Below are 72089 nucleotides of genomic sequence, written 5' to 3'. Positions count from 1 at the left end.
TAATCATACCCATTACCATGTTGATCCAACCTACTACAAAGCTGTCCTATTTATCCGAGTTCTTTCTGAATTGCCTTCACATTGATACTTCTCCTCGCTATAATACCACAATCCTCAACCCAGACTCACCACACGAGATCCTAACATAAAACCACACCGCCCTAAGGCTCATAAGTCGCTGAATGCTCTCTTAAGCACCCCAAAAGTACCACAACCGAGATATCCACTCTGAAGTGACCTTCTGTGAATTTAAAGCTGTTCATTTTTACCTTCCTGATACTGAATGTAGAATCCATAATGATATAGAAATACTGCGAGTCTCGACACCATCCAATGTAACTCTCAGCTTCTAGCCATATACAAATCCGCAACATTCTCAATTACCACGTATAAATCTTGAATTCATTAGAACCATTCTCGAGAGTCATCCACTCTGCTCTAATCTCAATTAGACTGATCAAACGGACCGAATGACCTATGCCCCATTAGCACTCCAACACCCAAGGAAGTAACCCCACCTTAATGCAACCAAATAAATTCCAGCTCCATGCACATTACATCCTTCACCAATTACAACTCAAATCATTCAGTGATTCTCATATATGCATGAAGCCTAATACAACTCATATCCAGAAATCCCCTTTACTCGAGTCATCCTTGATCTCAACCTCTGCAAGTCATAACTGATTCACCAGTATAACTCAAACTGAAACTAATACGACACTTAGCCGTGCAATCAACTTATCAATAGCAGACTCCCCCACTTGGCTCAAAGCCATAGATCAAAACACACCAAAAACTCACAATACCCATACTCTATTACTGTCATAATACCATAGTGAGATTCAACTAAAACCTTCATAAGCTCATGAAACACAAACCATCTAGTATTTCAAATCATCTGCAAATCTCGCATTCACCCTCGTAACAGCCAAGCCTACTCTCATAAGCGAGCCAAACTCAAATTGCAACACATATATTTCATTGGTAAAAGAGGACTCCCAACAAACAACATAGGGATCACACAAACCTCAGAATACCCCCTAGGAGATAACCCACCTGCTTTGCCCCAAGCCGACCTCTCTCTATACCCTTCCACAGTCAGAAACATTACGCAATCACTTAGTCTTCCTGAGTCTAAACTCATACCACAACATGAAAAATCTACTTCCCTCCTCAATTAAACAACATGAAAATATCCTTCAACACACCCATACCTCGAGACTATACGAAATATCAAGATGGAAATCAAGAACCAAATAGTTCTTTCTACACCTCAAGCAGACCCTTCTCGTCACATTCAAATCATATGAACATATCTCGCAATCACATCATACTCATCACGTAGCCATCCGGCCATAAATTCCACTAATAGGGACACTACCAGACATATAAATCCAAAAGCACGTGCTCACACAATCAACACCTTGGTGCTCAAGCTACAGTCAAAATCCGGACTCAAGTCCTCCAGACTAGCCCATCATCAGCATATCGAAATCACCTCTCGCACTTCATCCAGGAAATCACAAGACGTCGATGCACAGCTGATACGGAGCGCTCACATACGCATACAAATACGTGGAAGGAATTCAAAGAGTTACGCTTCAAGATGAATCAATGTCGCACGACAAGAATTCAAGAATGTGAAGTTTCCTAAGGGTTCTACAGCCTCTCGAAGATAAGTACAGACGTCTCCGTACCGATCCGCAAGACTCTACTAAACCCGCTCATGACTCGTGAGACCTATGTAACCTAGGCTCCGATACCAACTTGTCACGACCCAAAAACTAACCCTGTCGTAATGGCTCATATCGCAGTACTAGGCAAGCCGACACATTACCAAAGCAACTCGATATTTTCTTTTCAAAGATAATTCCAAAGCTATTTAGTATAAAACCCTCACAAAGGAGTTCAAATCAAAATAAAAGTGCGGAAAAGAAAGCCCGACATCGGGGTGTCTCTAGTCATGAGCAACTACTACAACTGTCTAGCAATATCAAAACCAACATAGTCTGGAAATAACTGAATACAACTAAGGGAATATAAAGAGGGAGGAAGGCAGGGGTGTGATCGCCGGGCAGCTACCTTGCTAACTCCAATGGATTTGCAACTGAATAATCAACACCCGCTACCATGCGCAGAAATGCCTGGATCTGCACAAAAGGTGCAGGGAGTAACATGAGTGTGCCAACTTAGTAAGTAACAACTGTAAATAAAGACTGAGAAGTAGTGACGAGCAAAAATGCAAGTAAAGTTCATATCATAGAAACTCAGTAAAATACGGCAAGCTTTTAAAACCATAGTTTGAATCAAATCACCTTGTTTAAATCCAGTTCCAGTAAAAATCATTTCAAAACATTTTTCAACATCTTTCGAATAAAGGTTCAATGCAAAAGTGAGAAAAATTGATGAAATCATAAACATCCCCTCGGTCAAACATCTCTCGTATACAGCCCCTCAGGCAAACCTCACCATCACTCATATACAATCCCTCGGGCAAACCTCACCATCACTCATGCCTCCCAGTAACTCAGCACTCGGCACTCGCACTTAGTAGGTACCTGCGCTCACTGGGGGTGTGCAGACTTCGGAGGGGCTCTTTCAACCCAAGCGTTATAACAAGTCAATCATGGCATAAATCAATCAGATCCTCGGCCTCACTCAGTCATAAATCAATAAAACATGTTGCGGCATGCAACCCGTCCCATAAATATCCTCACAATCAGGCATTCGGCCTCACTCATTCATCAACCTCTCCAGCCTCACGGGCTCTCAGAAAGTAAACAAAGTACTCAAGCCAAACAACATTTATATGATGCATCAAAATAGAGTAATAGAGACTGAGCTATGCAGTAAATAAGTATAAGCATGACTGAGTATAGAATTCTAATCGAAAACAATGAGAGGATAGCAAGAAAAGACCTCTAAGTGTCCAAACAACACTGCATAAGGCCTAAACATGGCATTCAGCCTGATCTACAGAAATTCTTGTTAAAACACGTAGGAAGCATGTAGTTTCAACAAAATATTCAGCTTTACAGTTGATAGGGGACGGACATGGTCACAATCCCAACGGTGCACGCCCACACGCCTGTCACCTAGCATACGCGTCGCCTCAAGATAGTCACATGACACAAAATCCGGGGTTTCATACTCTCAGGACGAGATTAACAATCGTTACTTACCTCAAACCGATCAAATCTCTACTCCGCAATGCTCTTCCCCTCGGTTCGGCCTCCAAATGCTCCAAATCTATTCACAACTAGTACAACACCATAAATATACACTAAAGGAATGAAGTCCACAAAAAAAACTACCAAATTAGACCAAGAACCCGATATTGGCTCAAACCCGATTCCCGGGCCCATGCCTCAAAATCCAAAAAAAATTACAAAACTTGAAAGCCCATTCACTCACGAGTCCATACATACGATATTTATCAAAATCCGTCTCCATTTGTTCCCTCCAATCCCCAAATCAAACTCTCCAAAATCCTAAGCCCTAACCCCTCATTTTCACCCCTAATTACCACTAATTAATTAATAAAACAACCGGGAAACACCATAGATAGGAGTATTAGAGCTCAAGCAACTTACCTCACTGAAAACCCCTTGAATCTCCCTTCAAAATCACTCCAAAAGCTCCAAAAACCGGCTTGAAAATGGTGGAAATAAACCAAAATTCGCGAAGTGTGCTATTTATACTTTCTGCCCCAGGTCTTTCGCACCTACGACCATATATCTGCTCCTGCGGAACCGCATTTGTGGTCATCACCTCGCACCTTCGAAAACCACTTAAGTTCTCAAAGCCATACTTGCGCCCCAGGTTGCGCACCTGCGGGCGCGCACCAGCGCACATCCTTCCGCTTCTGCGGAACTGGCCATATTCCCTTCTTCCGCATCTGCACCCCAGGTCATGCACATGCGGGCTTGCAGATGCGACTAATTCTTCGCACCTGTGCCTCCAGCCCACCTCAGCCTTTGCCGTATCTGCGGCTCCTTCACCGCTTTTGCAGGCTCACACCAACGGCTCCCACTCCGTAGGTGCGATTATGACAGCTGAGTTCAACTTTAGCAATCCTTCCAATTCCAAATTTGTTCCGTCAATCACCTGAAACGCACCCGAGGCCCCCGGGGCCTCAGCCAAACATGCCAACAAGTCATATAACCCCATACGAACTTAGTCGAACCTTTGAATCACTCAAAACAATACCAAAACACCAAATTACCCTCGGATTCAAGCCTAAGAACTTCTAAACTTCCAAATTCCGCAAACAACGCCGAAACCTATCAAATCACGTCCGAATGAAATTTTTCACACACGTCAGAAATGACACCATGAACCTACTCCAACTTCTGGAATTCCATTCCGACCCCGACATCAAAATTTCCACTACCGACCAAAATCGCCAAAATTCTAACTTTCGCCAATTCATGCCTAATTCTACCACGGGCCTCCAAATCGCATTCCGAATGCGCTTCCAAGTCCAAAATTACCTAAAGGAGCTAACGGAACCATCAAAATTCAAATCCGAGATCGTCTACACATAAGTCAACATCCGGTCAATTTTTCCAACTTAAACCTTCTAGCTGAGAATCATTCTCTAAATAAATTTTCAAGTAACCTGAAAACCAAAACTGACGATTCACATAAGTCATAATACTACATATGGAGCTACTCATGCCCTCAAACAACTGAGCGAAGTGCAAATGCTCAAAATGGCCGGTCGGGTCGTTACACTTACCTTGAGTTGCTTGATGAAAATCTCCTCTTGAAGCTCTCCAAAATCGCCCAAACCAAATGAAAATGGGAGAAATTTGGGCCAAGTCCCGTTTTAAAGAAACCTCACTGCCCAGCGACTTCTCGCACCTGCGATCACTTGACCGCTTCTGCGGTTCCGCAGGTGCGGCAAATGTTCCGCTTCTGCGGTCATCCCCCAGTTGCCCAATTCCGCTTCTGCGCCTTCTCTTCCGCAGGTACGGTCTCGCTTCTGTGGAAATATGACCGCATCTGCTGTCTCAGAACTTTCCCACAAAATCGCATGTGCGCCCCTCTTGACCGCTTCTGCGGCTCCGCACCTGCGGCCCAAACCTCGCAGGTGCGGTTACACCAGAAGGTAGCTACTTCAGCCCTTCTTCCAAGTCCAAACTCGATCTGTTTACCATCTGAATTCCACCCGAGACCCTCAGGACCCCAACCAATTATCCAACGCATCCCAAAGCACATTACGAACTTAGTAGAGCCTTCAAATCTTATGAAACAACATCGGAATAACGAATCGCAGCCCAATTCAAGTTTAATGAACTTTAGAACTTCAAACTTCTACATTCGATGCCGAAACCTATCAAATCACGTCCGATTGATCTCAAACTTTGCACACAAGTCACATTCGACATTACGTACCTACTCAAACTTCCGGAATCGGAATCCGACCCCCATATCAAAAAGTCCACTTCCAATCAAACTTCTCAAAAACCTTCGAATTTGTAACTTTCGCCAAATGACCCCAAAATGACCTACGGACCTCCAAATCCACTTTCGGACGCGCTCCCAATACCAGAATCACCATACAGAGCTATTCCAGACGTGGAATCCCAAACGGACATCGATAACATTGAAATGCACTTCAACCCAAATTTATGAAATTCTTCCAAAATGCCAACTTCCACAATAGGCGCTGAAACGCTTCCGGATCATCCAAAACCCGATCCGGACATACGCTCAAGTCCAAAATTGTCATACAAACCTGTTGGAATCTTCAAATCCCAATTCCGAGGTCGTTTACTCAAAAATCGCGCCTTAGTCAATTCTTCCAACTTAAAGCTTCCGAATGAGATTTTTCCCTCCAAATTAATTCCGAACTTCCCGAAATTCAATTCCAACCATGCTTACAAGTCATGATACCTGAAGTGAAGCTACTCATGGTCCCAAACCGCCGAACGACGTGCTAAGGCCCAAAACAACCGGTCGGGTCATTACATTCTCTCCCACTTAAACATACGTTCGTCCTCGAACGTGCTAAGAGCTGCCTTGGAGTTATCCAAAATTACTGTTTAACACCTCGCGCACCTATACGTGCTATCACAACTCAGTTGAGCACATTAGCTCGAGCTAATCAGAAGATTTTCCCTTTTACTTAGCCAAATAGGCCTTAGAGGTCAATTCCAACATCTGATGTGATACACCAATACATGATTACATACATTTGCTAAATCCACATTATGCACTGCATAACTCACATGACCATATCGACGTCCTCTGATAACAATAGTCGAAATTTCACGAATCTGATGCTCACAATGCACCTCATGACATACATAAGTCTTGTTCCAACTCTTGTAATGTTGCCACGACAGAAGAGATGTGTGGAAATTCATAACCAACTGCCGAGTCAACAATCATTGAGTTCCTCCTCTTGACAAGAACCATTACCTCATTATGAACCAAATAACGATGTTTCCTCCCTAATATGCTTCATATAATCCGATCGCACTGATCCCAGATCCAAAAATCTCGTCCCACCCAGTACGAGCTGCTCAGGCAATAAGCCACTTCAGGCACGACCAAAAGTCTCATATGATGCTACAATGTGCCAACAAGCTACCAACTCGAATGTGATACATAAGGAAAACAAACTCTGGAAAGGACTACTCAACCCGCGTAACTAACTAGACAATCGAAAAGGTGTTATGAACCTTCCTCAGAAAATGGGAAACAAAACATACAAAAATATATATAGGGGACTGTACTCAACACCACACTGTTGTCGTGCGCAACCCGATCCGCACAACATACCCATGGCCGCGTGCCACCCGATCCACACAAAAAATCTATATAAGGAGGTACTTACCGAGCTAGAATGCTCATTACTACAAAATACCCGAATATCGGCCACAAGCACGCCAAGTGCATAATACCATCCCTGGGGAGACAGATAGCGCCATGCGCTACAAAACTCAAGCACAACTAAGGTACGATATATGATCTGAATCTCGAGAGCCACCTTACTCACATAACACCATCGCTACGCGGAACCTCAACACATATGAAATTTCTCAAGCCGTTTCACAACTCACACAACGCAATATAGTTTTTATTCTTCATGAAATAGCCGACGACAAAATAACATCCAACATCCGAATACTCCTCCATAAGGAGCGCTATGCTGACATGAACACATCTGGCGCGTTATAGAGCCCACATTCACATTTAGATCCATCCACGGACCTCAAGCCGATTCAGATCGTACCGCACTAGGGCTAATAACCTTTTAAGGATTCACAATAACCCATTTTCCCATGACACACAAGAACAACCGTCAAATCTGGAACGAACATCCATAGTCCACAACCGAATGAACCGAGCGCCTTTCAAGCATAAATTCTCACATTAATGATAGTACCACAATCTCCATACTTGGTTTCAATCTTTAATCAATTAAGTGACCAACTATCACACTTATATAACCTTCCCGTGAGACACGCTCCCGCGAACTTCCGCACCATATAACAAGTCTGCACATCCATATCACCAGTCATACTAGTGCTGTAAAGCGAATTGAGAATCCACAAATCAGTATACCAAGCCTCTTACACATGTCACCAATCTCGGGTGACGCTAAAGACAATACCATCTGAATCCGTTTATGCTCGTCCGAGCTTGTGAAATTCTTGTCAACACCGAACCGCAACCTTGATCCTCAACTTCCCAATCCCATGCTACTCACTGTAGTTAATCATGCCAATGCACAAGAGTACAAAAATTTCATCATCGCTCCTGAAACACTAATAGGGTAAACACTTCATCATATAGAGAACCTTTTACTTAGCTCATTTCAAGAGAACCATTACAACACGCAGCCAAATTCCCATAACCATAGAAAATATAAACCTCGAGTAGTGGTTTAAACCACCATAATCTTTTTGGGATCCATCTACACATAACAGACCATAATACTCGAATGTTTCCAAATAAAATCAATTATGGCAGCCATCAAGCTTCGCACATACCGCCACAATTCACATGTATAACTTAACACACTGAAGGAACTGATCATTGCCACCATCATGCCAATTCAACGACTGCTAATCGATCCGACTTCTTTTAATTTATTCTTAACTTACCTTAGAAATAATAATGGCTCCAATCATTACTTCGCGAACCTAAATCCGCACTCACCCCGAGTGACCTTATTTCACGAGACCACGTTGTCTCAAAACACACGAACCATCTCATACCCTCCTAGTGCGCATATTCGCAGCTTTAACTTGTACATCCATTCTGATAATTCCTTTATGAATCCGAAGTCATTTTATCCCATTCCTCTTGTTACGATGCAGACCGAAGATAACCGAACACTCCAAGCCCCTTTTCATAATCCGTTGCACAAGCTCGATACTCAACCATACTACGGACTCGAAATCCTTAGGCACCACACTTTAACTTTTGAATCCACTAGGACCGTTGTTGAGAGTCACCCACTCTGACTTGGTCACGAATATAATCAACTTCAAGGCTCGGCTAGCACATGAACACCCTCTCAAAGAAGCACCCGGCTGAATCACTTTTCTTTTAAATCACCTCTACACGAAGCACCAATCTTGAGTCTTCCTAAAGCCTGAACATAAATTGATAAGGCTAATTATAGCACACATTCCTCAAATCCTTTGCTCAAATCACCACCGATGTCCTCTTTCCTTAGTCGTAATAACCCACCAATGTGTCGATAACCAGAAATCTCACAAGTAGATAACCATACAATCCAATCGTAGGCGGTGGGGCTCTCCCACTTAGCTTGAAGCTATAAAGATTGCACAATCAACCCGCCAAATTCCTCGAAACCCTTCTTTTAGCATTTCATGAACAACTTGAATCTCTAGCCACATTTACATATTCGACCTCTTACTGGATAGCCAGTAGAACTCCTCGTAGAAGCTTCATCAACCACACGATCGATAACCTGCTCATAGGAGATAACCCACCTGTGGAAATTGCATGCCGACATCTTCCAACATCGCTGCACTGGGTACAATTACTACAAAATCAGTAACCCATCCCGAGTTTGTGCTCATTTGCCAGTTGTACAAGTCCGTTCACTCTTCGTGGACATCAACTAAAGGTGCGACAATACATTCCAATCCAAAGTCATGTTGTATCCTTCTTCATATCAAGCAACTTATTCCTGTCGTATCCCATCTCCCGCCGTATAATAGCCAATATTTCAAATTAATTCCGTAGACCTAGTCACTGTCCACCATGAATCCAAAATCACTCTAAACTTTTCCCAAGGCGTGTAGTCATCCTACCACAGAACCCATATGCTACTCTGCCACTCTCTCACTTTGGTCAAACTCACTCACCTTAAGCAACTACTCGACTCCTGTTTCTCACACTTGGCCTTCTAGAAGTTTATCCACCGTAAAACACCTCCCACGTGTCCTTCCTCATCCTTCGCTACTCAGTTGTTGCCTTAAGTCAAAATCCATTTCTGTAGCACTTGAACCAATATATCGCTACCAACTCTAAACCTCTTCGAAGATCATCTTCCTCGAGCCGTCAACATTAGAAATACCCATTTGAATTCCGAAACTGCTACACTCCACTGTCTTCGACAACCGCTTCTCCGGCACCATCTCACACTACTCTGCCCCAAAGGCAAATTGATGAAGACCATAACACCGGTGAACCTTAGCGCATTCAACGAGGACAACGACACCACATCACAGATGAAAAGTCCCTCACGCTCGAATATACCAAGTCTTGCTACTCCATCAACCCAAATATGAACATTCTTAGTCCGATTGCCTTTCCTCTGCAGGAATAATGCACTGAATCTCTTAATCATGCACTGAGTAAAACCTTTCAAGTCATTCACTGCCTTAAAACATAGGCAAGCATCCTACCATCACATCAATACTGCGCGATAACAACTGGTGAACATTATAGCAATCTATGCATAGCCTTAAAACCATCAGAAATACCACTACTGAGCTGGAATGACAGAAATTCCGCAAGGCGGCGACATTAGCCAAATCAAATAAATAGGGAGAAACATATTGTGCCTCGTCTATAGTATCATCAAAATTCCTCGATTCCCGATTTATAACAAGCACTTTGCGTCGCATAGGATTGAATAGGAAGGAAATAAAGGCTTAAGCCTCAAAGGAATCAAACCGCACGATGAGGAATCAAGAAGGGAAGTGCAACTAACAGCCCTATAGCCTCTCGAAGATAAGTACAGACGTCTACGTACCGATCCGCAAGACTCTACTAGACTTGCTCGTGACTCGTGAGACCTAAGTGAACCTAGTGCTCTGATACCGTGCGAAGTGCAAATGCTCAAAATGGCCGGTCGGGCCGTTCCACTTACCTTGAGTTGCTTGATGAAAATCTCCCTTGAAGCTCTCCAAAATCGCCCAGACCAAATGAAAATGGGAAAAAAATAGGCCAAGTCCTGTTTTAAAGAAACCTCACTGCCCAGCGACTTCTCGCACCTACGGTCACTTGACCGCTTCTGCGGTTCCGCAGGTGAGGCAAATGTTCCGCTTCTGCGGTCATCCCCCAGTTGCCCACTTCCGCTTATGCGCCTTCTCTTCCGAAGGTGCGGTCTCGCTTCTGCGGCGATATGACCGCATTTGCGGTCTCCGCACTTTCCCACAAAATCGCATGTGCGCCCCTCTTGGCCGCTTTTGCGGCTCCGCACCTGCGGCCCAAACCTCGCAGGTGCGGTTACACCAGAAGGCAGCTGCTTCAGCCCTTCTTCCAAGTCCAAACTTGATCCATTTACCAGTCGGATTCCACCCGAAGCCCTTGGGACCCTAACTAATTATACCAACGCGTCCCAAAACACATTACGAACTTAGTTGAGCCTTCAAATCACATCAAACAACATCGGAATAAGGAATCGCAACCCAATTCAAGCTTAATGAATTTTAGAACTTCAAACTTCTACATTCGATGCCGAAACCTATCAAATCACGTCCGATTGACCTCAAATTTTGCACACAAGTCACATTCGACATTACAGACCTACTCAAACTTCCAGAATCGGAATCCGACTCGATATCAAAAAGTCCACTTCCAGTCAAACTTCTCAAAAACCTTCAAATTTCTTACTTTTGCCAAATGACCCCAAAATGACCTATGGGCCTCCGAATCCACTTCCGGACGCGTTCCCAATTCTAGAATCACCATACGGAACTATTCCCAGACTCGAAATCCCAAACGGACATCGATAACATTGAAATGCACTTCAACCCAAATTTATGAAATTCTTCCAAAATGCAAACCTCCACAATAGGCGCCTAAACGCTCCCGGGTCATCCAAAACCTGATCCGGACATACGCCCAAGATCAAAATCATCATACGAATCTGTTGGAACCTTCAAATCCTGATTCTAAGGTCGATTACTCAAAAATCGCACCTTAGCCAATTCTTCCATCTTAAAGCTTTCGAATGAGAATTTTCCCTCAAAATCAACTCCACTTCTCGAAATTCAATTTCGGCCACGCGTACAAGTCATAATACCTGAAGTGAAGCTACTCATGGCCTCAAATCGCCGAACGATGCGCTAGGACCCAAAACAATCTGTTGGATTGTTACAGCATTCCCCTTTGTTAACGCCAAAGCAACGTTTACTTTTTTTAAATCTTCCATTCACATTGGAGTAAGACAATTATGTCTTCAGTTTGATCTCGCAGCAAAGTGACATGCCTCTTTTCCACGTAAGCCAAAGTTACGATCACCTAAACTTGTATGAGGCTTTAATTTGACTTTGGATAGCTATGATATAAGAAGTCATTTAAGCTAGCTCGCGTAGATTAGCTGTAACCATCAAAGGAGCTAACTTTTTGCATGACTCTTGCTAGGATATCTCCCTTATTTTACTAGAATTATAGCACTACAAACGTCCCTTTTACGATTTGCATGTAATTAGGAAATATTCGCCGCCTTGAGAACGAAGTCCTTTTATAATGCAAATTGTAACAGCTATCCCACATCGAAATATATTCAACGCGGACGTCTTATTGGAGTCTATATAAAAACATGCGCTCGTAATTAGTGAGAATCAATTCACGGTATTTGCAAGCTATTTGAGTCTAGTTTTGTGGACTCGGAAGAATTGGCGTGAAGGTAATTTCTTCTTTTCTTATACTTTTCTTCCTTTGTTGTCTTTTTTTTTTCTTTTTGTAGGTCAAAGGAGAAGGAAGTGTTCTCGTTCAACAAGATGATCCATGCATGAAGAAGATAATCATAGGGTGTGAAGGGATTTATACTCATCACGGCACAAATATCAAAGAGATTACTCTCAAGGTAGCCCGAATATCGGAGAGATTACTCTCAGGGTGCGAAGCGATGGATACTCATCACGGCCCGAATATCGGGGAGATTACTCTCAAGGTGGTCCGAATATCAGAGAGATTACTCTCAAGGTGTGAAGGAATATCGGAGAGATTACTATCAAGGTGGTCTGAATATCAAAGAGATTACTCTCAAGGTGGCCTGAATATCGGAGAGATTACTCTCAGGGTGTGAAGGGTCATACGGCATATTGAAGTACAAGCCCATGGCAACAAATGGATGAACAAATCATCAACATCATATGGGAGGACAAATCCATGGCAGCTAGAGGTGGCAAAATGGTTAAAAGAAAATAGTTCTCCATCCATATTATCCATTAAAAAATGGGTTGGATAGTGAAATTTTTAACAACAGGTCGAATATGGATAAGAACCATATTATCCACTTAGAAAATGGATAACCAGATGGATAACTAATGGGTTAACTTTTACATTTCTAAAGACTTAAATTGGAGGTTCCTCAAGTTTGGGAGATTAGGAATTCTCCGAAAAGTGATCATACTTAAGAAGCCATGGATAAATATGGATATCCATATTATCCTCTGGATAACCCATTTTTACCCATATTACATACGAGCCGGATCGGGTCGGATAATTTACCCATTTTCTAAATTAGTCGTTTTCAACCCGCTCATGTCCGACCCGAGCTGCCCGTTTGCCACCCCTAATGGTAGCATATAGAAAAATAAATCCATAAAGAGGCTAACTTAAGGTGAAAAGGGACTTAAACGCCCACCGTATGATTGGAAAACTGTAGTTCATTTTAAGTACAAAACCACGAAGAGGCCAACTTTAAGGTGCAAAGGGACTTGAATGTCCACCTTAAGATTGGAAATTAGAAAGTTTTGACTCGAAGACTTGGTGGACTTGACGACATTGACTTGAACACTTGGCAAAATTTGAAGATTTGGCGGAATTTGTGGACTTCAGCTTGAAGACCGACAAACATGAAGAGTTGATGGACTTGAAGATTTGGCAGACTTTGACACTGAAGAGCGGCAGATTTAAAGATTTGGCGAACATGGAGACATAGTGAATCTCCGGGCTTCAATGCAAATGTTTAGTAGCCTCCCTAAAAGACTATATCATTTTATTGAAGATACCAATTTACCATAGAGGCTTGCCCCCTTTAACTCAAATGGGATCCGAAGTTCAATAGAAGAATGATATCTCAGCTCGATTTTCAAGTGCTGATTGAATGGATTACATTCCACCATACTACATTCAAACAACGATTGGGAACTATGTATTTTTTGAATTTTTGGGACTGAACTTAGATTGAAACTCTAAGCTGCCTATGTACCTCGGTGAAGAGGATCAAGTCATACCGTAGTTCAGAATGGGTGATTATTTTTTTTATGTCCTAAATTTTGCCTAGGCCGCCTGTTTCGAGATTTTCAACCTAGAGTAGTTCTTTTTTATGTCCTAAATTTTGCCTAGGCCACCTCTTTCGAGGTTTTCAATCTAGCGAACTCTTTTTTTTGGTGGGCCATATACAGTTTAGACTCATGCGGGCGAGGAGTGATATGTAATTTATGCTCTTGCGTTAAGGAGCGTAGAGATTTGCAATTTAAGCTCGTATTTTGAGGAGCTTTGCAACCTAAAGATTTTGCTCAAATTTGAAGAGCTTTATGACATGTAGTTTAGGCTCGTAAGTCCAGGAGCATTGTAGTTTGAAGGTTTAGCTTACAATTTGAAATGCTTCAAAACTTGAAGACTTGATCAACTTTAAAGTACTTTGCAATTAAAAGTTCAGCTCGAATTTGAAGAGCTTCGTCACTTGAAGATTTAGCTCAAAGTTGAAGATCTTTGCAACTTGAAGTTTGGCTTGAATTTGACGAGCTTTGGGACTTGAAGATTTAGCTTGACTTTGAAGAGCTTTCGACTTGAGTCTTTGCTTGAATTTGAAGATCTTTGCGACTTGAACATTTTGCTCGAATATGAAGAGCTTTACAACTTGAAGATTTTGCTCAAATTTAAAAAGCTTTACGTCTTAAAGATTTAGTTCAAATTTGGAGAAATTTGTCAAATACAGTATAGGCTCATGTGCCAAGAAGCATTATAACCTATAGTTTAGGCTCATGCGTTGAGGGGCATTATAACTTGCAACTTAGGCTCGTGCATTAAGGAGCATTATAACTTGCAGTTTACGCTCGTGCATTGAGGAGCATAGTGACATGCATAGACTCTTCAGTTTCATTATCGTATGACAACTTGCCCCCATCCTCGCCTTCTTATTCTTCTTCTTCGTCGTAAGGCTCAAAGACAGGTAGCCCTTTGGTCTACACTTATCGCCATATTTAGTTCCATATCATGAGCACGAATTGCTAGTTCTTCAAATGTTTTGGGCTTTATGCCTTATAAGATATAGCGAAGACCCCAATGCATGCCTTGAATGCACATTTTGATGCCAGAAGTTTTGTTAAGGCGATCTTTGCAGTTGAGACTTAAGATCCTCCAGCGGTTGATGAAATCAATAACTAGCTCTTCCTTTCGTTGATGAGCGTTTGTAAGTTCGATTATGCTTACGATGCGTCTTGTGCTACAGAAACGATTAAGAAACTCATGCTCTAACTGCTCCCAACTATCGATGGATCCAGGTTTGAGATCTATGTACCAATTGAATGCATTACCTTTGAGAGATTGAACAAACTGTTTGACAAGATAATCACTGTACGTTCCAACATTTTTTCAAGTTTCAACAAAGTGCGCTACATGTTGTTTTGGATTTCCCTTGCCATCGGATTGTTGCAACTTAGGAGGTTGATAACCAGCATGCATCTTCAAGTTATTAATTCTTTGGGTATACGCCTTTGCATATGTGAGAGATAATTTAGATGACGACTCAGGCTTATCTTTGATAGCCTCCATGATGAAGTCCTTCAATTCCTCAACGGGAATTAGACCTTCAGCGAAGACTTGGATCTTTTTGGTTGTCGTTGCTTGCTTTTCGGAGGAGTCCCATTTCTCTTGTAACCTTTGAAGATTTAAAGGCGTTTGTATGGATTCTCCTTCTACTATGCTTTCCAACTTATTTGTCAACTTGGAAAATTTAGCATCTTGATCTTGCATGCGCCTTGACAAGCCTTCAACTGCTTTTGTCAAATTTGTGAGTTGTTCTTCTACAGTAGAAACTTCAATAACCATTGCTTGCATGATGTCTGTAGAGGATGAAGAATGAAATAGATCATTATTGGGATAGAGCTTAGAGGTCGCATTAATGTAGACTAAAGTAGATCCAGCGCTCAAGATCATAAGCTTGCATGAAAGGTTTCTCGGACTTAGATAAACTAAGTTGGGCAAGAACCTTTTCGATCCTTTTGGCGACGTCATTCCCTTTTTGGGTCGTGCTTGTAGAGGATCTTACTCCTTTTGAAGATGAAGATCCGAATATAGGGGTTGACACAGACGACACTTAGAGTGCGTGTTGTCCTAAAGAGCTTGTTTTTCTCCTTGTAACTGGCCCAAGGCTTCCAAAGGTAACATCGAGGATGCTTTCCACATCAACATAGAACTTGGAATTAGCAGCCTCACTAGAAGTTGATCGGGAGTCAATTTTCTGTGAAGCCATTTCGATGTTCTTGAACGTTGGTGATTAAAAAGTTCATATGAGAGGTAGAGATTGTCCCACTGGACGTACCACAATTTGTAGACAATAAATTGCGTCAAGAAAATAAAATCAAAACAGAAAAATATCGCAACAATCGTAGTATTTGATTTCGAGTAATAAGAGTGTTACAATCTCTATGATTCCTCTGATTCTTCTTTCCAATAATAAATAAATTCAAGGGCCTTTGAGCTTGATCTTGAATCTATATTTGTTGTCACGAACGATGATCCTGAATTCAACTAGCACGAACTTTGATTTGAGCTCGTACTCCTTGAATCTTGATTTGTTCTTTGTTCTTGAGCTTGAACTTGAACTTGATTGCTTGAAGCTTGAAACTTGTAGAGAAATTTACAATGTTTAATCCATGAGCTCTCTCTTGCTTCTTGTTATGACTTTTGGTCTCTTTTCTGAGTTATGAAGACCCTTATTTATAGTTGTTGGAGGGAAGAGTTGTGATGGGAGCAAACTCTTTCCGACCAATCAGATTGAAGAATGACAAGGCCACATTTGATTCAGAACATGTCACTTGCACACGTGATGCGATTTCATTGGCCTTTTAATTTGACTTGGCATGTCTTGTTATTTTGATACGTGGCATGACCCCATTGGCTCTTCTGTTTGACTTGGCGTGCCACGTCATTTGACATGTGGCACCAAATTGGGCCTTTAGGAAGATGATATCTTGTGCTTAATATGGTGGGCTCATCACTTGTAGCCTAATTAAATGGGGCTAGCCCAATCAATATTTATTGGACTTAAATAATTAATCCAATTATATTAGGCCATAATATTTTTTTTGAACTAATATATCTTGAATCTAAATTATAATCCAAATAATTTTTGGATTTAAATCCAATAAATTTAAATTGCCTATAGGCAGTTATGACGAAATTCCAATATATAGAGCATAGAAATAGTCCAAGAAGCAAATATAACCACCCACGCTATATAAGATATGGTTATTCACAACCCAATCGATCTTGAACATGCACATGAACGAATCACGTTACAAAACCCGAAATCAAAAATATAAGAAAAGGAAAAAGAAGAATTTAAGATTTACCAAAATTGACGCGTTCTGAGCTTTAATACAGTGCTTGATGGGTCTATAGAGACGATTACACAAAAAATCGAAGCTTGATTCTTGTCCTGTCCCGCCGGAAACCACCTTATTCGATGGGGTTGAGTGAAAAGAGAGAAGAGAGAGTAGAGAGACGAGAGAGAAACTTAGCGGGAAAAATGAGAGAGGAAGCAAGTTTTTTAAACTTTATATGTGACCCACAAGTTTTTAAATGTTAAAAAGGCCCCATCCACCCTAACCCACTCATTTAACAATTTTCCAACTCAAAAGAAATTGAAAAAGAAAATGAAAGGTCACTTGACCAATTCAAGTGTTGAGGAGGTCTTCTTGACAATTCCTCTCATGTTAGTTAATCACATAGTTTTATTGGATACTAAATGATAAAAAGTCTTTTCTAGCAACTAAACGCTTAATACTTATCAAAATATATTTTCCATCACCAGACACACAAAAGATAAGATAATATCACATTCACTTTTTGGATTTTATGACCAGTTAAATGTATTCTGAAAATTTTGGAATATCAAATAAAATAGGATCGAGCTAAGAAAAAAAGAGCTAAAGAAGTTATCTTGACCGAAAATAAAAAATGAAAGAAAAAAAGAAGTTATCTTGAGCCCCACAACGACGGGGCAAGAACCTGGCGTCTTTCATTTAAGGAATGCAGGTTCTTTGACGTGACGTGATTGCTTTATATTTTTAAGTAAAATCTAAGGAATTATTAGTAACAATTACCACCTTATAAAATAGTAGTAACTAGAAATAAAAGATTCTTAGTTTGATGTTGTTGGAATAAGAGCATTCCTTAAATGAAAAATCAATAATACAAACACCAAAAATAAATCTCATAAGACATATTACATGTTTCCCCTTTAACCTATTCCAAGGCAAATGAAGCAAACGTAAACATTATTTGGTTCAGCTCAATGCTCTTTTATCCATTTCTTCTATTTCAGGATTAGAATCCTACTTCGGCCGCCGATAGAAGATGTCATCAACACTTTCTTTTATACGGTTTCCCACTTTCCGCAAGTTCTTGGCTACTCCCATTGCAACCAAGTTAGCATTCCTGGTAAACCTGTATTTTCAAGGGAACAAACATCATCAAACAATTCTATATAGTGCCTCACTTGAAGCAGACATCATGTATCAATATTCAAACACTGCTTGCCTGGTAAGGAACTCATCACCAGCTGCATGAGTTGGTTTATGTGATCGAGGCTGTGGAACTCCATGTCCATCTTTTAAAAATAAAAAAGTTAAAAAGAAAACAGAAGAACCAAATTAGGTTGCCAATGATCAAACCAACACATAAAGAACATAATAGTCCAAATAACTGCAAGGGGTAACGAACATTACAGAACAAGATGCTGAATTACATTGCATATCAAATTATGATCAACTACTAAATCATATGCCACATTTAGAGGTTGTCATCTGCTAAAGATCCTACATAGTATGCTAATAGCATGAAAGGCGCGGAGAGGCAACAACAGTAAACACACAGAGAAGCCAGAAAAGATATGTTTGAATCCGGACTAGGAATCGCCACCTTCTCCTAGAAACTCTCGCTTGACTCATAAAAGATACAGATCAACTAAAAAAATACGTCACAGATAAAACCTCAGACATTAGTTTAATGACCAACAAGTAATGGTGTGCGGAGTTTGAGCTACTCATGAGGGTAGATTATGCAGATATAAGTTTCTATCAGCATGATAAAAAATCAGCATTCAAACTTCTGATTTCTACAGATAAAGGATATCTTAAAATCCTGGGAGATCGTTTATTGAAGGTTGAAAAGCTGGGAAAAAAAAAATAGGAGTAGTGGATAGATCCCCGTCCCAAGTGGCTAAAGTTACTGCTGGATTGATAATCTCTTCACAAGCACAATTGTTCTTGCATCGATAGGTTTTTTCTTTGTCCTGATTGAAAAGAGCTGTGACGGACAACTTCAAAAGGTCAAACCAGCCATTCCATTCTGGATGTAAAACATTGAATTCTATAACCTTGATCTTGCCGGATGCCCATTATATAAATTTAGGGAAAATTTCAAAGACCTCCCCCAAGGTTTTGCCTCATCACACTAACCTCCCTTGTGGTTTGCAACATTACGCTTACCTCCCTTATTTTGATTTTTGTAACTATAATTTTAATTTATTTTTCATTTACAGGGAAAAAAATATGATCCGACTGATTTGCCTTTCTTCCTAACATTTTGCTCTTTTGAATTTATTTTAATGAATATCTTCTTCAACAACAGAGCTTTCACATAATCTTTGAGATGACTTCCACTACTATGAATAAAAAAGGTAACGGAAAAGAAGCAATTCCTCTTGCGAGCTCTAATTTCACCACTTCTATATGGTCACTGCACTTCATATTTGAATTATTAAATGAAAATGACAAATATAAAAACACTCTGATAGAAGGAACAATAGTTAGATGTCTTAATATTAAATAGTAGATATTCCAATTGCCAAACATCACCAGAAAGTAGAGTTCCAGTTACCAAACATGAGTAGGAAAAAAGAAAGTAGTAATTAAAATAAGGAAAAAGAAAAACTTTAACTTTTCAAACATTCGTGACCTTGCAGAGGAAGATAAACGGCAAGATTGTGCACACAGCATCGCCGAGTGTCTTCGTATGAAGATTAATTGCTTTTACATAGAAGATGATGAGAAGACCTATAAAAAAGTTGAAGTGCACTCACGCAGTCACTCCTAGCGTAACTTTTACTGTTCCAAAGGAATTAATTGAAGAAGATATTCATTGAAATATATTAATCAAAAGAGAAAATGTTAGAAAGAAAGGCAAATCAGTCAGAGCCTATTTTTTCCTATTTATGAAAAATAGATCAAAATAATTGTTACAAAAAGATAAATAAGGCAGGTAAACGTGATATCCCAAACCACAAGGAGATTAGTGTGATGAGGCAAAACCTGAAGGGAGGTCTCTGAAATTAACCCTATTTTATTTATAATGTGGCTTCCAAGCTTAAAACAGTCATTAGACTTTAAACGAACAAGGTTCTTCAGCAACAAATAGAAAAGTAATTTTAAGTTTTCAACGAGGATTTGTTGATAAAGAATATTTCTGAATTTTTTACTTCAAGAACAATAAAGGAATGCAGTAGGTAAAGCAAAAAATAAACTTTCACCAAGCATGTAATTAATTATGAAAAAAATGTTACTGGAAAATGATAATGTTCAGGAAACTGGAACAAGAACACATCCCTATGTACAAAAATGTTCGAACCAAATTTAGACATCCATATGAAGCAGTAACACACTATACCAATAGCATTACATCAGACACATATTTTTTGGCAGGGAAAAAATGAAATCACAGCAGTCACCTTCTTTCTTTTGGGCATGAGCATGAGCAGGAGCAGGAGCTGCATCAGCTGAACTGGGTCTTTTATCCACCAAAACCTACGCCATGCTATCTAAGTTAGTTGAGCAACATTTTTTGGAGTAAACAGAAATAATACAAAAAACAAGAAGTTATTAGTGGCTATATCTTACTATAACTCTTTCAAAGGATTAAATTGCATATAAACACAATACTGGTAACTGGTCAGAACAAAGAGGAAAGTAAAAACTAATATGTCAAAGCATGACATCTCCTACAGAAATTAATTTGCCTTCTTCTCCATGTATACCCTAGAACACATCAAAACATGAAACAAGGCATGAAGTAAACTTGAGCATTTAAAGTAGAATGCTAACCTCAAGGCCAACACAGACTGGCAATTCTGTTTGTGTCTCTTGAGCATCAGTTGATCGAGATTTCTGATCCAAGTATACAGAATAACCGACACAAGCATATCTAAAATCCGTAAGGCTCCGACCCTCTTTAGAAGCTTCCATCTCAGATTCCCCAACAATATATCGAGGTACTTGTTAATGTTATCAAACATCAGAAACCAGTCTCAGCACACATTCAATACAGGGTCTAATTTTCAATATGCTATAAATGATAACAACAAAGCCGAACATTCAATGCCTAATGAGATACAGTAGAGAGGTCTATGTGACCAACAATGGAGTACGTCAAAAATTCTAGCTTCCTGTTTTCCTGCAGAAATGATTTTTCCTCAAAAGGATAGTTCACATAACATGGAATCACCAGACCAGAACTAACTCAGCTGCCCAAAATGCTTATTTTTTAGAGTATTACAGCACAAGTAACATGTATCACTAATGATATATAGAGAGACCTCAGACCAATTTGGAACTATGCCTTAATCCTAAAGTAGATGGTGCTGGATATATGAATCCTCATTATTCATTCGGCTTCCAATCTTCCGATAATTTGCCTTTTGGGACCAATTAGGGATTCCGTAAAACTAGAATCTTTACATTTTCTACTGAGCCATTGAACATTAGGTACTACTATTTCACCAGTAAGTAACATGAGAAATTTCTTTATTTTAAGCTGCAAATTGTAACGAGTCCTGAATTATGAAACTTATAATTCCACGAAAACAGAAAACAGGAATCTCTGCGAGCAATAAAAATTAGCAAAAGAAATGCACAATAAGCAAGTAACAACACATTTTAAAAAAAGGCAGGAAAAAAGAGGAAAAACGAAAAGGGTTAGAAGGGGAACCTTGAGGAAGGGAACGGCTAAGGCCGAGACAAAGAGGATTGCGAGAATTGGATTTGAAAGTAGACGAGTAATATAGACATCCTTTGCACGATTTTCCTTTATTATTCGATGATGATACGCCTTCTACTTCACCATTGCCGGAGCCTGTCCCTCCGGCTCCGGCTCCGGCTCCGGCTCCGGCATCTGTGATTGGATTTACGCTTTTGCTGTTGCCGTCGATGCAGCAACTGTCGCCTTTTCCGTTCATATCATTATCTTCCCTCATCTGTTTCTCTTCTTCTTGGCTCGGCTCCACACCGAAATACTCGATTCAGAATTTTTTCTCTTTCGTTTATTAACTGTGAAGCGTGTTTAACTTTTTATTGTTCCTCCACGTCGGCTTGCGAATTCGAACCCAGGTGCATAGCCTCACCATTTAAGTGACCTATTTTAAAATAAAAAAATGAAAAAGTAGACCTATTTCGATTTTCGATCAAAATCAAAATTGGCAATTCAATACCCGAATTCGGATTGGTCCAAATACGCAATACGGTACGGACATTAAAAATTGCACGGGGCGCTCTGTAGCTACTTTGTCTTTTTGTTTGCACCCGTACCCACTTTTTAAAAAACTTCAGCTTCCCTTTCTCCTCCCCTTCTCCTCTTCTTCTTCTTCTTCTTCTTCAATACAACAGTTCTTGCTCTTCACTGTAGTTAGTGTTTGAGATAACCTTTTACAAATAGAATATGAGATTGGAACTTGTTAGTTTCATGCTTTGCGATAACTGAAGAAGATAGATTTTCTGAATTTAGCTTTGCACGATATGTAATCGTCAGATTTTCATTGACCATTCTAACAAATTTTAACGGGAAATAATATGTAGCTACTTAAACATGATATTTCAAGACTATCCGCCAAAAATTGCTAGATATTTCCATGTAAATCCTTTGATGGATGTACAAGAAACAGTACAAGAAACAAAGACAAAAACTTCAGCTCTAGAGCTGAAGTTTCCTAGTTACAACATAAACTTCAGCTCTAGAGCTGAAGTTTTTATTTTATAACTAGCAAACTTCAGCTGTAGAGCTGAAGTTTTCCGGTTACAAAGACAAAAACTTCAGCTCTAGAGCTGAAGTTTTCCAGTACAAAAGAAAAACTTAAGCTCTAGAGCTTAAGTTTTTATTTTATAACTGGAAAACTTAAGCTGGAAAACTGCTTAAGTTTTTATTTTATAACTGGAAAGCTTAAGTTTTCATTTTATAACTGGCAAACTTCAGCTGTGGAGCTGAAGTTTTCCGGTTACAAAGACAAAAACTTCAGCTCTAGAGCTGAAGTTTTCCAGTACAAAAGAAAAACTTTCTTGAGCTAAAGTTTTTATTTTATAACTGAAAAACTTAAGCTGGAAAACTGCTTAAGTTTTTATTTTATAACTGGAAAACTTAAGCTGGAAAACTGCTTAAGTTTTTATTTTATAACTGGAGCTTAAGTTTTCCGGTTACAAAGACAAAAATTTCAGCTGAAGTTTTCAGTACAAAAGAAAAACTTCAGCCCCGTGGGCTGAAGTTATGTGAAAAAGCAGGTACGCTTGCAATTTTTTTTGCAAAGCGGGCACAATTTAAAATGTGGCACAAAAAACGGTATAGATGCAAATGCCCCGTACGGACTTGGTTCTTATCCCAAAAAGAGGGCCCAATGACCCGATTCCGCTCCAAGCTATTTTTTTTCAAAAAAAATTATACCATATAATTACTTAACGTACAGTTTTTTTTTTTCTTCCATCTCAATGATAGAACAACAAATGAATTGAAAATTATAAAATAGCACGATAAAATGTGAAGATACTGTAAAAAAGTCATTTTCTCTTTCATTCTTCACCTTATTCCTTGTTTTCATTATAGCGTTTTAAATTATTTTTGTGGAGCAAAGGTTTAGGATGATATACCTGAAATTCGACATTTTTCTTTTCTTTTTTTTTCATGGTTCGACAGTTGATTATTCATTATATACTTGGTCTTTTACAACCAATGTCGTATTATTCGTTGACATTATTAAAATCCAAAATGAAGTATCTACTACTCCATTACTTTCTAAAATTCCAAAATAAAAGGTAAAATATTACTTTTCACAATCTGGCATGAATCACATATGAGCAAAGTCGCGCGAAAAACAGAACTTTAAACCACCTGCTTCAGTCGTGATTTCAGATTCTTGCTATATCATTCATATTCAGAAATTTATATGTGGTACACCAGTAGTCATAGAATGACCTGGCTAAAACTATGCACTTCCTGTAACAGATACAATCCCCTAAAATGCATTTATCTAACGAAGAAAATGTGTTGCAAGTTGCAACGTCTGTCTTTACAGCGCGACGCGACCGATAACTACCGGATAATAGGCATCAAGCTCAAGTAGATTTAAAATCTTTTGGGTAGCCCATAAATAGGAGGAATGACCGTCGATGAGTTCAGTCACATCAACCTGTTAAAAGTGAAGGGTTTGAGCAAGAAATGATGAGGATTCAAATATGGTTGTCCTTAAAAGGAAAGGTACAAATGAAAACTTACATTCTCAATACCAGGAACATCAACTGGTTGAATTCCAGCCAAGCCTCGTGTAAGGAGACTGTTTAGAAGAAAATGCACTAAGTTATACAGAAACAGAAGCACAAACGACATATGAAACATGAAAACATATTGTCCCTCCATATAGAACATTTGGCCTACTTTCATTTTTGGAATGTCTCACATTATTCTCCAATTTCCTTAAATAGAAGTTTTAATATATTTCAAATTAAAAGTTTTATATGACCTAATTTTAACTCAAAACAGTTACTCCTGTATCCTTGTTTATTGTTCTACAATTAAGAGTATCAGAATATGACTACGTTTTTCAAGGAATATCTAATGTTTCATATTTTCAATAGTTCTCTGAATATTGTGTCAAGACAAAATGCAGACAGGCAATTTGGAGAGAGCACAAGGGTAAGAGTTTAAGACAGTATGCAGAGCTTAGCATCAGTCATTGACATTTTTAACATCAGTACTATGGTTGCAGATAATGCAAACCTGGCACGGAAGGCAATCCCTAGCATCCAATCATTTGTAGAGTAAGCATTCACAAATCGACCAGACACTACCTGCAAAATAGGAAGAGAGATCCTCAAATGATAATTATGAGGTAATCAAGTAGACACGTCCTAGCCTTATACTTGGGAAAACAAATGAGGAAAGGAAAGGGGATAAATATGCTCATTCTAATAAGAGTAGTTGAAATTAACAAAGGGGGGAGCAAAAACCTTTCTAGCTGCTTCCCAGTTCATATCCTTAATTGCAATGGGTGCCCCAAGAAGAACAACTCTTTCCACAAGTCCAGCTGTGAAATTGCAAGAAAATACTTTAGGATCATATTAAGCAACTGATAAACTGTAAGAAAGAAAAACATTTTTAAAGAACGTTACAATTAGTCTCACTCTCAGCCAGAATCTGGAGACATTTAAAGATAACTCTTGCCCCAAGTGAAAACCCTACGAGTGTCACAGGTCTGAAACATATATGGACAACCAACAGAATTGGTTGATGTGAAAACGCAATCTTTCAGGGGACTCAACTGGAAAATGCTCAGAATCTATTTAAGCTTGTTTACCTGTGTCCTTGTAATCCTTTCTGTAACACTTCTGCCAGAAGTTTTCCTGCCTTGTCAGATCTGTGAATAATAAATAGCAATGGGCAGAATTTACTTTTCCAATCTAAGTAGGATACTATGCTTTGGCACAATATGATAAAGTAGAACTGCTTGATAATTAAGAAGCATGATTGGAGCTAGAATTAGTTCCGCTGAAACAAAAGATGGAAATACAGAAAAAATTTAAAAAAATTAAACAAATGGTAAATAATTTGGGTTCATAGATAGGTTCTTCTCATTATTACCGCCATTATATTAATCTCTTCCTTTTACTTCTAATCGTGGCATATACATAAATGGAAGATAAAACAGCTTCATCACATGTTCCTCCTTGATCCCAATCCCAACCTCAAAAAAGAGATTGTAAATCAGATACACAAACAAACAAGAACCTGTCCACGGCAATAGTCCATTTGCTGTCAATAAAATCAGTCATAGCAAGCAATGTTGCTGGCAATGCGAATGCTGCCAAAAGAGTTTTTAAAACGGTCATCATAGCACCACGTTTCATCAACTCCATTGCAAGTCCTGTAATTAGTGATGATGTCAGCATCATAACCGAATACAGCAGCAATTTAACTGGCCAATGTATCATATGCTAAAAGGCAAAGAAAAAATTATTACTTGACGTCAACCAATCCTGAATTACAGTGCTTACAGCAATAAGATTCTTCGACTCCCACTGCAGCACGTATCTGAAGAAATTGAGAAATGCAAGAGTGGTTTCTGCTTAATAAGCTTTCACTGACAGATGCGGGAACTAACAAAACAAAATAGTCAATAATTTGTGTTGACCTAGGTGAATGAAATCATCTACCTAAATGGAGATCAACCAACAAAAAAAGAAAAGAAGATTCTTTTTACCTCTCAGAGTTATCATATTGTCCTTCCCAAGGTCTTACAAAATCTTCCTCCTTAAAAACAAGTCCTGAGATCAAAACCTCAACTGCCAGCCGCTGATGCCAAAAGTGCAAAGTGAGAACAAACATAGGTGAGCTCCTGTGGCCCATGACTAAAACTAAAGATTATTACAACTATGAGAATAAAGATGAAAGAACTCGAAGAGACACAATACATGTTAGATCATGTTTTAATGATGCAAATAATATACATGTGCAGGAAATCAAGTTCAAGAAGTAAAGAAGACTGCTCGAATGGTTCATGATGTACAAGGGAAGAAATCAATCAGGATGTGATCAGCAAATCTGGATTGGTCTCGTAAATCTGGGCGCAATCTAATCAACGAATCAATCAGCAATAACAATGATTAGCTGAGCTGGAAAAAATCAAATAAGCCTTGGACAAAGGCACGAATCATGGGCAGAATCACGGAAGATTAAAGGATACGAGGAGATCCGGGAAGCGACCACATTTGGAAGATCCAACAATCAAGGAGAAATCAAGTGAAGCAATCCTCTGCTAAAGGAAAGCAATCAAGAGAAGCAACGGCTCATTCCTTATTCTTGAAAAGAATCAATTCTTTCCAAGGATCAAATCTCTAGGGTTATCAAGCCTCTACCATCCATCAAAGTATTTATACACCCTTGTAAACCCTAGCTTAGATATACTTTGATCAAACCAAATCACTCTCTTTATTCTACTGCAAACAAGCATTGTAGTTCGCTAAGATCTGCTGTGTAACAAGTCAGGGATAGAAAGAGAGCACACAACTGGTGAGGCATTGTATCAAAAACGAGTGCTAGAGAAACTGAGCGATATACACCACATCTGTACTCGGAAGAAACTCATTTACTGAAGAGAACTCCCTTGCAACCCAAGGGGACTGGATTAGGATTCACATTGAATCCGAACCAGTATAAAAATTCCGGTGTTTTTAATTCCTGCAATTATTCTCTGCATTTTACTTTCCGTTACCATATCTGCTAAATTATCATATTCAGCCGACTACTCAAGTTTTAAGTCAACTTATAAGTAATTAATTTGAAGTATTTACAATTCACCCCTCCTCTTGTACTTTCAATACAGACTGCAATGCCCACCTACTAACTGAAATAAGGAAGGCAGACAGGAGTCACAAGACAATTTCAAGTAGTACAAAAGAGAGCTAACTACTTACACCCTGGTTATGATTTTCTCCTATAGCCTTGAACTCAAATTCATCAACATCTCCAGTTCTCCTGGCCATTTTACTTCCTGTAAGTCCAGCTCCAGCAGCTGGGTAAGCAAAAATATGGAGTATCAGGACTACCCTTAGTAGCTGGAGCATAATTTCAAGATGTTCAGTCTCCACAAATCAATCTAAGCCTTTGGCTACCTGAGAAGTGCAAAAGCACTATTTTTGAGTTAAGAACAGTAGGGTAGATGATTTAGCTCATCTTTATTATTTTTTGTGTATGAGCTACTGAGTGAATCTGCTTCTAGCACCATCTTTTTGTAACTTTTATTACTTCTTTGGTACTATTCTTAATAAATTACCTTACCTTATCAAAGAAAACGAGAAGTGCAAAACCACAAGCGGTGCTCATACCAAAAAGGTGAATGGTGATACAACAAGATATCTTATGAAACATGTGTTTACCTCCGAATGATGCTGCTACTGCAACAGACCCGGCAACACTTCCTGCAGCACTAGCAACAGCAGCAAACCCACTTGCTCCTATCACAGGAACAAGGGCTCCCAAGGTAGGGGCTAAAGCACCAAAGCCTGCAGCTATTGCCGGAGCAGCTAAACCTGTTTATGAACAAAACAAAGGCAAGGAAATCATACTATATTTCATCTCCTATGAGGGTTCTCCACAGATCACATTCCAACTCCTTTAAGAATCTAAAAAAGACTGAAAGGAGAAACAATTTGATTCCTGTAAGGCTTGTCAGATCATGTCTGCACCTGCTAAAACATAGGAAACATGAAGATGCTAAACCTATTTAAGAGTAAATGAAGACTAAAAGAACAGAGAAATCCATTTCACTTTCCTAAGAGGTTTTTCTAATCATGTCAAGACACTAAGAAAGTCAGGGATGTCATACCACCAGTAACTGCCAACAAGGTTCCTCCGGTTACCGCCGCCGCACCTATTATACCTCTTCGTTTCCACTTAGCCCATGAGCTTTTAGGAGATCGGCTTTGTTCCTTTGATTCTTCCTCTTTCAGCAAAGCCATTGCAGAACAAGCAACTGTGGTTTCGATGGCTTCCTGCAGCAGATAATTTCTTTTTCACTGTCTGTACAAGTTTAAGGAGGTCCATGATTTAAGTTACTATAGCCTTGGGCGAGGTGCAAATTCTGCATCATTACAATAAGCTCCTTTCATATGAAGTAGCTGTTTTACTAGTCTAGAAGAAAAAAGATTGCTAGATTAAATACACAAAAAAAGCATGTCTTTGCTTGTGCAGTCATATCATTGTAAAGAAAAAGAAAATTCGACATCAAAAAGTGGAACTGGCAGTTACTTAATCTCAATTATTCTTATTTTTCTAATGATGATATGACTGCTCTGACAAAAAAAAGAGTGGAACCCACAGATGAAAAAGAATTGAAATATTAAGACATGAAAGAAAACAAAAATGAACTTTATCATCCACAGAAAAACAACATGTTTGCAATAGCCTTTTTAAGATGATCATCACTTCTGTTAGATAATTTTAAATGACACAAAGCTAAATGATAGACCCTTCCAAAACTTTCGTAGCATATACGAGAATATTAGAATTATCAAAGATATCCTGTCGACGAATTAACCAGAGCTTAGACTGAAGATTTTCCAATTCTGTAATATTTCCACTTTTAAGAATTTCTTACTGTTGGACATGAGATGATAGGAAGAACGTAAAGAATAGTGGATAAAATGTTAAATGTTTAAGGTATTATGTTGGAATAGCGAGGGGGGGGGGGCGTGATTATAAGTGGAACGTCTATTGGTGCTTCACGCGTAACAGTGCCTGTGAGGAAGTAAACCACCTACTACTTCATTGGCAGGGAGCACAAGCTTTTGTGTAAGATGTGGAATATGTTTGGAATACAATGGTAATAGCAGGGACGGTAAAGGATTTGATGCTAGCGTGAAAATTCAGAAAGAAGAAATAGAGATAGAGAGCATAAGACGTGGCAGTGTAGCACCTCTAGCAATCATGTGTACAATATGAAAAGAAAGAAACTGGGGGCTATTATTGGAATAGCTTTCAAGCATAAATCTTGTTAGTTTTTGCATATCTTGGAGCTCCTCCGTGTTCTCATTACAGTAAACATGATTGGATGCTTCTTGTAGAAAATCGTGTCTTTTGTAAGGCTCTCTATATGATATACATCTTGTATGCGGAGTTTCTCCCATCTTTTGAATAAATTCATTAACTTTATTAAAGGAAAAGGTGGAAGGGCTATACCCGTCAAAAGTAGAAGCATCCTGAACCTTCAAGTTTCTTTAGGCAGAATAACTTATTGAGTTCACATTACTAATTTGGGGCTCTTACCTTATCTCTTTGTTGGGAGGTTTTTCAATTTGACCTTTCTCCCAGTCTGGGGATGAGTATTGTATTCAAATTGGTGCATAAAGAAAGAATTTATTCATTGTTCTAGTAAAAAGTTGAACATTTTGATTCTACCCGTCTTACATCAAGCATGTATGGAATAGGATATCCAGTAGTTAAAAGAAAAAGCTCCAGTACAGACAACGGCGAGAAAATAAATGATTGAACGAGAACATTGCAGAAATTACATATGATGTAGATGCAGGAAGATACCACTTTGATCCATTTGATATCAAACCATGTTGCCAGCAACCGCAAAGCCACGCGATGCCGTGCATCATAACCCCTCCTCCTTCGTGTATATTTTTTACTCTCTTCAGGTGTTTGTGCAAGACAAGCTGAGAAAAGCTGATAAAGAACAGTGAGTTTCCTAGAGTATTCAAGCGCGGATGCCTCCTCCACTGGTTTTTCATCAACTCCACCAGCTGACTCTAAATGAGCCTGCTCAATGCTAGATGGCTTCTTGCTTTTCTCTTGGTAATTTTCAATATTTGTAGTATTTTCCACTTCGGACCTGGATTGCATATCAGCAACAGATAATTTCTCCCGACACTCATGTTCATATTCTTCCCGCTTCTCCTGCTTGGACACATTATCCAGAGTTTTCTCCATGCTTGATGCCATAGCATCTATTGCTTTTGCAAGATCAAGTTCCTTCTCTGCTGGTTCTGAAAAAGTATCACCGCCTTCTTCAGAGACAGAGAGTGACCTTAGAAACTGTTGAACTAAAGTAATATCAGTCATTATGCCATCAAGCAAGTAACAGCAAATGGCATAAATTTATACAGGCTGAGTCTATTTGTAGAAGATGTTAAAAAGAAAAGGAGAACTGTTTTCCCTTCCGCTAGAAGAATTTATTAACAAAAGCTACAAAGTCCTGTCTGAAAAATAGTAGAGTTTGGTATGCTTGTTATGGCGATGAAATCATTTTCCAGTGTTTAGTAACCTTAAATAGTTGAAAATGTTTTTCCAAAAGAAAGGAAATCATTTTTCTTTATAAATATGTTACGTAATTCTTATGTCATGTAGCATGCTTCAATCAACAAGTAGACATTATTGTCACCTTTAATTTTTAAACATAACGAAAACACAGTCATGATACCTATCTTCCATTTTATACTATTACCATATATCACATACTTTTAGACCTAATAAACACTGAAAAATGATTCCCAAATAGACGATTTAATTTAATGCCACTTATCAGTAAACATTTGCAATAATCATCAACACAAGAACAATGCTAATCACAAACTAACCGCTCCCACGTGATGCTTTGGTGATGAAGACCCAGCAGTTTCCTCTAGTCCAGGCCATGCTTTTTTATCAATCTCTAGAAATCTGTTCACCACAAAAATTCAACATACAACTTGAATAAATGATCTCCAAACAAACTATAGCGTCAATTATTTAATGCTAATTAGAAAAACACGGCTTAATTGAAAATTAGAAGAATAAGAAAGCAGAAGGATTTAACTGGAAAACCGGGCGAAGCAGGCCGCATGATTCGTTAACCCAAAGTTGAGGACCTTCGGAGACGGAATCACTACTGCTGCTATTGCTAATGCGATCGTCCTCGTCGGACGGGAAACCCAACGGACTAGTTTGGTGGATCTGGGCCTGGTGAAGCGCTAGCCCGAACAGAGCTCCCGCTGCGTACCTTTGCATTGGCGTCAATGTAGAAGACGACATCGTTATTGTTTGAAGAAAAAACGAGTTTCAACTTCTCTGTGAGTGATGAATATAGCATTCGAGTGATCAAATGTAAATTTATGGAAAACTATTCGGTATCTCCGGTTTCATCATTGGCGTTCAAATTCCAAAGCTCTATTTCGTTAAAGCGGTGAAGTATGACGTTGGATGGCGAGTAACATACATTACACGTGAATGCCACCTTTATCTATAGTCGACTATTTAAGCCGGCAACATTTGTTCTTCCTTTTTTTTTTCAAAAGATTTTTTCTTTTTGGAGGAATGAACCATGAATGGGAGGAAAGAGAAAGGTAAAAAAGAAGTATCTTTGGTGGAATTTAACTGTAGCATCTAATAATGCAATAACAGTTAAGCAGAGTCAAAATTGTTAATATTAGACTGCAATTAGGGGTGTTCATAAAAATCCGAAAAATCGAACCAAACCGAAAACCAAATCAAACCGAGCAAAAAAACCGATACTTTTTGGTTTGGTTTGGTTTTGGTTTTGAATTTTAAAAACCGATCAAATTTGGTTTGGTTTTGGTTTTAATCAGAAAAAAACCGAACCAAACCGATTATAGGAGTAGCTATTTCAAATTTATTATTACACCTATATATGTGTATATTGTTATACAAAGTTTCAAAAAAATTATGGTAAATGTTAATAGCTTGCACTTTTAATATAGTTCTTTACCTATACATTCTAGTTTGATTGGTAGTTTTCTTTTGTTTAGTGTAAGAATCTATTTCGTGTTAAAAATAATATATTTTTAATTGAGTCCTTAAATTATTCATCACTATTTGATTCAATTATCATCAATATATCTTGGTAAATAATAGATTTCTCAAAGGGCAATTGATTTGACAGTGTTACATTGAAAATGTGGTCGCCGGAATATGTGTTTGGTAGTGTATGTCTTATATTTAAGAAGAAACCGACAAATAACCGAAAAAGCCGAAAAACCGACATAAATCGAATCGAGAAAAACCGACTTAATTGGTTTGGTTTTGGTTCTAATATTTGAAAAACCGACTTACTTGGTTTGGTTTCTTTTTAGGGAAAAATCGATCCAAACCGAACCATGAACACCCCTACATGGTACAATTAAACCTCTTTGTATAACATCTTCGTTTGCTCCAGATATTTTCGATTATTATAGCGAAGTATTATTATAGATAATATATATTATAACATAACATGTAAATTGGTTCCGAGAAAAGCTGATTTCTATAATAAAGTATTATTATACAGAGATACTATTATAGAAGTGTATTTCGTTTTCTTCTAATAAAAAGATGAAAGGGAATGAAATTAAGCGTGGCGTGCTTTTCGCCATAAGCTTAATGATGAACTAAAGAGGGCAATTAATGATAGCACCCGTCATGTCTCGTGCAATAAAGAAACCATAAGGTGCTTAATGAAATGATTGGATTCTATTTTCTGAAATGATGATGCCTTGTTATTCAGAGGCAAAAATTCACAATCACAAATATTTACATCAAACTATATTAATTTGTTTAGTTAAATTAATTTTGTTAAATAAATAGATAAATATATATATATAATTTAATATTAAATAAGAAAAATTTTATTTATAAGCACAAGTCATGCACCTATATGTTAATATAAGTACTCGGTGTGAATAAATTTTTACCGTTATATTCCTACTCGCCTTCATCGAGACAAGAAAAGCCGTCCTAGTAGACACTTAAGTAGTGCGTTGGGAACTGCGAATTGAGTTACCTATGTGGCTATGTATCTCATTTGCTTTACCATAGTACAATTGGGAAAAAGTAAGTTTCATGAAATATTTTAAAATTCGCAATTTGTTTAGACAAAGTATTATTGTAGTTGTGTTTCTCAAAATTATATATATATATATATATATATATATATATATATTTGACTAATATAGTNAACCGAGCAAAAAAACCGTATACGTTTTTGGTTTGGTTTGGTTTTGGTTTTGAATTTTAAAAACCGATCAAATTTGGTTTGGTTTTGGTTTTAATCAGAAAAAAACCGAACCAAACCGATTATAGGAGTAGCTATTTCAAATTTATTATTACACCTATATATGTGTATATTGTTATACAAAGTTTCAAAAAAATTATGGTAAATGTTAATAGCTTGCACTTTTAATATAGTTCTTTACCTATACATTCTAGTTTGATTGGTAGTTTTCTTTTGTTTAGTGTAAGAATCCATTTCGTGTTAAAAATAATATATTTTTAATTGAGTCCTTAAATTATTCATCACTATTTGATTCAATTATCATCAATATATCTTGGTAAATAATAGATTTCTCAAAAGGGCAATTGATCTGATAGTGTTACATTGAAAATGTGGTCGCCGGAATATGTGTTTGATAGTGTATGTCTTATATTTAAGAAAAAACCGACAAATAACCGAAAAAACCGAAAAACCGACATAAACCGAATCGAGAAAAATCGACTTAATTGGTTTGGTTTGGTTCTAATATTTGAAAAACTCGACTTACTTGGTTTGGTTTCTTTTTAGGGAAAAACCGATCCAAACCGAACCATGAACACCAACTGCAATTCTAATGTCACGTAGATGGTGTTTGGATTGGCTAATCATCTTTTAAGTTTTTTTTTAAAATTTTTTAGTGTTGTCAAAGTTAAAAAAGTACTCAAAATAAGTTAAAAATTACTTAAAACAAACTAAAAACAATAAGTTGGGCAACCTCAACTTATTGCTTTTTGACTTAAAAATTATTTCTGCTGAAAACTTTTTATTTTTTTTAAGTCAATCAAAGGAACTCCTGTACAGATTTGTACTTGTTACAGTGAGTTCTACACTGACTCCGCATGTTACTGTTACCAAAAATAATATTTTAAAGCAAACTTAGTACGTATGGCGCGAGTTATTTCGCGTACCAAATACTAGTTCCGCAATCTTACATAAGAGAAACTAGAAGTGATATCCGTGTGATGCACGGTCAATATTAAAAAATATTACTTAAATTAAATTGTGGTCGTGTGTGTTTTAATAAATTAGATTGTATTGCTTTAATAAATTTTAATTGTCATCTTATTGTCAATATGATACACTCAATAATAAAATGGTGCATCAAATACTAGTTCCGCCAAATACTAGTTCCTTAGTGTTACATTTAATAGAAATACTTCCCATTGAACTGCCTTGGGTGGACACGTACAGGAGTTATGGGTGGCAAAGCACAACGGTCAAATGTTAACGCAACATGTAACAATTTTAGAGGACCAACCGAGACAATCCACGCTCCGCAATGTCACTTAACCAGTTCTTATCTGAGAAAGAAATGAGATTTGGAAATTTACGCATTCATTTTTTTGTAATCTCAAATTAGTCCGCAACTCCAAACAATTCTTCTGAAAACAGAACCTCGCGCTTCGGGATGTAAACATAAAATACATGGTTATAAGATCACCACTGCGCTTCTACAAATGGCCGATAGTCCTTATCAAAAACATGTTGAAATGTATACAAAGATAAGTACAGTATTCTATTTAGGTCTGCACGAAAATTTCACCTACTTAACACACTGGTTCGGAAGAAAAAAATTGCATTCTGCCATTTTTAACTGAAACTTTTCAGTTAAATTATACTAGTGTTTAGCTACACGTCAATTTCTTACTCAAAAGAATTTCTGATTATACAAAATGAAAGCAATTTTGCCTTCAGTTTACACCTTCACGGGTGTAGATAGTCACAAGACGACCCCTTCTTGCAACGCCCACTCTCATAAAATTTACAAATTCGCTGCCCTTTGGGAGGAGGCCTAGAGTATCCTCCACCACCATATGGCTGCTGTCTGTTCCAAGATGACCTACCCCTACCAAATCCCGACTCTCCTCCTTGAAGAGCCCACTCTCTCGGACCACCAGACCTTTCCCCTGCATACCTCCGCTGGCTATCCCACACTGGATTCCCAGTGAAAGGGGCGCCTCGATTCATATGTGAATTTCCCCATGCAGCTCCCATGCTGCTGCTAACACTAACATTTGCATATCCCTGAACTGGTCCACCCCATATCGGATTCCCAGGTGCTGCCCCACGGCCACTGGTCATACCTTCCAACCCTGTATTCCGACCCATAGCAGAAAATGCAGTAGTTTGACTAATGGTACAAGGTATATTGGACCCAGCATCCCCCTGGGAAAACAAAACATCAGCGGACTTGGTTTCTCCTTCACTACTCGTAGATGAATTTCCACCAGACCTCCTTAATGGATCAAATGCATCAGCTCGAGATGCCCCAACTGTTTCATCCGTCACAGTAGATTGACAAGGTAATTGTAGATCTCCGGTGGAGCTCAAGGCATCACTTCTTACAGGATCATGTGTAGGACTCAGCTCCTCAATCGGGCTAAAGCAGTCATTTCTGCAACCAGGTATCATCTCCTCACCGCACCTCATGGCAGAAGTAGGGGAACCCATATTATTTTGATTTTGAGACTCCATGGCGTCAACTTCAGCCAACAGGTCTGACACTGATTCCTCAGCCAAAGTGCTGAACTCTATAGGCTCGCCAAAAAAGTTTGACACTGGATGAGATGGGGAAGTATGATTAAGTTGGTCGGCATTTGAAGTAGGCGTTGCAACATGATCACCCACTGCTTCAGCTGGTTTTGGTGAGGAAACGGAGACAAGACCAGAATCCCATTCTTCAGTAGTAGATGGTTTTGCAGTAAGTTGGTCCGCATTTGAAGTAGGTGAGGCAACATGATTACCTACTGCTTCAGCCGGTTTCAGTGACGAAGAAGAAACGATACCAGAATCCCACTCTTCAATAGATGGTTTTGCAGTAAGTTGGTTTGCATTTGACATAGGTGTGGCAACATTATTACCCACTGCTTCAGCCGGTTTCTGTGAGGAAGCAGAGACGCTAGCAGAGACGATACCAGAATCCCATTCTTCAATAGATGGTTTTGCAGCTGGTGAACTTCTACCACATCCATCAGCTATTTCGCGAAGTTGGACTCCACCAACCACTGAACTAGAAGCACTGCTCCACTTATGGCCTGATTCCTGAACAGGAAGACTTGACGGAACAGATTCTTTATTTTCAGCTGCATGCCCACCTTGAGTTTCACGGTCTGAAATAGGGGTCGGACTTGGCAAATCATGATTATCTGAACCACAAACAGGAATAACAGAACTCAACAAAAGCAGTTTCTCAGCAGCCTGAGCTTCAAGTTCACCATAGCTTGTCTCTGGAGTAGGACTAGGTAGGTCTGGAAGACTCATGTTTCCTTTCTGTTCAAATGAATCACTTGATTTGGTAGCTGAAGCAAATCTAGATCCAGAATCCAGGTTAATTGTATATCTATTACTGGTAAAGGATCCCGGGTTCTGCCCCAAAGACAAGCCTAAATTCCGGCTGTTAGACTGTGTATTATGACCACACCCATCATTTATCTGGCACATTGCGCTTCCACGTGAATTCTGAGTTCCATGATCTGTAGCAGGACGACAATTATCATTTGCATTTCCTCTTTCCTGTCGTGGAAGAGCTAAAATCACCTCCCGCTGACTAGATGAAGGGACAGGGCTCGACAATCGGGGTTTGTCAAAACAAGAACTATTTCCCTTCAATGAATTCAAGCATTGTGGAGAAGAAGGGGATAACCCATTCATCCTCGTAAACTCTGTGTTACCGTTTGAATGATAATTTGCTTTGTGGGGGTGCCCAGGTGCCTCTCTTTTTCCACATTCTCCCCCTGAGCCAGTAGCAGTCTCAGACCACCTAACACTAGTTCTACTATCCGAGGCAGCTGGTTCCCATGACTGGTTTGATGTCTTACCATGCAATTGAGGTTCTTTATGGAAAAGCCCCTTTAACGCATTCGTTAAAAGTATCGAGTCGTCATGCTCATGATTTGTCCATATCCTCATTTCAGGAGGAAAAAGCCCTGACGTATTCCATTTCCTCAACTGCATAACGGAAAATGGTCCTTGGATTCTACCAGCAGGGTCTCGGTAATGCCACAGTTTGTCAGTTTCAATACTGTTAGCGGATGACGAGTTCACCGTAGAGAGACTAGCAATTGAAGTTTCAGATCCAGACCTATCGACGGCCGGTTCAGCAGTAAGTCGATTTCCTAGCTTGTCCAAGATATTAGATCCACAAGCTTCTCTTTTCTCACTCATTCTACATCGAGCCATGATAGATCCCTCTTCCTTAGCTGGATAAACACAAGAAAACCCTTTAGTTAGCTGACGCTAAACCAACTTTTGAAGGACTTCATAGTACAATCTTCATCTTACCTAGACTTCCTGAAGACATAAGTTTTTCATCCCTTCTACTAATTCTAGTGCATCTTGGTGCCAGATATTCAACTGCATTACATTCCATCAGCAATAAGCAACCATTTTATTACTTCCTCACCCCCAATCCCCACCCCCCATCCCACAAATAAAAAGGGAAAAAAGTTTAGCAACACCCACAGAGTTACTGGAAACAAAAAGATATAAACCTTTTCTCTTGTAATTGGATCCTCCATCATCTCCTTCAGATTCATAATCTGGGTCCATCTTTGGATCAGCATGCACTTCTGGAATTTCCATTAGCCTCCGCTGGCGCTCCTCAGGTGTCTTCAGAAGCTCTAACTTCTCTATACATTCTCTGAGCGTAGAATTGTCAAGGAAGTCCTCATGCTCAAGGTCAATGTTCTCCGGTCAATGAATACACAAAATGAAAAATTTATAAATATCAAATGGTGCCTCAGCTTTTTCAGTTGAGGCCTCAAATCTGATTTCGGCATGTTAAGAACTATTAATGCATATTGCTTCGACAAAGGATATTCTTTCTTGTGCCCCTTCTCACTTGCTCTATCACGAAGATGATTGAGGCGCAATATCTCTGCTTCCAGGGACTGTATTTAAAATAAATAAGCACAAGCACATCAAAAGCACCATATTTATAACAATCTTTAATGCAAAAACGTAACAGTTCCGCGAAAGCAGCTAACAATTTGTAATGTTCTGAGGAAGAGCAGCATATACTTATGGAGTTCACACTATAATGCATGATCAGTTACCATCTCATCGCAGTTAATCTCTCTACATTTTCCTTTATCCGTTTTGGTGTGGTACCTTCTTGAAACCTTTGACACAAAGGTCATGAACAAAATAAAGGACACTAAAACAAAAGGGACCTCTTGACAGATCACTAATTTTTATATTTACTTTTTATATTCAGATTTACTTTATTCTGTATATCCACCTCCAATGCCAAGAACACTAAGAAATGTTGCAATTGTATTACACTTTTTCCTTGATATATCCTTTTCTTTTACTTGGTCAACCCCATCCCTCACTCCTCATTTAGAGCCAACAGTGTTTTTCCAACATTTTCCCTTAGGTGACTTGAATTTCCTACCTCTTGGTTGGAAGTGGAATGCTCTTACCACTAGAAGATCGCTTTTGTCAAATTTGTTGGTATAACATATTTGCATCAAGTTATGCCTATTTTACATATTCTATATTATTATCATTATTATTATTATTATATTAAATGTATATCTACTAATATCTAACATGCTTGCTTACTCAAACTTCTCTTATAAATTTGCTGATCAAAGGTCGAGGACTAGAAAGGGAAGAGTATCTATAAGTTCAAAGAAAAGGTGTCTTCCAATTAATTTTAATAATCCTCCAATTGAGAGTGCATCAAGTCATGAGTAACCTGCCTCTCTGCAAGACTCTTTGTTCTACTGAGTTCAGACTACTATATCTACTTTATGAAGAAAGAACAAGCCATCCATTCCACAAGGAGAAAAGCACGGTGGTTTTTTGCAGCAGATGCAGAAGAGGTAGTACCAATTTATAGTAACCAGCAGAGAATGTGCTTGCCAATTCTAAGAAAGATATCATTCAAAATGTTATATTAGTTCTCTATCCTTTCATATATTCTCACAGCAGAAGTCTCACAGGCACCTCTCATGAATTTTATAATAATGGGATCTTTGCCATAATGAGATACTAATGAACAGGGTGAAAATAGGACAGGATCTAGAAATACAGAACTGTTGAAAGATAGAGTCAGGTCATACAAGTTTTAAGGGAAGATTAGTAAATTAGCTTCAGGAGATGAGAAGCCAAAATCACTATTAAGAGAAATGAACAGCAAAGCAATTGACATACATCATTGAGTTTTACTGCCCGGAGTTCCATAGCCTTCTTCTGTATCTCACCCTGCATTAAAGGGTCATTTAAATTAGAAAATTTTCATTTACCATAGCAAAAATTTTAATACTCAGGTTTGAACACTTACTACAGTAAGCCTTTTCACAAGCCCACATTTTATACTCTGACGTAGTCTTCTGCATTCATCCTGAAATGACAATATTAAGCAATCACATAAGGCCCACAAAATCATGCTGAAACAACTGGAAACCTAGACCCTAGAAAAGGTGAAATTTTCTGTGTAAAGGGCTGCCAGAACTAGAAGTGGAAACTTTTTTATGATAGATTTGCAATTTATGTAAAATGTGAAATAAGATTTTCCCATAATGCACCTGAATTTCATCGTCAGCAGCTCACAAAATAAACTCAGCTTGCCATTCATCGTAATGTTACAGAAGACAAAAGGAAAGATACAAAATATAAAATATAACAAGAAAAAAAACAGATTTCCTTCATATAGGCCACTTCAGCACAAAATTCAAGTCTAATAAAAATCTCTAGACCTTCCAAAGCAAAAAACAAGTGTGCTGATTCATTCATGGGGCAATCTTTGGTCAAGCCACTCTCTTCAGAGATGCGTGCAATATTTATTACATAAAGAATCTCATGACCACATGCTGATTGACTAGATTCAACATCGAGCAAGAAAAGCTGCCAGACCATTCCCAGGTTGTAAAACAGCAGAAGATAATAAAGACAGCATATATGGCGCATGTCATACCATAAACCACCAAAATGGCACCATATCATGGCATGTGTCAATGTCAGACAGACCGCTTGCAATGGTAAGTGATAACAAGAGGCTGATTGGTACTCCATCAATACAACCATCTCGAACTAGCTCATCCCCTCAATGCAACTGAATTTAGTATTTTACATCCACGATACATGTGTACAGACAGCTTGAATGGGTAAGAAGGGTAAAAGGTGATACCAAGAGGCTGATTGGTCTAAAAATACACCCAGCTCCAAACCAGCTCTCTTCCCTCGATGCAACTAACAAACCCACTTAATTTTTTGAATTCACATCTAATACTTGTTGGGTAACTTTTGAAGTGCTTTATTTATGAAAGCTGCATCTGAAAAAACTCTCTCAATTCACAATCATACGTCGAACAGCTAAGACCAGATGGAACATACTCAACGCTGCTCATGATCCCCTTACAATTCCATCCTCAAGTTCCCAGTATTACCATCTCATCTCAAATCTGAGTGCATCATATATTCACATTAAATGGACTAATTCACAAAAATTATACTTGCTACATGCAAAACTGCCCGGGCCTGTGTGAGCTAAATGTTCTTTCAGTCTTAGCTTACATGGTATATATTTCATCTATAGGATGCCAATACAGCTGCTGTTTGTGCTACATTACTTAAAGTAAAAAAGTACTAGCACGGCCTAATGTGAAAATGAGCAGCCCAAGAAAAACGCTACAAAAGATTGAGCTACAATACAGAACAATAAAGATGAATATCACCTTATCTGCTGCAATATGTAATGGTAAGCAAGATTTCTTTAACAATGCCATAGTAAGAGGAAGCAATTCACAAATAGATGAATAAGGAAACGTGTTGTATCTTAATTACCTCACAGAAATCTTGATTTGAAATAGAATCAATGGATAAGGCTTCTTTCTTGTCTAAGTTCAATACTTCAAGTAATACATCAACTGTCTTATCTCTAATCTTATATGGTTCAGATGACTTACTTGTACCTGCATTAAAACCATAAGCTCCATAAACTAGAACAAGATTATATTACATACTGTGGTTAAAAAGCTTCATGATCAATTTGTACCTACAACATGGACAAGCCTGTAGATTTCCTGCTTCTGATCGTTGCCAGGTATTCTTATGCGGACAACTGACCCAACAACTCTGTCATGGAACTTCTCCACATCTTCAGCAAGAGTTTCCATCAAATCACGCCTCAAATATATGAAGTTTATATTGTGAGCATCAATTGCAGCAAATTCATCCAGATTAATCTGGGTCATTTTTACTTCACCATTTTTACGAGTTTTACGTTTTTTAGATGAAGAAATACCATTACTATCATCAGGTTCCACATGGCTAGTCATTGTTCCAACAATTCCAGCTGGTATAAAAGCACTCTTCTTTGACTCCTCCTTTATCAAAAAGTGAAACTCGAGAAGCTTCAGCATTTCTATGTGGCCAACGCGTGGCTTCCCGAAAAGGCTTTTGAGCCTCAAATCACAAATTATTTGGCTCTTCTTTCGAGGATCTCGAAGATTATTTCTCTTAATATAGTCGAGCAAAAGTGCCTGGACATCAAACTGAGATATAGCACAGGTATCACCATCCTTCATATGTGCAACAAAATCTAAAAGCTCCTTTGACGCCCACTCCATGCATCCGTTCAGTGATGTCACTGCAACAGTGCTTTCCTGTTTTGACCTCAAACAATCTTCATTCTGAACCTTCAGCTCTTGAACAGGCTTGGTTAGCTCTAACAGCGGAGTAGACCTGAGAATGCTCGCGTTACCAGAGTCTGAAACTACTCGGATTTCAGCGGTTGGAGGATCCTTTTTAGATAGTTCTAACGGTTCTATGGGTTTCTTCTGCTCTATATAGTCAAATGACTTGCCTGCAATACTTTTGCCATCATTTGCAACATAATGACCATAGGGCATTAGCTGCCGCTTACCATGTACTGCATCTGATTCTTTCCATGGATTTTTAGCTTGAAGAAGTTCATCGAGTGTTAATGATAGTTTTTCCTTTAGGATTACCCAATACACCTTAAAGAGATATTCCCAGCTGCTTTTGTCATCAAAATCTACCTGAACCTGAATAGTTTTTAGGTAAATCAAATGAAGTATAATGAACAGTCAAAACTTAGCCCAAGATTACTTTATGGAGATGAGAAAAGATAAGTACACAATAATAGAATTAAACATGAAAATCTCATGCAAAAACTATCTGTAATCTGGAAAGACGTCAAAAGATCAGTGCTCGAAGAACAAATTGTCTATTCACAGTTAAACTGGTAAGCATCCTCTTCTAACTTTCTATCGATCCTTCTTGCTTTGGCTTACCAAAGATATATTTGACTTAGCACCTTCTAGGTTTATCTCTATAACAAAAGATAGAACTGATAACCAGACTGTGTCCTGATCCTCCATTTCCACAAATAAAGGCATTAATCATTCTTGGGAGAATGTATCTTACTCAAAGTAAACAATCAGGAACCTTATCATAGAGAAAATGACAAGATATGATAATCACTTGCAAAATTAAGCATCCCTATTGAGATCTTACAGTACATTGGACATACCATTTCCTTATTTGCTTGGTCTTTGTTCTCAATAAGCATGATAGTTCTCATGCACGTCGAGCAAAAACCCTTGTTTCCTCGAACACACAAGTAATCAGCATTTTTTGTACATGCCTTGCACAATGAATATGTACAAGTATAGCACAGGTAGTGGGAAGCTTTTTGGCACACACTACAAATATGCCAACCTGAAAACAGAAGTAATATAAGGTTGCTGTATCATTCTGGGGCCATTGATGTTGATCACATGCTTCATGTAGAAAATACAACAAGATCTCTTGTAGTTCAAATAAAAGAAAAAGTACTAAGTGAAAAATAAAAGCAAAAATATTAAGCACTAGCAGACTCTGATACTTTGATATTTTCTAGTCGAAATTTTCAGAATCTTTTTTTGCTGTACCAACCCTGCCATGGATATAAAATTCCCTGATATCCCAAACCTCCTCAACTGTCCTCGAATGTATCAACTATGGCATATGGAGACAAATTTTTAAATGAATACTTACACCGCTTGCAGCATCATTCAGGCAGTACATTAATCAATACCAAAAACTGGATTTAACAGCAAAGTTTTCTAAGCAACATAATAATGATTTTTTTCCAAGAGGCTCCCAACTTAGTTACATTTCCATACTACTTTTCGTGATGTTCTGTTCTATTCCAATTGCCTAAGCCCCCCCTTATAATAGAACAATCACACCGCCCCTTCTTCTCTCAGTTCTCTGTAGGACACGGACTACCCCAAAGAAATAGATTTTTAAGATGCTCTTGATGAAATATGTGCAATGCAGGAAGACAGGGAAAAAGGAGAGAGGGAGAGAGAGAAGGTTATTAGCAATTATATGAGCTTGTTTACTAATATAGGAATACCCACACATGGTGTAAAAGATTGCCCGTAAAAACCCTAAGCAGTTTGTGGAAGTAGCAATCTAGGACTTCATATTTATCTCAAGAAAGGACAGTGAATAAGAAAAGCATCCAGAGATACTGTTCTTCAGTAAGGATATCAATGAGCAGAAGAAACATAACATAATGATGGGGCAGCGTGTATTACATGTCCCCATCAAAATTCTCAACATGCAGCAACAATATTACGTTTGAAGTTTGCAGCTGAAACCTCTCCTAGTCACAAAATTGTAATGAACAACATTCAAGACTCGTTCTAGAAGTATCAGTTAAGGCATGTCATTACATTTATTTCTATAATGTAACAGCATGAATTATGCCATGCAACCCATACGCCTTAATGCATGATGCTCAATAATCCAAAATTCTCTCCATCTAAAATAGAATGTCATTTACTAGTTCTCTCTTAGCATGCAACAAATAATTTCCAAATTTATATTAAACCGTCATGAGAATAAATAAATACAGTACAACAACCTAGCAACCAAAGAACTATATGAGCTGAACAGATTCTTCATATGCGTAAAGAAGTAAGAGAACACATACCGCAGTTCCATTTTGCCTTGGAGCGAAAAAATGCCTCATCCCGCTTAATACATGCTGGATGATATGCCTTTGGACACCCCCTAACCATTAAAGAAACAGCATTAACACAATTATGCTTTTCAAAGAAAAAGAAAGATTACCATTATTGTGAAGCACTACTAATTCTTTCAATACTTTTAGCTCAAATTGAAGTAAATTTCACATCCGAAAAGCATAAGGGCACTTCAAAATGGAAACTAAAGAGTGAAAAACGAGCTTCACTTACTTGCGATCGCAAAGTACAAGAGAACCACCATCGAAACATATGAAGCAAACATCTTCGTCCTCTTCTCGGGGTTTCTTTGGCGGCGGAGGTTTTGCCACCGTCGTGTGGAAACGAGGCGGCCGCCCTCGCTTCCGCTTCTCGACGCCGTCGCCGATCACGTTTGCAACTGAAGTCCTGCCATCTACAGCTACCGTAATCGGAGCACCTCCGGTGACCGCAGCCGGAACTCCGACCAGCTGAAAATTGTCCATATACTGCACGGAACTACACTGTTCCGAACCTTGTAACCCCATGGACGTTACGGTACTTCCATCGAAACGACTATGTGCTTGTTGTACACATGGTCGGTACAGCTCCGAGCTGGAATTACCACCATCCATGTAGAAAATTGAGCTCCGAAAGAATCGTTTTCAAAACCCTAGACTACCTAATTGCGTAGCGAATCGAAAAAATGGAGGAGGTGATCATTGACTTAAGCGACGTCGTTTGAACAGACGAAGAAAATTCTGAGACGAAATGAGAAAGATTAGGAATTGAAAGAGACAGTGGTGAGACACGATTGGTTGAGGCCAAGTGTGCGTGTAAATTGAAAATGCGTATGTGAGAGAGAGAAGAAAAAAAGAGAAAGTAGAGAGAGAGAAGAGTAGTGTTACTCTCCTGTTAACCTTTCGGCGAAACAAAGACTCTTATCAATAAACACATGGGAAGCGTCAAACGCGGCTCATGTGGGTTTGTTTTTCTACTACTACCCTTGTTTTGGGTCTTTTTGTATGACTGCATTCTTTGTTTCCACTGTCTTACCAACACGTGACTTGGTTTCCAACTAGGAGTAATACTTTATTTTTTGGTCAATTTTGTGCTTTTCTTTTTTTCATTTGGAGGTCTTTCATTCTTTGCTTTTTGGTAGTGGGAGTAAGAGTCAGATTACCATGGGGTTGGTTTTTTAGTTTAAGTTAGAGGTGGCAAAATGGCTAAAAGAAAACTGTTATTAACTTATATTATAAATTAAAAAATGAGTTGGATAATAAAAATTTTAAAAACAGATCGAATATGGATAAAAATCATATTATCTACTTAGAAAACGATTAACAAAATGGATAACTAATGTGTTTAACTTTTACATTTGTAAAACCTCAAATTTGGGGTTCCTCAAGTTTAGGAGACTAGGAATTCTCTCATAAGTGATCATATTCAAGAAGTCATGAATAATATGGATATCCATATTATCTGCCGGGTAAACCGTTTTTTATCCGTCACAAATACGAATAGCATCGAATAATTTATTCGTTTTTTAAATTACTCGTTTTTAACTCTCTCGTATCTTACCCGGCCCAACCGTTTGACACCCCTGATTTAAGTTTTGGTTGGGTCAGCAAGTTTAGTCAGCCGGCACAAGTACTGCCTAATGCCTATACTCCATCATCTTAACAGGCCCTTTTCACTACAAGCATCTTTCATCACTTTTTATATACTGTATAGCTTTGCAGTATGACCGTAATATTATTTTATTTTGAAAAAGCCTACCTTTTGACAGAAGACAGCTGCGACCTTATACTTTGCATCCGTGTTTGACAACAACCGATTTTTGCATTTATAATGCCTTTTGATTTCTGGTATTTCTTGACTTCATTTCCTCTTGCTTGTGTTGGTTAATTGGTTTACGCCACTTTAATGTAGAACTCAAATTCTTATAAGTCTATTTCCTTATCTCACTCTTAATAAATTATTGTTAACAACCTTCAAAATAAATAATCTTATAAGGTCATTATGTTTTTTGTGTAACTGTCAAACATAACATTACACTGTAAATTATGTGGTTCGTAAAACTGAAGAAATATTTAGCGAAAACAGCATCGCATAGATAAGTATTTATAGTATTTACTGATCACGACCCAATTTTCTCTCCGTTGGATGTCGTGATGACACCTAGTTTTAGGGATTAGGTAAGCCTAACATTAATTAAAACAACAACAATATTTAAATAACATCTAACAATTTGAAATAGAAATCTCTTTAAAATTTACAACCCCAAAACCAGTAGTACAAGTCATAAGTTATGCAGAGTGTTTACTAGACAACTTCTAAATACAACTGTTCAGAAATAAGGATAAATAGTGCAATACAAAAACTAGAAGGTGACTCCGAAGCCTGCGAAAGTAGCAGCAGGTTTACCTTGAATCTCCACAACAACGATCCGCACATCTACTAACGATCAAAAAATCTAGATCTGCACAAAATGTGCAGAAGTGTAGTATGAGTACACCACATCGGTACCCATCAAATATCAAGACTAAACTCGGTGGAGTAGTGACGAGGAACAGTCAAGACACCTACTAGACTAAATAACCTGAACGAATATAAGCGTAAAAACAACAAAGTACGATATCTATATAAGGACTACGCATAATGACAATGATAATAATACGGTAATTGCAGTAAGAAGGGAAAACAACAACTAACAGTGGAACATCATAATAATGACAAGGTAGGATAAGTTGAACACAGTCTAAATCCGGTGAACACGATTAAAAGGAAGGCAGGTAGCAACCAGATGAAAAATAACCACTTTTGCATCAGGATTTAGCCAATAACCTTCACGAGGTACCAAACCTCAGAATATTCATGGGTCCCAATTTCGGAACCCTAAACACTTAGCATCACGTGCCCTCTTTACCAATTTAATATTCAACAATATCAAGATTTCATCCTTTTAGCTAATAAGAGTGATTAACTACGTGTATGCTTGTGCAAGTGTCCTAACATAGTTCATGCCAGCTAGTAAGTATAGAAAAGGAACGGACAGCACACAGAATATTTTTCCACAAATTTCCACGAACTAGTACTCACGCAGGTAAGTATACCGCTATACAGGTATCAACAACAAGAATGCCCCCAGGCCATCACAAATTAATCCCTGACACAGCTCACCTTGTCTCGCCACGTGTGCAATAATAAAGTAAGTGCCCTCCTTGTCTCGTCACACGTGCATAATAATGTTCTCACCTTGTCTCGCCACATGCGCAAACACACATATATATCCCGTTTTGTCATGCCGCATGTGCAAAATCAACATTAACAATAGCACGGCAGAAACCTCGTGCGACACAACTCCAACCGCACGGCAGAAACCTCGCGCACCACAACACTGGGCACCACAGCCACAAAGACAATAACACAAGAGTACGGCCAGTAAATCAATTCAAGAACCTTCGATCACAAAGAACGGTAGAACTAGTTCACAAGGGATAACCACAATCGAGAATACTAATCATAATAAGCCAACAAGGGAGAAGACAATATGTAACAACGGTACCACAAGGTACAGTTCAACAACAAGGAAGATAACACGAATCATTAATTCCAAATAAGGATAAGTCACCTAAGATATAGGATATCTAAACTCCTTTTAAGGTTGAGCAATTACAGGAGAAGATACAACAAATTCAATTAAGGATAAGCAGCGGAAAGATAGTCATAACCTCAATTAAGACTAAACAATTAATTACAGGAGAGATAATAATAATTTCAAATAAAGATAAGCAGTTATGAAAGCATGACAATAGAAGAGGTAAAAATCTCCAGTTGAGTCAAATAAGCAATGGGAGTGGATCACGAAGCAGTTCATTCCAATTAAAGCAGTTAGGGGTGAAACTAGTAATTAAGAAACTTAATCATAACAAAACAATTTCATACTCAGTGAATATAAGGACCGCAGAACCCTAAAAGGCCAGCTTTTCACAAATAAGCCTGAGCACGTACTCGTCACCTCGCGTACACGGACTACAATTAGCATAGAAGACTTAAACCCTAAGGGGTAGTTCCCACACACGAAGTTAGGCAAGATACTTTCCTCAAAGAAGATAGACTGATACTCTAAAATGAACTCCTATGGTGAAATGACCTCCGGACGGCTCAAATCTAGCCAAAATAACTTCAAAGCATAAATAAAACTCATAAAAAACTATTCCGGATCATAAAGCCTCAATCTTTATCAAAATATAAAAATCGATCCAAAAGTCGACCCCCGGGCCCGCACCTTGGAACACGACAAATTTTACAAAACCCGAACACCCATTCTGATACGAGTCCAACCATACTAAAATTATCAGATTCTGATACCAATTCGCTCCTCAAATCATCATTTTTTATTTTGAAAGTTTTTTTTGAAAATCTCCATTTTCCTCACTCAAACACATAATTAAATGATAAAAATAAAGATAAAATTATGGAATATAATAAATTCTAGGTGAAGAGCACTTACTCAGTCGATTTGCTTGATAAACCCACAAAGAATCGCTCAAAATCGAGCTCTACAAGTCGAGAAATGATAAAAATGGCCTAACCCTCGATTAGGAAGATATATTCTGCTGCCCAGGTGTTAAAGCATCGCGAACGCGGAAGGAAAATCGCGTTCGCGAAGAAGAAAAATAAAAGCTGCCCAGAAAATCGATCGCGAACGCGAGCAAAGGTACGCGATTGCGAAGAACAAGGGACAGGAACTTACGCGAACGCGAAGAGGAAATGATCACCAGTACCCAGGGCTTGGTTTGCACTACGCGAATGCGAGAAGGAGAATGCGAACGCGAGAAGGAGAATGTGAACGCGAATAAGGAAGTGGCAGAACTTCGTGAAGGCGAGCGGATGATTGCGAACGCGAAGAGGAAAAATTTCATCCTCCAAAATAACACTACGCGAACACGAAGTCAAGGATGCGAACTCGAAGGAGAAAACCAGATGACAGATTTAGCAGTTCAAAAATAGAAGAAAATGGTCTGTAGCCCATCCAAAACTCACTTGAGGCCCCCGGTGTAATGACCCGACCTGTCATTTTAAGCTCTAGTACGTCGTTCGGTAGTTTGAGGCCATGAGCAGCTTCACTTCAGGTATTATGACTCGTACGCATTGTCGGAATTGAATTCCGGGAAGTTCGGAGTTGATTTGGAAAGAAAATTCTCATCTCGGAAGCTTTAAGTTGGAAGAATTGACTAAGGGTTAATTTTAAGTAAACGACATTAGAAACGGGATTTGAAGATTCCAGCAGGTTCGTATGATGATTTTGGACTTGGGCGTATGTCCGGATCGGGTTTGGATGACCCGGGAGCGTTTCGGTGCCTATTGTGGAAGTCAGCATTTTTGGAAAAATTTCATAAATATGGGTTGAAGTGCATTTTAGTGTTATGGATGTGCGTTTGGAATTTCTAGTCTGGGTAGCTCCGTATGGTGATTCTGGTATTGGGAGCGCGATCGGAAGTGGATTTGGAGGTCCGTACATCATTTTGGAGTCATTTGGCTAAAGTTAGAAATTTGAAGGTTTTTGAGAAGTTCGACCGGAAGTGGACTTTTTGATATCGGGGTCGGATTCCGATTCCGGAAGTTGGAGTAGGTCCGTAATAATGAATATGACTTGTGTGTAAAATTTGAGGTCAATCGGACGTGATTGGATAGGTTTCGGCATCGAATTTTGAAGTTTGAATTTCTAAAGTTCATTAAGCTTGAATTGGGTTGTGGTTCGTGATTTCGATGTTGTTTGATGTGATTTGAAGGCTCGACTAAGTTCGTAATGTGTTTTGGGACGTGTTAGTATAATTGGCTAAGGTCCCGAGGACCTCGGGTGGATTCCGGACGGTTAATGGATCAAATTTGGAATTTGAAAAAGAAATGAAGCAGCTGCCTTCAAGTGTAGCCGCACCTGCGAGGCTTAGGCCGCAGGTGCAGAGCCGCAGAAGCGGCCATGAGGGTCGGAGATGCGATTTGGGCTGGAAGTGCTGAGACCGCAGATGCGGTCATCTCGCCGCAGAAGCGGGGTCTCACCTGCGGAAGGAAAAGCGCAGAAGCGAAAGGGAGCAGCTTGTGGAAGACCGCAGAAGCGGTAGTTGGGGCCGCACCTGCGAAACCGCAGAAGCGGTCAAGTGACCGCATGTGCGAAAGTGGGGGCTGGCAGTATGTCTCTTTAAAATGAGGGTTTGGCTCATTTCAACCCCATTTCCTCCATGGGAGCCAATTTTGGAGCAACTTTGGAGTGTTATTTTCATCACCAAGCATGAGGTAAGTAGTTTCCACTAGTTTTGAGTTAAATACAAGGTTTGTATATGGATTTAGTCATGAAAATTTGTAGAAATTACGGGATTTGGAAGTAAAACCTAGAAATTTATATTTTGGATCTTTGGCCACGAAATTGGACATGGGATTGAGAGTAAATTATATATTGAGTTCATGAGGTTATCGGTAAGGTTTATCTTCAAAAAATTTCGGAATCCGGGCACATAGGCCCGAGGGTGATTTTTATCGACTTTTCGATCGGGATTAGAAATTGTTATAAATTGGATTATAATGAGTAATTGAGCATATATTAATGGGTTTGCATAATTGTGGGCTAGTTTTGGAGCGTTGTGCATCGATTAGAGTCATCGGGAGGGCGTGGAATGCCGGTTATGGAACTTCGGAGCAAGGTGAGTCTCCTTTCTAACCTTGTAAAAGGGAATTATCCCCATAGGTGAAATAATTAAATATGTGCTTCAAATTGTGGGGGCTACGTACGCACGAGGTGGCGAGGGTCCATGTGTAACTACTATTATGCTTAAGTCTAGGTCGTCTAGGACCCAAAGGCATGCTTTACTTGTAACATTTACAACCTTATTGTTAATATAAAATACTTAAATAATACTGAACTTGGTTAATAAGTTTCTAAAAAAGCTAAACAATATTTTCTTGACTGTTAAGAGAGGATTTGTCATTTTCTTAGATAATTTCCCTTTGATGAATTGTTGATTACCCGATTGAATGTGTTTATCTTTTGTGAAACGGGCCGAATGCCTCGGTAGATTAAATAGATGCATCTATGGCTCGCGTCATTCAACCCTCTAGTAGTGCACGGTTTAAATATTTGTTGGATCGGACCGTACGACCTCGGCATGATTTGCGCATGCTTGTATTGCTTGCCTTGGAGTTTATAAATAATGATATTGCCTCCCTGGTCTGAGGTAAATTGATAAATAATGAAATATGAATTTTGAAATCTCTTATTATTAAAAGGATTGTTTACTTGCTTCATTATATCCTTTAGTTTACTGCCGTTTTTAATAAATCTACGACTTATTATATTATTGGACCTCTAGTAAGTGTCGAAGTCGGCCTCTCGTCACTACTGGGTATGCGTTATTTTCGTACTCATACTACATTTGCTGTGCATTTTTGTTGCACAGGCACATATACATCTAGTGGCCTCGGTGGGCGCATCGGCATGGTTGATACGGAGACTTAGGCGAGCTGCATCTCTCGAGACGACCCGCAGCCAGTAGAGTCTCTTTCAGAGTATTGTATTTCTTTTCTATCTAATTGTATTCCGGACAGTTATCATATCGTATTTTATTTTCTAGAAATTGCTCATGTACTTGTGATACCGGGTACTGGGATGACTATAGGATTATTCAATATATAAGTTTGTTAAAGACATCATTATTTATTCAGTGAAATTCATTATTTATTATTTAAATATAAGGAAAAGAAATAATTTCAAAAATACTAAAATGAGAATTTAATTAACTTCTTGGTATTGGTTTGCCTGACTGTGATATCCGGCGCCAGTGCCCAAGGCTTGGTTTGCACTACGCGAACACAAGAAGGAGAATGCGAACGCGAAGAAGGAAGTGGCAGAACTTCGCGAACGTGAGCGGATGATTGCGAACGCGAAGAGGAAATATTTCATCCTCCAAAATAACACTAAGAGAACACGAAGGCAAGGACGCGAACGCAAAGGAGAAAATCAGATGACAGATTTAGCAGTTCAAAAATAGAAGAAAATGGTCCATAGCCCATCCGAAACTCACCTGAGGCCCCCGGGACCCCGTCTAAACATACTAACAAGTTCCATAACCTAACACGGACTCGCTCGGGGTCTCAAATCACATCAAACAACGTCGAAACTACGAATCGCACCATGAATCGAACTTATGAACTTTCAAATCTTCCAACTCTAAAACTCGCGCCGAATCCTATCAAATCAACCCAGAATGACGTCAAATTTTGCAGACAAGTTCCAAATGACATAACGGAGCTGTTCCAACTCTTGGAATCGCATTCCGACCCCGATATCACAAAAGTCAACTATTGGTCAAACTTCTCCATCTTCCAAACTTCAACTTTTCAAACTTTCGCCGAAATGCTTCAAATTACTCTACAGACCTCCAAATTCACATCCAGACGCACGCCGGAGTCCTAAATCACCATACAAAGCTATTGAAATCCCCCAAAAACCATTCCGGAGCCATTTACACAAAAGTCAAAATTTCGGTCAACTCTCATCGCTTAAGCTTCCAAAATTAGAATCCTTCTTCCAATTTGACTCCAATTCATCCGGTAACTGAACTCGATCATGCACCCGAGTTGTAACACATAATACGAAGCTGCTCAAGACCTTATGCCGCTGAACGGAACTTAAATTCTCAAAGTGACCGACCGAGTCATTACATTTGTGTAGTATTATTTTAATTTGATACACAACGAAGAGGGATTTGCATAAATGGCTAAAATGTATAAATATATGGTTTATAATTTATATATCTATCTAAATATTAATATGAGTATCTCACTCTTAGCTGAGTTATGAATTATGTGTGAAGATTCCAATAATTGAATAGATATCTGTTCTTGTTGCGTCCCTAAGTGGAAAGGCACTTTTGTGTCTGCATTATTTATAAGTTACCATTGGTGTACCAATAATAACATCCGTCTAAGTAGGGAAATGCAATTGTAAATCTAGTAGGAGCACTGGTCATAAAATCACTTATTTATTTTACTAGCACAGCAACCTTTTTGAATATAAATTTAATGATCCCTTTTTTTTTTGTTTATGACAATTGATCCTATTTACGTAGTTAATGAAACTCAATAGTGATTATGGAATGGATACAGAGAGATACGGTTTAGGTGAGAGAAATATATTGAAGTATTTAATTTCCCTATTTTTCACGTCCTTATAAGGTATGGGAACTGGAAGTAGTATATTATCTAACTAAAAAGCAAAAATTTGTAATAAATTGCATTTGTGTAAATTTATTAAAATAGTTGTAAATATTTTAATTTACTTTTTAAAATTTTGTATCCTATGTAAAATTCCTCAATTTTGTATCTATACTTTGTTTGTTTGTTTTGATTGTCAATTGGGAGAGGCGCAAACCCAAAAATTGCACCTCCATATAGCGCTATGAAGTGGAGAACTCCAAATTAATAGAACCACTGCTAATGTTGGTGTACTTGTATTTGATTATGTTCTTTCAATCCCCTATTATGTGTATTTCCTAAATATATACCATTTTCAGTGAGTAATTTATAGAGAAATTTTCATAAAGCACTATCTTTTAGTAGTAATTAGCCATCTATAGATATCATTTGCTATATTACGGATTATAGATACCTTTTATGTGGTTATAAGATGTATTTGATGTATTTAAGCTATTGTATTCATGAATACAGTAGCAAAAATAGGCGTGAATCAGGGAAGTCCAGCTAATCAGTTGTTGTATTCGAGTGTATTCGACTGTATTCATGGAGTGAAACATGGGATTACAGCTGGACAAATTATTGTATTCGACTGTATTCACGGTGTGAAATAGGGGATTACAATGTCTTAAAATGGAAAGTGAATCAATTAACATAATAGACTCCTAATATAACTCAACAAACTCAATTATAACACACAAATTTTGTATTTTCAGTTATAAAAAAGATTCTCAACCGAAAAATACTCCAAAAACATAGCAATCTTCAGAGAAATTAAATAATACATCTGAATACATAAATTATATTAATTAAAAAAACTTATGAATACATTCACAGCATATAGCGAGACAGTGAATACAATGAAATACATAGAATACAGCGGGATACATTGAAATACAATGAGAAAAAAAGATAGTGAATACAATAAAATACATGGAAACAAGTAAAAATTCCTAAATTTTAGGGAAATTTTCATAAAGCACTATCTTTTAGTAGTAATTAGCCATCTATAGATACCATTTGCTATATTACGGATTATAGATGCCTTTTATGTGGTTATAAGATGTATTTGATGTATTTAAGCTATTGTATTCATGAATACAGTAGAAAAAATAGGCGTGAATTAGGGAAGTCCAGCTAATCAGTTGTTGTATTCGAGTGTATTCGACTGTATTCATGGAGTGAAATATGGGATTACAGCTGGACAAATTATTATATTCGACTGTATTCACGGCGTGAAATATGGGATTACACTATTTTTAAAACGGAAAGTGAATCAATTAACATAATAGACTCCTAATATAACTCAATTATAACACACAAATTTTGTATTTTCAGTTATAAAAAAGATTCTCAACCGAAAAATACCCCAAAAACATAGCAATCTTCAGAGAAATTAAATAATACATCTGAATACATAAATTATATTAATTAAAAAAAAAATTATGAATACATTCATAGCATATAGCGAGACAGTGAATACAATGAAATACATAGAATACAGCGGGATATATTGAAATACAATGAGAAAAAAAGATAGTGAATACAATGAAATACATGGAATACAAGTAAAAATTCCTAAATTTTAGAGAAATTTTCATAAAGCACTATCTTTTAGTAGTAATTAGCCATCTATAGATACCATTTGCTATATTATGGATTATAGATACATTTTATGTGGTTATATGATGTATTTGATGTATTTAAGCTATTGTATTCATGACTACAGTAGCAAAAATAGGCGTGAATCAGGGAAGTCCAGCTAATCAGTTGTTGTATTCGAGTGTATTCGACTGTATTCATGGAGTGAAACATGGGATTACAGCTGGACAGATTATTGTATTCGACTATATTCACGGCGTGAAATAGGGGATTACACTGTTTTTAAAACGGAAAGTGAATCAATTAACATAATAGTCTTCTAATCTAACTCAACAAACTCAATTATAACACAAATTTTGTATTTTCAGTCATAAAAAAGATTCTCAACCGAAAAATACCCCAAAAATATAGCAATCTTCAGAGAAATTAAATAATACATCTGAATACATAAATTATATTAATTAAAAAAACTTATGAATACATTCATAGCATATAGCGAGACAGTGAATACAATGAAATACATAGTATACAGCGGGATACATTGAAATACAATGAGAAAAAAAGATAGTGAATATAATGAAATACATGGAATACAACGAGACACATTGAATTACAATGTAAAGGGAACGGGAAAGATGGGCAGTAAGGGCGGAGAGGGATGCGGCGGTGGTACGACGGTCAACGGAGACGACACGATTGTCACCGCCGGCGTAGCAGAGGGATTTATCGTGGGGACGTTGAACTATATGCCCACCGTAGCTGCATAATCATTGCAAGTTCTGAGACTGTCTTCAAGCATAAGTTTTTCCTAGTAAAAAGTTTTTTTGCTTTCTGCAACTTTGAATCTCATATTCAAGTACTTTAACATACAGAATTGGAACATCCATCAATCCTAACAATTCTGCCCTACATAGCTTTGAACCATTCCAACATTTAAAACTAGCCGACGAGCGATCGAGGTTTGCTCTAATAAATAAAACTGAAACACCAATAGAGATAAGTTGGTCAAAATTTTCATTGCTGCCTTCACTTTTTATAGTCCATCGCTGCCTTCGCTGCAGAATGACTCAATTGCTGCCTCATTGAAAGAGAAAGAAATTTGTGCCCGTTTGGTGGTCCATCGCTGCCTCACTGAGAGAGAAAGAAATTCGTGCTCTTTTGAGATTGAGCATCGTGTGGGGAAGAGAATAAGATGTATCAAAGTAGAGAGAGAAAGAAAATAGTGTAACTGAATAGCGTATTTAGTGGCTTAGGACTAGGAGGTAACCAAAATTAAATATTTTGCTATAAACCTTAAAAGGTATCTATAGAATATAATTTTTCTAAATGGTATTTATTTAAAATAAATAAGGTGTTAACCTTTGCCATAGGAGGTAAATATTCCTAAATTTTATACTACTGGGGTCAAATATATATGAGCATTGTATGTGCTTCAGTGGAAAAAGTGAGGCAAAAACGAATTTGTAAAAGTAAACGGTAAATTTAAGTACTTAAAAATCGTTTAATATTGAAGGCTGATCTACTTATTTATTTTCGTGCATTACAAGATAGGAGTATTATTCGATAGAGGTAAAAATATGATAGTGTCGGTGGTTATGTGTAACGACCCGATCGGTTGTTTTGAGTATTACAGTCCCGTTAACCCATTTACTGCTTATTTTGTGTTCAATTATTGTTATGTGACTTGTCGGGCTAGTTGGTTTGATTCCGGGATCGGTTCGAAATGAATTAGGACACTTAGTTCCAAGATTTAAAGCTTAAGTTGAAATAATTGACCGGATATTGACTTATGTGTAAACGACTCCGGAATGGATTTTTGATGGTTCCAATAGGTTCGTATGATAATTTCGGACTTAGGAGTGTGTCCGAATATTTATTTTGAAGTCCGTAGTTAAATTTGGCTTGAAATGGCAAAAATAGGAAATGGAAGGTTTGGAAGTTTGATCGGGAGTTGACTTTATTGATATCGGGGTCAGAATTCGGTTCTAGAAATTTTGATAGGTTTGTTATGTCATTTTATGACTTGTGTGCAAAATTTGAGGTCAATCGGACTTGATTTGATAGTTTTGGCATCGAATGTAGAAGTTAGAATTAGTTCGTTTTCATTAAGCTTGAATTGGGGTACGATTCGTATTTTTAGTATTGTATAATATAATTTGAGGCCTCAACTAAGCTCGTATGATGTTTTAAGACTTGTTGGTATATTCGGACGGGGTCCCAAGTGGCTCGAGTGAGTTTCGGACCATTTTTAGGCCATTTGTAGGTGCTGATTTTTGGCTACAGCGGTGTGCATTGCGATTGCGGTGGCCGCGATCACGAAGAGTAAAATGGAAAAATTGGCCTATGAATCGCGATCGCGGAAAGCTTTTCGCGATCGCGTAGAGGAAAATTCTGCGCACTGACCCGGCTTTGGAAGCTTATATCTTGCAATTTATAAGAAATTTGAAGATAATCCAGAAATAAAAGTTGTAGCCCTTTGTGTCTAGTTTTCAGAAAATCAAATTGTTTGTCATTTGAAATTTTGTACAAAAAGTTATTGCTATTATATTATATGCTGTCTGAGGAGAGTTTGGGAAGGTTTAATAGAAATTCGTTCATTGCGATCGCGCGGAAATGGCCGCCATCGCATAGAGTAAATTTGTTCTGGAAATTTTTTGTGCTTCGCGATCATGAAGAATTTTCCGAGATCCCGAAGGGTAATGACCGGGCAGCAGAACTTAAGTTCTGAAATGAGACTTCGTCTCATTTTCCACATTTTGGGATTTTGAGCTCGAGAGATTTTCAAGAAAAATATTGGGGTAAGAATTCCTAACTCAATTTTGGTTAAATCACACGAATATATTGTTGTTTTTATCACTAAATTAATGCATTGGGTTGCAAATGGTAGAAATTCTCTAGACTTTAAATTGAGGATTCAGAGGTCGAGTTGATGTCGGAATTTGGTAAATTTGGTATGGTTGGACTCGTGGTTGAATAGGTGTTCGTATTTTGTAACTTTGGTCATGTTTTGAGATGTGGACTCCATTGTTGACTTTAGTTGTCTTTTTCAGATTTTATTGTGAAATTTAGCATTTCGTTTGGAATTGATTCCTATGACGTGTGTTGATTGTGTCGAATTATTTGAGACTAGATTCGAGGCATTCTGTAACGACCTGACCGATTGTTTTTAGAATTTTAGCCCCGATCCCCTATTTACTGCTGCCCCTATATCATTTTATGCTTATGTGACTTGCCGGGAGGTTTTGTTTTTGGTTTTGGAGTGAAATGGGACACTTAGTCCCTAAAATAGAAGTTTAAGTTCTAGGAATTCGACTGTAGTTGAAATTGTATGAAGATGACTCCGGAATAGAGTTTCGTCAGTTCCGTTAGCTCCATTGGGTAATTCTGGACTTAGGAGCGTGTCCGGATTATTATTTGGAGGTCCGTTGTTGAATTAGGCTTGAAATGGCGAAAGTTGAATTTTTGGGAAGTTTGACCGGGAGTGAATTTTTTGATATCGGGGTCGGACTCCGATTCTGGAAGTTGGAGTAGGTCCGTAATGTCAAATATGACTTGTTTGCAAAATTTGGGGTCAATCGGACGTGATTTGATAGATTTCGACATCGGTTGTAGAAGTTTGAAGTATCAAAGTTCATTAAGTTTGGATTGGAGTGCAATTCGTGTTTTTAGCGTTGTTTGATGTGATTTGAAGGCTCAACTAAGTTCGTATGATGTTTTAAGACTTGTTGGTATGTTTGGTTGATGTCCCGAGGGTCTCGGGTGGATTCCGGGTGGTTAATGGACTAGAGTTGGACTTGTTGGAATTGCAGAAAATCTATTGCTTCAGTCGTTGGTTTCCTTCATCGCGTTCGCGAGAGAGGTCTCGCGTTCGTGTAAGGTATCTGAAATGCCAGATGAGTTTTGTTCTTCGCATTCGCGATGTAGTTCCTACGTTCGCAATTGGTGTTACGCGTTTGCGTAGAGGAACGGTCAGATGGGGCTCTAGACATTTAGCCTACGCGTTCGCGATGAAGGTCCCGCGTTCGCGAAAGGTCTGGCAAGTAAAGCTCCGCGTTCGTGAGTGGTCCCTCGCGTTCGCGTAAGAGGATTTTTGGTCAGTAGCTTTTTGGGCTTCGCGAACGCGAGGCAATATCCGCGTTCGCGGAGAAGGATTTACCTGGGCAAATATAAACATTTCAAAAGCGAGGGTTTGTCATTTTCTTCATAACATGAGATAGAGAGCTCGGATTTAGCCGAGATTTTGAGGGATTTTCAGAACCAACGATTGGATAATGATTCTTGACTCGTTTTTGGTTATATTCCACTAATCTATCATTAATTTCATCTTCTAATTTTAGATTTGGGTTTATGAATTTGGGAAAAGGGTGAAAAAGTTCTTCAACCAAATTTCTGGGTTTCGATTGAGATTTTGGTATATGATCAGAGTAATCTTGGTATGAATGAACTCGTGGTTGAATGAGTGTTTGTAGTTTGTGACCCGATTCCGAGACGTGGGCTCGGATCAACTTTTTGTGGTGATTTTTTAATTTCTTGCTAAAACATTAATTTCATTAATTAGATTGGTTTCTTATAGTTATATTTATGGTATGTAATTACTTTTGGCTAGATTTGGGCCATTCAGAGTCAGAAAGCCGTGGAAAAGGCATTCTTAGTGATTGATTGAGTGCCCCTTAGGATTTGGTTCTATTGTGATAATATTGTGATATTTGAGTGCCGTGTACGTGAGGTGACGAGTGCGTACACGGGCTAATTGTAATAAAATCCGATTTTTACTGCGCAGTAACATGCTATATCTTAAATGAGTTATACCAGCATGTGTAGTTATCTTGTTTAGCCTAATATCGCATGTCTATGTGTCATAATTGCTTATTTGAAATATATACAACATGCTTAGTTAATTTCCCGCTTTTTTCTTGACTTGTATTTAGTCTTAAATTGTAAGATTTCTTGCCGTTAATTGTTGTTTCCATCGATTTCGAGCTGTGTGTTTACTTTTGGGACTACGAGGCGCTACCTCGGGAGATCTCCCACTGCATATTTATTTTTGGGACTACGAGGCGGTACCTCGGGAGATCCCCCGCTGCATATTTACTTTTTGGACTACGAGGCGGTACCTCGGGAGATCCCCTGTTGAGTATTTATTTTTGGGACTACGAGACGGTATCTCGGGAGCGCCCTTGTTGTTCACCCTATCTGCTGTGTTGTTATTTTTCCGAATTTCCTCTTTGCTAGTTCTCAGCCTTTCATTATATTGCTATGTATTCTACCTTATTTGTTATATTTCAGTAGGGCCTTGACCTAACCTCGTCACTACTCTACTGAGGATAGGCTTGACACTTACTCGGTACTGTTGTGGTGTACTCATGCTACTCTTCTGCACATGTTTTGTGTGCAGACCCAAGTACCTCCTACCAACCCCGCTATTAGTCGAGAGTTTTTGCTGCGACTTTCGGAGACTTCAAGGTATATCTGCCAGTGTCCGCAAACCTCGGAGTCCCCCTCTATCCTTTATGTTGTTTTCTTCTTATTTTTCCTAAACATTGATGTATAGAGATAGTTAGAGTTTTCCTTAGAGCTTGTGACTTATGACTACCGGGTCTTTGGGGAGTTGTTTATGCTCAAAATTGTTGGTCTTACTTGTATATGCCGAGTGGTAGTTTCCAGCTTTATATATGTACCTGCTATTGTTAAGATTCAGTAGTGATTTCTGTTGTTGTTAAGTTTTTCTATATTTGTTAGGCTTATCTAGTCTTAGAGACTAGCTGCCATCACGACATTTAACGGGGGGAGATTTGGGTCGTGAAAAGTTGGTATCAGAGCTCTAGGTTCATAGGTGTTTTGGGTCACAAGCTGGTTTAGTAAAGTCTTGCGGATCGGTACGGAGATGTCTGTACTTATCTGCGGGAGGCTATGGAGCTATTAGAAAAATTTCACTTCTTTGATTCTTTGTCGTGCGAAATTGTTGACTTCGGAATTCTAAACTTCTATATTCTATTCTCTCACAGATGGTGAGGACACGTACAACTGGATCAGATGACCAGGCACCCCGCCCCCTACTAGAGCAGCGGGAGGACGGGGCGAGGTAGAGGCTGAGAACGTCTACGTGGTGCATCCAGGGCACCCGCATGAGCTACTACAGAGGAGCCACCAGTATTTCCAGTTGGAGCACAGGCACCTGAGACGCCTATTCCAGCACCGGCTCTTCAGGAGACCCTTGCACAGTTTCTGAGCATGTTCGGTACTTTAGCTCATGCAGGGTTGATCCCACTTGCTCCTGCCACATCTCAGGACGAAGGAGGAGCACAGACTCCCGCTGCCCGCACCCCAGAGCAGCGATTTCAGGTCAACCAGGTTTCAGAGGTCATACCAGTGCAGCCGGTAGCTCTAGTTCGGCCCGGGGGTAGGGCAACAGTTTCTGGGGAGGAGTAGCTCAGGCTCGAGAGGTACAAGAAGTACCACCCTCCTACTTTTAGTAGCCTGTCATCAGAGGATGCCTAGGGTTTTCTTGACGGGTGCCACTGTATTCTCCGTACTATGGGTGTAGCAGAGTCGAGTGGGGTTTCTTTCATTGGGTTCCAGCTTAGAGGAGCGGCCTATTAGTGGTAGCGTGCTTATGAGTTGGGTACTCCGGCTGAGGCAGCCTCACTCACTTGGACTCAATTCTCGGATATGTTCTTGAGGGAGTATGTTCCCCAGAGTCTCAGAGATGCATGGCACGCAGAGTTTGAGCAGTTGCGCCAGGGTTCTATGACTGTGTCAGAGTATGCGGTTTGCCTTAGTGATTTGGCTAGACATGCACCAGCCTTGGTTGCTACAGTTCAAGAGAGGGTCCGTCGATTCATCGAGGGGCTCAACCCAGTATCAGATTTAGCATGGCCCGAGAGTTGGAGATGGACATCCCATACCAGCAGGTAGTGGGGATTGCTAGGAGATTGGAGGATGTGATGATTCGGGAGAGAGAGAGGAGAGAGAGGCCAAGAGGTCTTGAGAGTCTGGCACTTATAGTGGTACTCGTGCCCCAGCGCCAACTTGTCATGGTAGGGGCTATGTGAGTTGCCCTATTCATTCAGCACTTCCAGCCGCCAGCGGTATTCTGGCCACTCTTAGGCCCCAAGATCCTTATTATGCATCGCCATTGTCTAGTGCACCTCCTGCACGAGGTGCTTTCAGCGGTCAGTCCAGCCGACTTGGCCAAGCCAACCACAGTAGCCACGCCCTCCGAGAGCTTGTTTTGAGTATGGAGACACTCGCCATATGGTGAGGGATTTCCCCAGACTTAGGAGGGGTGCACCTCCATAGACTACTCAAGCACCGCGTGCCCCACCAGTTCCTCAGGCTATGATTACAGCGCAACTACAACTCCACCTGCTCAGCCAGCTCTAGGTGGAGGTCGGGCAGGTAAAGGTCACCCTAAAGGGGGAGGCCAGGCCAGATATTATGCCCTTCTTGCTCGTACAGAGGTAGTTGCATCTGGCTCTATCATTATAGGTATTGTTCCGGTCTGTCATAGAGATGCGCCAATCTTGTTTGATCCATGCTCCACTTATTCTTATGTGTCATCTTATTTTGCTCTGTATTTGGGGGTATCCCGTGATTCCTTAAGTTCTCGTGTTTATCTGTCTACACCGTTGGGAGATTCTATTGTTGTTGACCGTGTATACCGGCCGTGTTAGGTTATTCTTAGTGGTTTTGAGACCAGAGCCGATTTATTATTGCTCAGTATGGTATACTTTAAAATTATTTTGGGCATGGACTGGTTGTCGCCCCATTATGCTATTCTTTATTGTCACGCCAACACGGTGACACTGGCTATGCCAGGATTACCGCGGTTAGAGTAGAGAGGTACTGTAGAGTATACTCCCAGCAGAGTTATTTCATTTCTTAAAGCTCAACGAATGATTGAGAAGGGGTGTGACGCGTATCTAGATTATGTGAGAGATGTCAGTATTGATACCCCTACAGCTGAGTCAATCCCAGTAGTGAGGGATTATCCAGATATATTTCCAGTTGATCTTTCGGGCATGTCGCGCGACATGGATATCGACTTTGGTATTGATTTGTTGCGGGCACTTAGCCCATCTCTATTCCTCCATATCATACGGCTCCCCTAGAGTTGAAGGAAGTTACAGGAATTACTTAATAAGGGCTTCATTCGGCCCAGTGTGTCACCTTGGGGTGCCCCAGTCTTGTTTGTGAAGAAGAAGGATGGTTCTATGCGTATGTGCATTGATTATCGCCAGTTGAACAAAGTTATAGTGAAGAACAGGTATCCATTGCCTCGTATTGATGACCTATTTGATCAGTTACAGAGTGCCAGAGTGTTCTCCAAGATTGACTTGCAATCAGGCTATCATCAGTTGAAGATTCGGGAACCAGATATCACGAAGACTGCTTTCAGTACTCGGTATGGTCAGTACGAGTTCCTTGTGATGTCATTTGGGATGACCAACGCCCCAACAACATTCATGCATTTGATGCACAGTGTATTCCGGCCCTACCTTGACTCATTCGTCATTGTATTTATTGACGATATTCTGGTATACTCTCGGAGTCGGGAGGATCATGATAAACACCTGAGGACTGTGCTTCAGACCTTGAGAGAAAAGATGTTATATGCGAAATTCTAAAAGTGTGAGTTCTGGCTAGATTCGTTGGCATTTTTGGGACACGTAGTGTCGAGTGAGGGGATCAAGGTGGATCTGAAGAAGGTTGAAGTAGTTCAGAGTTGGCCTAGACCGTCCTCAGCAATAGAGATCCGGAGTTTTCTTGGTTTGGCGAGTAACTACCGTCATTTTGTAGAGGGTTTCTCATCTATTGCATCACCTATGACCAGGCTGACCCGGAAGGGTGCTCCATTCAGGTGGACAGAGGAGTGTGAGGAGAGATTTCAAAAGCTCATGACAGCTTTGACTATGACCCCAGTATTGGTATTACCTACCGGTTCGGGGTCTTATATTGTATATTATGATGCGTCATGGATTGGTCTCGACGCGATGTTGACGCCAGACGGTAGGGTGATTGCCTACGCGTCTAGACAGCTGAAGGTGCATGAAAAGAACTATCATGTCCACGACCTTGAGTTAGCAGATATTTTTCATGCCTTGAAGATTTGGCTGCACTATTTGTACGGTGTCCCTTATGAGGTCTACACTGATCACCGGAGTTTGCTGCATCTATTCAAACAGAAGGATCTTAACTTGCATCAGCAGAGGTGGTTAGAGCTGCTTAAGGATTATGATATCACTATTCTATTCGATCCCGGGAAGGCCAATGCGGTGGCCGATGTCTTGAGTCACATGGCGGAGAGTTTGGGGAGCTTAGCATATCTACTAGCAGTAGAGAGGCCATTGGCATTAGATGTTCAGGCGTTGGCCAACCAGTTTGATAGATTGGATATTTTTGAGCCGTGTCGAGTTTTGGCTTGTGTGGTCTCTCAATCTTCTCTTTATGATCGCATCAGGAGCGTCAGTATGATGACCCCCATTTGCTTGTCCTTGAGGACACGGTTCAACACGGTGATGCCAAAGAGGTCACTATTGGAGATGATGGTGCATTGAGGATGTGAGACAGGCTTTGTGGGCCAAATGTAGATGGGTTGCGTGAGTTGATTCTCCAGGAGGCTTACAATTCACGGTACTCCATTCATCGGGGTGCCGCGAAGATGTATCGGGACTTGAGGCAGCATTATTGGTGGAGGGGAATAAGAAGGACATAGTAGAGTATGTAGCTCGGTGCCTAAATTGCCAACATGTGAAGTATGAGCATCAGCGGCCAGGTGGATAGCTTTAGAAGCTAGAGATTCCGAAGTGGAAATGGGAGCGGATCACTATGGATTTCGTTGTTGGGCTTCCACGGACTCAGCGGAGTTTGATGCAGTTTGGGTGATTGTGGATAGGTTGACCAAGTTAGCTCATTTCATTCCAGTGATGACTACTTATTCTTTCGAGCAGCTTGGTCGAGTTCATGTCCGCGAGATTGTCAGACTTCATGGCGTGCTGGTATCTATCATCTTTGACCGGGGTACACATTTTACATCGCAGTTTGGAGGACCGTACAACGTGAGTTAGGTACTCAGGTTGAGTTGAGCACAACATTTCACCCTCAGATGGACGGACGGTCCGAGCGTACTATTCAGATACTAGAGGATATGCTCCGTGCATGTGTGATAGAGTTTGGGGGTTCTTGGGATCAGTTCTTGCCACTTGCGGAGTTAGCCTACAATAACAGTTATCAGTCAAGCATTCAGATGGCACCGTATGAGGCTTTGTATGGTAGACGGTGTCGGTCTCCAGTGGGTTGGTTCGAGCCGGGTGAGGCTAGACTATTGGGTATAGACTTGGTTTAGGATGCTTTGGAAAAGGTTAAGGTGATTCAGGATCGACTGCACACAGCCCAGTCCAGACAAAAGAGTTACGCGGATCGGAAGGTTTGTGATGTTGCATTCATGATTGGGGAGCGGGTCTTGCTCCGGGTTTTGCCTATAAATGGTTTTATGAGGTTCGGGAAGAAGGGCAAGCTGGGCCCAAGGTTTATTGGCCCATTCGAGGTGTTGCGGCGAGTTGGGGAGGTTCCTTATGAGCTTGCCTTGCCTCCCAGTCTAGGAGGAGTTCATCCAGTATTCCATGTTTTTATGCTCTGAAAGTATCACGGTGATCCGTCTCATGTGTTAGATTTCAGCTCAGTCCAGTTGGACAAGGATTTGTCTTATGTTGAGGAGCCGGTGACTATTTTGGACAGGCAGGTTCGAAAGTTGAGGTCAAAGAACATTGCTTTAGTGAAGGTTCAGTGGAGGGGTTAGCCGGTCGAGGAGGCGACTTGGGATACCGAGCATGATATGTGCGGCCGTTATCCTCATCTTTTCACCACTTCAGGTATGACTCTATGCTCGTTCGAGGATTAAGAGGGGGAGGATGTAACGACGCGGCCGGTTGTTTTGAGAGTTTTAGCCCTGATCCCCTATTTACTACTTCCCCCGTATCATTTTATGCTTATGTGACTTGCCAGGAGGTTTTGTTTTTGGTTTTGGAGTGAAATAGGATACTTAGTCCCCAAAATGGAAGCTTAAGTTCTTGGAATTTGACCGTAGTAGGAACTATGTGGAGACGACTCTAGAATGGAGTTTCTTCGATTTCGTTAGCACCGTTGGGTTATTTTGGACTCAGGAGCATGTACGGATTATGATTTAGAGGTCCGTAGTTGAATTAGGCTTGAAATGGCGAAAGTTGAATTTTTGGGAAGTTTGACCGGGAGTGAACTTTTTGATATCGGGGTCGGATTCCGATTTCGGAAGTTGGAGTAGGTCAGTAATGTCAAATATGACTTGTATGCAAAATTTGGGGTCAATCAGACGTGATTTAATAAGTTTCGGCATCGGTTGTAGAAGTTTTAGGTTTAAAAGTTCATCAAGTTTGGATTGAAGTGCGATTCGTATTTTTAACGTTGGTATGATATTTATATTTGGGATGGATCTTCCCTGGGCTGGATTTCCCTGTATAGTGCTGAGTGATTGAGTACTCTGAGAGTGTGAGTACGTGAGACTTTCATTATGTTGTATCACATGCAACATGTACATTGGCATGTAGACATAGAGATGTCATACCCCTCATAGTGTTCAAATTTGATCTATCTTTCTTGTATTGAGTTTAACTGTTGAATTCAAAGCATGCCTATATTTCTGTACTGATTTTTCCATAAATGGACTGTACTTGTTGAGCTCCTCACTACTTTCAGCCCAAAGGTTAGTCTTGTTACTTATTGAGTACATTGGGTCCGTTGTACTCATATTATACTCTGCACTTCATGTGCATATCCAGGTACTTCCGGATACGGCGACTACTAGATTTCGGAGATTTATCTGTTGGAGACTATCGAGGTAGCTGCTTGGAGTCCGCAGACCTTGACTCTCTTTACTTTAAGTTATTTGTACTGTTCTATTTTTCTAGAAAGTGTTCTTTTATCAGCCAGACTATGTATTCATTTAGATGCTCATGTACTCAGTGATACCAGGTTTTGGGAGTGTATTGTACAAATGCACCGTATTTTGTTTCATAAATTGTGGGATTTTACTCTTAAATTTACTTATTATGTTTGCAAACTTAATGGAATTTGTGATTTATTGTGGTTGCCGGCTTGCGTAGTATTAAGATAGGCGTCATCACGACATGTGAGATTTTGGATCGTGACAAGTTGGTAACAGATCCTAGGTTACATAGGTCTCACGAGTTATTGGCAGGTTTGGTAGTATCTTGCGGATCGGTACGGAGATGTTTGTACTTATCTTCGAGAGGTTGCCGAACCCTTAGGAAAGTTTCACTTTCTTGTATTCTTGTTGTGTGAATTTGTTGCTTTCGGGAACTAAGTTTATGTTATTCTATTCTTTCATAGATGGTGAGGACACGTGCTACCGGATCGGGTGGACAACCACTAGTACCTCCAGCTAGGGACACGAGAGTCGGGTCCGTTGTAGAGGATAGGGTCGCGGTAAAGGACGAGGTACAACCGTACAACAGCTAGAGCAACACTTGTAGACCCACCAATTTCTTTAGCTCAGGAGCAGATAACAGATATAGTTGAGCCGGTGAGACCAGCTCAGCCACTAGTTATGCCTATTGTGATTCTAGGCCTTTAGGAGTCTTTGGCCCAGATATTGTGTTTGCACTGGCCTTGCTCAGGTGGTTTCGGCTCAGGCCGCACCAGCCACTTCACAGGCCGAGGGAGGCACTCATACTCCCGTCGCCCATACTCTAGAGTAGGTAGTACATGGATTTCAGATACCGAGGGTACTACCAGTCCAGTCGGTTGCAGTTGCTCAGGCCCAGGTGGGTCCTATTATGAGTGATGATGAGTAGAGGAGACTAGAGAGATTTGAGAGGCTCAAGCCTCCATCGATCAATGGAGCTGAGTTAGAGTATGCTCAGGATTTCTTGGACGGATGCCAGTAGATTCTTTGCACAGCGGGTATTCTGGAGACCAGTGGGGTCTCGTTTACTATTTTTCAGCTGACCGGGGAAGCCTTCAGATGCTGGGAGACTTATGAGGGAAGCAGGCATGTTGGTGCAGCACCACTTTCATGGCATGAGTTCTCCGTTCTATTCTTGGAGAAGTTTGGGCCACAGACCCACAGAGAGGAGCTGCGCAGGCAGTTCGAGTAGCTCCGTCAAGAGGACATGTCCGTTACCTAGTATGAGATGAGGTTTTCAAACTTGGCTCGTCACGCAATTTGGTTTGTTCCCACTGAGAGGGAAAATATTAGGAGGTTCATTAATGGCCTCAACCAACAGTTTCATTTCGTTATGACTTTGGTAAATGTAGCAGGTGCTAAGTTCGATGAGGTGTTGAAAGTTCTCAACGGCTAGAGATGGTCCTTACTCAGGAGCATGAGGAGAGGGAGGCCAAAAGGCCTCGTAGTCCGGGTAATTCCAGTGATGTTCCTTCTGGGAGACACTCCTATCACAATAGGGGTCGACCTTCCCGCTCAAATGGCTCATTCAGATCATCGTGGGGCATCAGCTAGCCATGTTTCATACAGTGCTCGGCCGAGTCAGTCTTCTCTTAATGCACTTCCAGCTCAGAGTTTTTCTCGTGCACCATCAGTTCAAGGTTCATCTATACCAGGTTCATCTGGTGGTTATTCTAGTTCTCAAGGATCGCCTGAGCCCTCGCCGCCATTTTTCGAGAGGGATTGCATGAGTGTGGAGAGATGGGTCATGTGAGGAAGTATTGTCCCCGCATTTCGCGAGGTTCCAGTTCAGCAAGGGAGTCAGGTTGCGACTCCCTTGCTGATAGGTGAGATTTTGATCCGAGGGTCGGAATGGAATTCCGAGAGTTGCTGTAGCTTCGTTAGGTGATTTGGGATGTGTGTGCAAAATTTCAGGGTATTCGGAGGTGATTTGGTTGGGGTTCTGATCAAATGCGTGTTTCGGAAGTTTTAGAAGAACTTAGGCTTGAATCCGATGTAAATTTGGTATTTTGATGTTAGTTTTGGTCTTTTGAGAGTGCAACTAAGTTTGAATGATCATATGTGACGTGTTAGTATGTTCGTACGTGGTCCCAAGGAGCTCGAGTGAGTTTTGGATAGGTTTGGGCTGCGTTGTGCTCGTTTTTCTTATGCTTCGACGTCGTTTCTTCAAGCATAAATGCTATCATATTGAACAAATGAGCTCCGATTACTGTTTTGAATGAAGCATTAGATCCGTATCGTAATTACGGACCCGTACCAAAAAAAATCGTCAAATTTGGACATCTTATGAGGATTTTATGGCCATTTTACCAAGGTTGCCCAGATTTTCAGGTTAATGACGAAATTGCCCCTGACGGCGCATTAAAAACCTGCACTATTTGCAAATCTTAAAACCTATATATCTCCTTCATTATAAGGTCAAATTGAGTGATTCAAAAGCCTAATTTCATTATAATTTCACAAGGAATCCATTGGGAGCAGTAAAACGCGTGAGCAGTATACCTATAATGAGCAAATCGAGTTTTCTTCCAATTTTTTAACGGGAAGAAGCTTCTGAGGCGATTTTTAAGAGAGAAAATCAGTGGGTATCACAGAGGTAAGTGATTCAATTATTAAAAATCGTTTATGGGTGATAATAGACTATAATCCCAGCCTTTAATTCATGAAAAACAGTAGAAAAATAGGATTTTGGTGCCTAAGATTATGAGACCTTTAGGTGTCGATTTGAGGGGTCAAACGGACTCCGATTTTGGTGTTCTTTATATGTACGAAATCGGGAGAAGATGAAGAACACATTTATGTAAAAATTTCTGAGTTTCGAGAAGTGGGCCCAGGGCTCGGGTTTTGTCAATTTCGGGATTATTGATGTTTTTCGATTATTTTCGATTGGGTATTGATCCTATAGCATAATGTGACGTATTTGTTGTGGTTTTGGTCAGATTCGACGCGCGAGGAGGTCGATTTGAGAGGCAAGGGCATAGCGAGCTAGGATTTTGGCCGGCTTGAGGTGAGTAATAGATGTAAATGCTGTTCTGAGGGTTTGAAACCCCGTGTTTGCACATCGTAGTGCTATATTGAGGTGACTTGCACGCCGGGTAGCGAGCGTGGGGTAGAGCACTATTGGGGATTGTGACTTGGTCCGTCTAGGTAGATGAACATACTACGTATTTGACTGAAATTTACTTATTATTCTTTTAATTGAGCTGCTTGCTATATTTGGGGCTTCGTGCCAATCGATTAAATCCTTCAGGGATTGTTGTTACTGGTTTCTTACCATTTCTACATATCATTGAACTCGGTCCTAGAATTTAATACTGTTTTGCAAACTCAGCCACTTTTCTCAAACTAGAAACTTAATTAATATTTTTAAATGAAGTTTGGACTGAATATTTCTATATTAATGTGCCCGAGAGGCTTATGTGATTTTGGACTGAGTATGGGATCGGGCTGCGCGCCGTAGCGGTATGAAATTGATATTGATATGAGGCCGAGGGCCTAGTTGATGCCACGATTTGTCTTATTATTGCGCTTGGACCGTAAGGGGCCCCTCCCGGAGTCTGCACACCCCCAGTGAGCGCCGTCGACGATAAATAAATGGAGCGGGCAGCACGCCGCAGCGGGTATTGGAGAGTACCGGTCTATGTGTTGCATTGCATATTTGATTGTCATTTAATTATTTATCTGTTGTGGGATTTTCCATAATTGTTTTCACTAATTTTACTGATTTTATACTACTGGGTTCAAGTTGCTGTATTTATAGAATTACTTTGTGCCTATTCAGGATTTCTTATTCTCAGCCTTTATTTATGTTTATTACTCACTGGGTCGGAGTACTCACATTACTCCCTGCACCTTGCGTGCAGATCCAGGTACACCTGAGGCTGTGTGAGGACTTCTCTGCCTAGCATCATATCTGGAAGTTTCAAGGTAGCTGCATTTGACGTTCGCAGTCCTGATCTTCCTTCTATCTTATTTGCTTTATTTTCGCATTTCTAGAGAACGATATATAGTAGGTTGATACTCATGTATTAGAGGCTCAGACTTGTGACACCGGATTCTTCGGGCTGTATAGTAGTATTTCTACTTGGGTTTTCCGCATGTTTTAACTATATTTCAGAGTTTCAGTATTATGACTTAGTAATTATTTGTATTAATTGAATCATGAGCTGTATAAAAAGGGTTAAGGTTGTTGAATTGGTCGAGCTTGCCTAGCAGTGTGTTGGGTGCCATCACGACCGGGGTTGGGGTCGTGATAAGTTGGTATCAGAGCCTAGGTTACTTGGTCTCGCGAGTCATGAGCCGGTTTAGTAGAGTCTCGTGGATCGGTACAGAGACGTCTGTACTTATCCTCGAGAGGCTGCAGAACCTTTATGAAAACTTCACATTCTTGAATTCTTATCGTGCGTCCTTGATTCAGCTTGAAAAGAAACTCTTAAAATTCCTTCCACATGTTCGTACCCGCGTGTGAGCGCTCAGTATCAGATGTGCCTTGATGGCTTGTGATTCCCCGATCGAGGGGCGAGATGTAATCTCTGTGAGTTTATGTTGCGGTATGAGTTCAGACTCAGGAAGACTAAGCGACTGCGTACAGTTTAGGACGGTGGAGGGTATACAGAAATGGTAGTTGGAGGCAAAGCAGGTGGGTTATCTCTTGCGGAGTGTTCTAAAGTTGTGTGATCCTTATGTTATCTATTAGAAGATCTCATTTACAAGTGAAGAAAATGTGTTGACATCTAAATTGGATCGCCTAGAGAGTGGGCATAACTGTTGTGTGAGTGAATGCGAGATTTGCAAAAAAAAAAAATTCTAGATG

The 72089-nt window shown here is 39.5% G+C and overlaps 3 protein-coding genes across 5 annotated transcripts; all 3 read right to left on the bottom strand.

Annotated features, from left to right (window-relative positions):
- Window positions 1-17790: 17790 nt before the first annotated feature.
- LOC109206227 lies at window positions 17791-22076 on the bottom strand. 2 transcript variants are annotated; one of them, XM_019369031.1, is made up of 6 exons: window positions 21667-22076; window positions 20784-20953; window positions 20411-20486; window positions 19642-19739; window positions 18223-18292; window positions 17791-18129 (listed from the first exon to the last, which is right to left on the bottom strand). In XM_019369031.1, the coding sequence occupies exons 1-6, from the start codon at window positions 21929-21931 to the stop codon at window positions 18092-18094; spliced, it is 717 nt and encodes a 238-aa protein (XP_019224576.1). In that variant the 5' UTR covers window positions 21932-22076; the 3' UTR covers window positions 17791-18091. The 2 variants fall into 2 exon arrangements, with proteins under 2 accessions (XP_019224576.1, XP_019224578.1); XM_019369033.1 differs by lacking the exon at window positions 19642-19739 and having other exon boundaries at window positions 21667-22071.
- A 1732-nt stretch (window positions 22077-23808) lies between these two features.
- LOC109206226 (transmembrane and coiled-coil domain-containing protein 4-like) lies at window positions 23809-31794 on the bottom strand. 2 transcript variants are annotated; one of them, XM_019369030.1, is made up of 15 exons: window positions 31292-31794; window positions 31074-31155; window positions 30028-30531; window positions 28319-28484; window positions 27870-28022; window positions 27408-27505; window positions 26195-26286; window positions 25955-26025; window positions 25723-25858; window positions 25292-25351; window positions 25119-25189; window positions 24945-25021; window positions 24715-24785; window positions 24214-24271; window positions 23809-24127 (listed from the first exon to the last, which is right to left on the bottom strand). In XM_019369030.1, the coding sequence occupies exons 1-15, from the start codon at window positions 31504-31506 to the stop codon at window positions 24008-24010; spliced, it is 1974 nt and encodes a 657-aa protein (XP_019224575.1). In that variant the 5' UTR covers window positions 31507-31794; the 3' UTR covers window positions 23809-24007. The 2 variants fall into 2 exon arrangements, with proteins under 2 accessions (XP_019224575.1, XP_019224574.1); XM_019369029.1 differs by having other exon boundaries at window positions 25107-25189; window positions 31292-31793.
- A 3152-nt stretch (window positions 31795-34946) lies between these two features.
- LOC109206225 (zinc finger CCCH domain-containing protein 44) lies at window positions 34947-45422 on the bottom strand. Its single transcript, XM_019369028.1, has 11 exons — window positions 44719-45422; window positions 44454-44533; window positions 43002-43189; window positions 41502-42513; window positions 41291-41418; window positions 39789-39848; window positions 39659-39709; window positions 38318-38388; window positions 37990-38144; window positions 37781-37852; window positions 34947-37698 (listed from the first exon to the last, which is right to left on the bottom strand). The coding sequence occupies exons 1-11, from the start codon at window positions 45096-45098 to the stop codon at window positions 35204-35206; spliced, it is 4692 nt and encodes a 1563-aa protein (XP_019224573.1). The 5' UTR covers window positions 45099-45422; the 3' UTR covers window positions 34947-35203.
- Window positions 45423-72089: the final 26667 nt, after the last annotated feature.

This window comes from Nicotiana attenuata, unplaced genomic scaffold (assembly GCF_001879085.1).
Source record: "Nicotiana attenuata strain UT unplaced genomic scaffold, NIATTr2, whole genome shotgun sequence".
Classification (NCBI taxonomy): Eukaryota; Viridiplantae; Streptophyta; class Magnoliopsida; order Solanales; family Solanaceae; genus Nicotiana; species Nicotiana attenuata.
The sequence above is the reverse complement of the archived record's forward strand: the minus strand, read 5'-3'. Positions and strand labels throughout refer to the sequence as shown.

Bases quoted from the DNA above. Each gene is read 5' to 3' on its own strand.
- LOC109206225 (XM_019369028.1), bottom strand. From the start codon at position 45,098: ATGGATGGTGGTAATTCCAGCTCGGAGCTGTACCGACCATGTGTACAA. The intron at 44,534-44,718 runs GTAAGTGAAGCT...TTTAATGGTTAG, and splicing joins CTTGTACTTTGCGATCGCAA to GGGGTGTCCAAAGGCATATC. The intron at 38,145-38,317 runs ATATCCTTTGTC...TGACAATTCTAC, and splicing joins GAGAAGGGGCACAAGAAAGA to GCTCAGAGAATGTATAGAGA.
- LOC109206226 (XM_019369029.1), bottom strand. From the start codon at position 31,506: ATGTCGTCTTCTACATTGACGCCAATGCAAAGGTACGCAGCGGGAGCT. The intron at 31,156-31,291 runs GTTAAATCCTTC...TGTGGTGAACAG, and splicing joins CTGCTTCGCCCGGTTTTCCA to ATTTCTAGAGATTGATAAAA. The intron at 27,506-27,869 runs GTAAACACATGT...TTGCTTACCCAG, and splicing joins AGTAGCAGCATCATTCGGAG to CTGCTGGAGCTGGACTTACA.
- LOC109206227 (XM_019369031.1), bottom strand. From the start codon at position 21,931: ATGAGGGAAGATAATGATATGAACGGAAAAGGCGACAGTTGCTGCATC. The intron at 20,487-20,783 runs GTTAGCATTCTA...AGCATGGCGTAG, and splicing joins CAGTCTGTGTTGGCCTTGAG to GTTTTGGTGGATAAAAGACC. The intron at 18,293-19,641 runs GTCACGAATGTT...TATTTTTAAAAG, and splicing joins CGTTTATCTTCCTCTGCAAG to ATGGACATGGAGTTCCACAG.